The 72,089-nt window shown below is 42.4% G+C and overlaps 1 protein-coding gene across 1 annotated transcript; it reads right to left on the minus strand.

The window, feature by feature from the left end:
* Positions 1–39,118: 39,118 nt before the first annotated feature.
* On the minus strand, positions 39,119–46,048 carry Flg2 (filaggrin 2). Its single transcript, XM_063253628.1, has 3 exons — positions 46,003–46,048; positions 44,844–45,003; positions 39,119–43,278 (listed from the first exon to the last, which is right to left on the minus strand). The coding sequence occupies exons 2-3, from the start codon at positions 44,979–44,981 to the stop codon at positions 40,084–40,086; spliced, it is 3,333 nt and encodes a 1,110-aa protein (XP_063109698.1). The 5' UTR covers positions 44,982–45,003; positions 46,003–46,048; the 3' UTR covers positions 39,119–40,083.
* Positions 46,049–72,089: the final 26,041 nt, after the last annotated feature.

The raw sequence follows: 72,089 nt of genomic DNA on the forward strand, positions 1-72,089 counted from the left end.
AGATCATGTCACAATGATATATGTGCACTCATGTTCATAGCATCATAATTTGTAATAGCTAAATCTTGGAAACAACCAAAATACCCATCCACTGTAGAGTGAATGAAACAGATGTAGTATTTTTATTCAATGGAATATTACTCAGATATAAAAAAGGATGATCTTGAGGCCTTCATAGGTAAATGGAGACAACTTGAGACTGTTCTCATAAGTGCAATAAATAAGAATCATATTTATAAATATTACATTATGTCTGTAGTGTAAAAAGTAATAGGAACTGTAGGAGTAATAAAACCCAAAATGTGTAATTGCTGTTGTAAATTGTAAAAAGAGAGGAAAAGAAAGTGCTCTAAAGGATATAATTTCATGTATGGCTAAGTGTGTATGATAGATAACCATATTACTAAGTTTTTGTTGGATCATTGAAAAGAACTCTTTGCAGTCTCATTGTTTGAATGTCCACTTTGTATGGTTTAATTTTGTAACTTGAGCAACTATTTCTAAGATGACAGTATGTAATTTATCAACTAGTGATTTTTTATTGCTTGTTTTTTTGAAATTCTATATTATTTCTACCCTTTATTCTGTTTTGCTTTTTTTCCTCTTTAAATAAAATTTTAAAAAAAGAAAAAAAAACCAAAATAATTCTATTTCCTGTAACACATAAATATCACTGAAATTTTAAAAAGTTTGCATTGGCTCACAGCCATGCTTATTTGTTTTATCTATAGTTGTTTTCATGCTACTGCAGTTCACACTGCTGGGGGTGTGCTGCAAATTGCCAGGCTGAGATTATAATCTGACACTTTCAAAAGTTCTGTGTTTATTGCTATACTGTGACATTTTATTTATTACTTATTTATTTTAACCAGTGTATTCTCATCATATCAAAAGAAAAAGAAAAGCAAACTGGACTTCAGGTGTCATATTGCCATAGTGGAGTGTGAATTTTTGTTTGTTATGAATTAGGTGACAAAGCATTATATTTACTACAGAATGATATACATACATTGACATTATTAAATTAAGCACTCCTCATGATGTTTCCAACTCAAATGAACCAGTGATCAGGAAAATTTGGACGTTTAAAATAAAATATTTCATCAAGCAGATTTCTTTACAAAAACAACAAATAAACAAACCACCAAAAAGCAAAAAAACAAAAAATAAAAAAAAAAGAAAATGAGATTGCTACAAAAGTAGGTTACTGTTTGGATCATTTGTTAGCCAACTGAAGAAAGAAATTTTTCAATGGAATCAATTATGCCATTTTCTCTTATGGTACCCAAAGAAATGCGCCCAGAGAAACTAAACTTTCTCAAGATTATCAGCCCTTATGCAAAGAAAGAAGCCATGAAAAATAACATCAATAATCAATTAAGAAGACAAATGATTTTGAATGATTTTCCTTTTACAGATATTTCTGATACTTTTCAGTTGCTTTTTTTTCCTTTTTATCAGTACTGGGGATCGAATTCACAACTACCTGCTTGCAAGGCAGACACTTATGCCGCTGAGCTAAATCCCCAAGCCCTTTCAGTTGCTTTTCAAGCAGTGAATGTTGAATGTGAAGTGACTAAAAAGTTACCTTCTCTGAATAGTTCACATAGGATAGCATTTTCAAAATAAATACTAATTTCCTGAAATAGAATCTGCTAAGATGTTTTACAATAAATGTGAAATACATGTGGAAAACATAAAAGCTTAGATGGAAAAATTTTCATAGCTTGTCCAAATATAGTGTTTAAAGACTTGGTTTATTCACCATGTTTTTCATTAGCAGATATTTCAGAGAAAATAATCAAATCTCTCATGTGGTTCTCTTCATTCATTGAACGAATGAAGCCAGCAGTAAACTTCAGCAGTTCTTATGATTTAATAATCACCAGTTCTGTAACATTTTTGTGTTTAGATGTAGAAGCTTTATATCTTCACTTGTGTTATCATCATGCAGTAGTTTGATGGTTTACCAATGGTGAAGTTTTACTGTGATTTTTTTGAGCTCATGAATGAAACACTTTTTTTGAATGAATGGAATCACTTAACCATTTTTTAAAAATTTTTGAACACTGAATGTGTTTGGAAATTAGTTTTTGTGGCATACTTGATAGTATTTCTTAATAAACAATCTAAAATTACAAGGCAAAGCAGTGCTTAAATATGCAATTTGTACTGTGGTAAAGTTATTTCAGAGATGAATAACATTTGAATCACAGCGAAGTCAAAATTGTAAAACTGAAAAGTTAAAATAAGATGTGGGATCTTTATTCTAATACCAATTTATAGCTTATGTATTTTCTGAGGTCAGACTATAGTTCTACCAAATTGGACATTAATGCAAGCACAAAAGAAATTTTCATATCTCAAAATTCCTTTTAATGTATAATTGAGGAGCTTTCACTCTGAATTGGAAACAATTCTCTTTAACAAAATGGCATGTTATAAGGCAAATATTAAGAAAGGAATTGAATAGAATTCTAAATATCTTCCAAGTTACAAACATGCTGAATTCAAATAAAATGCTTCAAAGAATTCTATTTTTCTTATAGGTAAACCTGTATTACAAAATTTTTTATTCAATATTATTATTCCATTTTATTATTTTATTCAGTAATATTATTATTAATATTTTTGGATCTTATCGATAAAAATTGTGGATATTTGCTTTCTCTCTTGTCACAAATATAACCTGTATAATATATTTGATTCACAAATACCTAAATATTCATTAGCTAACTCTTTATAGTAAAAGTTTGCTGCTCCTAATTTAATCTATAACAGAACAACAAACAGACAAACAGACAGACAATAACAACAAGATCTCATTTTTTTAATAGTTCATTACTTGTCAGAAAATATAGTGTTGACTCTTAGCTGAATCCTTAATCCTACAGTTTAGCTGATTTCTTTTGGTACTGCCACATCATCAATGAAGAGCGAGGTCACCAGTTCATTGTAGAAATCAGTTTTAATTTTCTCTGAATCAGTTTGATGCAATGTAATTGCAAAGACTTTTATTTGCAATAAAGAAACTTAAAGGAGCTAGCTGCCAAAATTACTCAAGCTGAGTTTTCATTTATAGGAATCATCTGCCTCTGAAGCACAAGTGGGCAGGTAGTAGAGCCTGAAGTGATTGTGGAACATAATGAGTTCAAAAGCCTTTGGTCTGCCTGAGATTGTGGAGTCAAAATGACAGCAGGCAACCTCTTGTCCTAGAGGAAGCAGGGCTCTGGACAGCCATAAGGTATGGCTAGGGTGTGGGTTGGTCTTTTCCCTGGACCACCTCCTTTTTCAAGTCCTGCTTTGCTCCTTTCTTTTGCCTATTTGTGCCTAAGGAGGGAAGCAGTGAGGCAGAGCAGCTCACTCAGGCCTGGCATGTGGGGAGCTATCTGGTTGATAATTTTATTTTGCATGTATGTCCATTCTCACTTATTCGCATTTCCACATTATGTCTAACAGTAATCATAACAACACATGCATAGTATTTTATACTTTACAAAGCACTCTTACATTCAGTGTCTCATGAGATACATACTGTAACTCATTTTCCAGATGAGGAAAGTGAGGTTCAGAGAAGCTAATTAACTATTCAAGATTGCATAATATAAGACAGAGCTCTAAACTTAACCTAGGATTTTTGCCTCTGGATCCAGTGCCCTTTCCCTCTGTCAAACACTATCCTGGGGTGATTATCTCAGAGGTCTCTCTCCTTGTAGAACTGCTCACCAGTTTCAGGCCTCTTTGGTCCCCAGTCTACCCTATTGCCCAGGTGGCATCCAGTCTCTGTTTAGCTACTCCCTCTGATGGAAGAGACAGCCTGTCTTGTCCCTGGGTGTTTTCAGGCATGGGTAATATCTGTTTAGAGATATAATATGTTACTTGGTGTTATGGTTTGAAAACTGGTGGTCAACTTAACGCCAGCTGGATTACATCAGCATGCAATGAGAGAAGATGCTCCACCTGAGGAGGGTTCCCAGGATAAACAGGTGGAGAAGAAGAGAGGTGTTGAGAGGGGTTGAGGCGTTAAGGAGGCATTGTGGGTTCTATGAGTTGCTGTCTGAGCTGTTCTCCTGGAGAAGCTTTGGTCCTCACATCGAGGATTGTTTCCTGGCTCCGGAGGGGAAGACGTGTGCTGCTTGGTTTCCAGGATGAACTCGTCGTGCTGGCTTCCTGGCATGTACCCGACTGTGCTTGTCCTTGGAGGAGCTCCGGGCCTCCGTGTCGCTGAGGACAGCTGTGGTGCCTTTCAGGCTAGACCTGCTTTTTGTTGTGTGACTTCTCAGCTCCAGCATAGAATCCTCATCCCACTAGCATAGCTCCTTCATCCTGCTGGCATAGACTTTCTGGCTTCCACCGCTGACCCTTGGGTCTTCCCGGCACGGATCTGTAAGAGAGACTGGTGTGAGTCCTTCTTGTGGGCTCTGGACCTCCAGTTGGACTCGTGGGAGGCATTGTCCTGAGCTCTGGATTTTTATCTGGACTCATGTGGGACATGTGCTGTGGGGTTTAGACCCTTGACTAAATAGTCTATGTCTTTGGTGTTGTGGATAAATTTCCTGCATTTTCTGGTGTTAACACCTGGTGGCCATTATAAAAATATTATAAACTCCATGTCCTAATCTGAATTGTTCTCTGTGTACAACCCCTGACTACACCACTTGGTTTCCATTCTACCTTCTGGAGCAATGCAAATAAGACTGATGATCCTATCTACATGTGACATCAGAAAACAGTTGTTCAAATTCTCTTTTTAAATCTCATCTCTGTCACAATACTGGCTGCCATCTCAGGATTTGCTATAGCTTTTCAAATCCTTTCATAAAACATGGCACTCAGAGTCGGGTGTGGTGGCATATGCCTATAACCCCAGCACTCAGGAGGCTGAGGCATGAAGCTGAGAGTTTGAGGCTAGCTTGGACTACATAATGAGTTCAAAGCCAGCCTGAATTACATAGCAAGACCCTGTCTCTAAAACAAAACAGAACAAAGCAAACAAACAAAAAAACAAAAAAGCAAGCAAACAAAAAACATAGCATACTAATCAATACTCAGAATTGATTGGTATTCATTTGTTTGCATAGTCAACAAATATTGATCAGAACGTATTCTATGCCAAATTTAGGAACATGTTTGAGGGATACAAGATTAGATTCAGTTACTGAGTTAGTGGTGCTTGATTAATTTGAGAATCAAATTAACACACACAAATAATTGCAAACTGTGCTATCTGTTGTGAAGAGAAAGTGCAGCAACAGTGTGTGTTGGGAGTAGGGAGGAGAAGGTCTTTATCTGTTGAAGTCAGCACTAAGGAAGATGTAGGTGCCTTTGGCCAAAGGAGACGGAACCAGAGCTGTGTAGGCACCAGAGGAGATTCAAGACAGCAAGTCCTGTGCTTCCAAGAGGTATGCAAGCATACTTTTTGACTACTCACTTCTATGTGGTTTTTTTTAATAGTTTCTCAACTTTATTAGCCTGGACCTGTTCCTTGCCAGCCCCAGGGGCTTGGTGCTTTGGTACAGTGAGCAGGATTGAGGTCAGACAGGTTTGGTTCCTAGTGACTGGTAGCTTGGAACAGCTGACACAAAAGAACAACAAGTGCAAAAGTCCAAATGCTGGCACTTCAGGTGTGGCCACTGCCCAGCCAGACTGCTTGTGGACAGGGAACCATGATCCTCTTTTGCTAAATACTTCTCCATGGCAGCATTCATTCTTAGGCAACCCTATGAACAGTCGGTGATTCTAGCCAGGAATCACTACCAGACCAGGGTGATGGTCACAAAGTTCTGTAGCTGGGGGTTAAGGGTTCTCTCCACATACTGCACAGATTTTGGCCCACTCTGACCAGCTGGGCCACACCATCCAGCTATTGCTCCACCTTCTGTCAGGGATCTGACATAAAGCAGACATTTTCCTTGGGGGCTAATGTATAGATCTCCAGGTCACCTCAAAGGATTGGGATGTGGAGAGGGGCTGCTGGCCAATCACTTGATTGAACACATGCCTTGGCCTTTGACTCACCTGAGGTCAGGATCCTGGCTACAGAGTCTCAATCTGCACCTGAGGGAGTGGCAAAGTCAGTGACATGGCTGCTAGCATCTCAAGAACTCACCTGGGCTGCTCTCCACTTGCTGCTATGAGAGACATGTGCATCTCTGTGAGACAGTATTTTTGGGCTCCTTGGTGATGGTGTGCATTGTGGTATGGCCTGCACCCAGGGCCATTCACCCACTCTCTCTCTGCTGGTTCACACTCTGACTACTCACTTCTAAAGAGTAAAGGGTTCTAGGTACATTTAGATCTGGTGGACCACAGACAGACTTGTTTTTTCATCTTCTATCTCTATGTCTCGACCATTTTTCCTTTCTTTTGAGAAAGACAGGTAGAGACAGGCCAAAGTGGCATGAAAAAGTGCATTGGGAAAAGCTCTGGAGGAGTTTTGAGACACAGCCTCCTAGGCTCAGCCACTTCTTGAGAATGTCATGTCTGGGCAGGCCTCTACATTGTATTTAGCATCTGTACTAGGCTGGCATTCTGGTTTTGCATTGGAGAGTTGATATCTGCTCTGGCTATGAGAGCAGCAGAGGTTGGTGTGGCTCTGGCTGCCATCTTGTGGGCAGTGAAAACCATGACACCGGCTACAAGAAACCATTGAATAGTTACTATTATTGTTACTTTTGTTCCTATTGTTGTTACTGTATACTGATTGCTCTATTAATTGCAAATTCTAAAGTCAATTCATCTCATTCAGGTGTTCTGCCTACTCACTCACCTCAGGACAGAAATAGCTAGAGGACATTGTGAAAGGGTCCTGAAAAGACTCTCCTCAGGTGATAGAGGGAGCTAGAGCTGGAGCTAGTGACAAGATTCTGACCTTCCAAGCACACTGGGGTGAAAAGGCTAAAGGCCACACTCACAGAGTTGAATGGAGTTCAGTCTTGACTTCTGTGGTGCAGGTGAAGAGCTGGGCTCAAAGAGCTCAAGATCTAGGGTAAAAGTGAGAGGAAAAAGTCATATAAAATACACATCAGTCCTCTTTGAGACCAACCTGAAGTCACACTTTACAGAAGGAGTTGGCTGATTGTTTTGCCAAAATCCTTCTTAAAAGTAGTTTATCTATTTATGTTTTGGGGGCAGTTGAGTGAGTTTACAGTTCATCTTTCAGGAAAGGTCTGGAAACAACGACTCTGCTGTGACATTAATGAAGACTAATTTGTAGGCTTGGAAACTGTCATATAAGAGTTTGGGGCCAGAATATCTGGAATGACAAGATCCATAGATCTGATTTTTTTTCAAAGAGTGTGAGAGAAGTTTAAATCTAAAACTTTTCCTTAGTAATATTGAGAGAAAGGACATGTTATTTATTTTAAAATATCTTTCAAAGTGAAAAACTTCTAATACATAATTTGGGCATCTTAGTGATCTTATATACTATTAGAGGTGTGTCTCAGTGACCTGGCTTGATGATGAGGCCTTGAGTGTATAATATCTGAGAGTTGGTGTCTTGCTTGCCAGTTGGGAGATACAGAGTATGAATACTGTGATTCAGCCCCTTGGAGACTCAAGACCCAGTGGCACATTTATGAGCTTACTTCTTAGCAATTAACCTATCTGTGGAATAATACCACTTCACATCACTCCCCAGAGGTAGCTGCTGCTTCATGTGCTAGCTCTGCAGTTTTCTGGATGAAGTAGCTGTAGCTGTCACAAGCTCATTTGGCATTGTAGCTACTTGATAAGGAACTGGTCACTTTTGGGTACTTATAACTAAAAACCTGTAATGAGAGTCAGAAAAGTGTCTCACATTCTAGTTCTTTCACTGATCAGCCAAGTGATGTTACCTTTACACTTTCAGTTTTCTTGTGTGCAAGATGACTGCAAGTGGGAAGGATATAAGAGGGTATTCATCTTTTTCTATTCTTGCAAACTTTGATCTGAGAAGCCCATGTGTTAATGTTCGCAGTGCATTAGGAGCCAAGGGAAAGTACCTATTTCTCTCCACTAATCATAGGCACCAGCTCTGGAATTTGTATTTTCACTGTGTTTTATCCTTCACTCCTCCCCAGTGTCTTTTTCTTTCCAGTTCATGTCTCCTATTACAGATGCTCATCAGGTCATAAGGGGTGTGTAAGATTTCTATTTCTTAAGTAGGAGCTTGAACTTTTTTTGTTTTTAAATTATTTTGAAGGTAGTAAAATACAACAGAAGAAGACAGAACAAAGCCAACTGAGACAATGCAGTCAAACTTCACAGAAGGTTCCTGGAATATCAGTTATACAAACCATAGTATATCTCGTTATCTTCACAATAGTTGTCCATTCAATCAGGTATAGCAAAATCAGAATAGCAAACATAAAACCTATCAAAACAGAGTTTTGAATAGAATAATACAGTTAATCAAAAAAAAAGCAAAACAGTAATAACAATATTTGCCTTCAAAGAGACTACGGAAATCCCCCATATTTGCTATGTTGCATACAGTCATCCGTCCAAGAGATGCTCAGACCTCTGGTTCCCATTTGCTAACATGGGATAAGGGGTTGGAAAGATGGGATGTTTGATTCTCAACTCATGCACCAGTAGGCTCATGGCTGCTTACTAGGGAGGCGAGTGGATTGCTTTGTTGCCCAATGCCCTAAGTTGCCACATTGGGGGATCTCAGGAAGCACTGGCTAGTTGGTTCTCTCCCTGGGTCTGCTGCCGCTCGCTTAAGCCATGGCTGCTTACCAGGAAGGCAAGGAGGTTGCTTTGTTTCCCAGTGCCCTAAGTTCCAACATGTCGGGATCTCTGGAGATGCTGGCTAAGAATCTGAACTTTGAAAGAGATAAGGAGGAAAAGCCCCTTAAGTTAGTGGCAATATGGCACAGCACTGGACACAGCTATCACCAGATTGATTAGACCCCAGAATGTACAGAATCTGTGTGTGCTTTCTTTTCAATGCTGACTCAGCATAGATTTTGGCTTGACACCTTGCTCAGAGTAGATGCTCAATGAAGATGTGTTGAATTGGGCCCAGGGTCAGCAGAATTAGCAAGACTATGTATCTTGAATATGCACCTTCATCAGGGTTGTATATTTGCTTCTCTATGACTTGGGAGAAAACTACTGTACTGCCACTGATTGCAACCTACACAGGCATGGGGTCTGAAAGTATTCTGGTGGTCTCCACAGAAATGGGGACTCCAAGGCTATGACTGAATTGTATTTCAGGTGGCAAGGTGGGGGTGCTATGGAACAAGGTGCGTTTGGTCTTATTTTGAGAGGTTTGATGTGAAGGAAAATAGAAACCAGTACCTATGAGACAAGTGGCTGATTAAACAACACATAAAAATATGATCAGACACATGTGCCAGAAATAAAGGGACTTCTAAAGGAATCCCCATGGGTTCAGAGTCTTAGCACAGATGATTCCAATGCAATTGCTTTTCAGGTAATCTCAGGAACAGTGTTAGTGAGGGACCTGAGTATTAGGAATGGAGCTCTACTTTTGTTCACTCAACGCTGGAATACGGAAAAAGAGAAAAGGAAACATGGAGGTGGGGAGGGATGAAAGAAAAGAGCAAAAGGGCAAAGGAGGAAAGAACACAAAGGTGAGGAAAGATAGAAATGGAGAAGGAGAGAAAGAAAAGGGAAGAGAAGAAAAGTGAAAACAGTAACTCCCTATGCAACTGTAGAGGCTCAAGAGAGATCAAGGCCATGGAATAGTCTGAGTCCATGTCTCCCTTAGTTTTCTTAGATTTGCTCACCCTGAGTCTCAGCCCACAATCCAGGATCCTGTGCTATTATGCATCGTAAGACACGTGTGTCTATACTTAGAGCCAGTATTGCATGGGACAGACACATGCCATTTTCCAGAGCAGCAATTCCTTAGGGCAGAGAGGCTACATTGACATAAAATCTCACACCAAAAATCCACATAAGACTCTCACATTTGTCACCACTGGCATCAACACAACAGTCATTCATTGTGTAAATTGCCATGTGTAGTTCTGGAAGAGAAAACTAGTGTTCCTTCCCTCGAGCAATTTATTTTTGCTCCCATAGTGTGGTAGTGCACATTTATATAAGACATACACACAGACAGCTATAGAAGAAGGCAGAACATCCTTTATAGTTTGTGATGGACTCTGACCTACAAGTACAGGGTATTTTTGAAGAAAAATGATGTCTATACCTGGTGTGAATATACAGTGAATGTTTAAAAATTATTATAGTAAAAGGGATATTGCTGTTAATCCTACTCAAAATACTCCCCATTCCTCATTTTGAACAAAGTTATTCCACTGTTCTTGCTACTTTTTGAAGCAATTGTGGAAGTCCTCTTTTGTGTCATTGTGAAATATGGTTAAAAAAAATACAGTGAGTTCTGCTGCCCACTGTCACTCAGTGGGAAGTCAGGCTTATATAAATATCATGCTTCATCCTTACCTACCTTATTGACCAGACCTAGCACTGTGCAACGTCTGGTTCTTTCCCAAAGTCAAAATGATCATGAAAGGTAAATGTTTTGAATCGATTCTAAACATGAGCCGACCATGTCATAGCAGCTAAAGGTGCGTATGAAAGAGGACCTCCAGAACTGTTTTAGAAAGCAGCAAAAATAATAGGACAAGTATATTCAAAGTAAGGATTAATGACAATTATCTTTTACTAAACACATTTTTTTAGAAAATTTAAGCATTTACCTGTGTGATAACTCGGACCCCGGTATAAAATCCAAGAAAGCAAGAAATTAAAATTTGAGAAGCAAAGGCTTTATTAGGTAAAATCCAGGCCTGGTGACGAGTCTCCGGGAGCCAATTTGGAGACTGCGCACCTCACAGCTAAAAGTCAGGACTTTTTATCTTGTAAATCCACAAACAGCTGCTGGTCACACAATGTAAGGAGGGGGGTGGGGGTGTGACGCACTACAAAGCAGAAACGGCAATTGCAAGTCTCCCTGCATACTAGCAAGTTTAGATAAGAAGAAATCTTGTTTTCCTTAGCAAAGAATAGAGAGGTCTAACAGCAATTAACAACCTTAGTTACCTTACTTTAGCACCACAACTGTTCTATTTGTAGAGGGCAACAATGGTTAACATATCAATTAGGTAAGATTTTACAATTCTTTACAGCGGAGAGCATTTATTAACATATCAATCCTTTGCCCAGAGGGAAAGGAAAACACACATTTACAGTAAGGCCAAGTTACAGGTATTACTGTGATATAAACGAAGCTATTTTTGTGAAGAATGTACAATCTAATACAATCTAATGCAATTAACACAATTTGTGACGGGCTACCCGGTAGGGAAGAGGAGCTATTACCTCAGGCCTTTGTTTTATGGCCTTTAGGAAGTTAAAACTTAACCTAGTTAAATTTGAAGGGAGAAGGGGAGGGGAAGCAGCAGGTGGGCTTATACCTTAGAACAGACCTTAGGATAGTTAGGGGGGCTTAGGTTATAACACCTGTGGGAGATAACATGAGTGACTCCCCTTGAATGCAGAACAGTTGTTGCAACTTTGATTATATCACTACTTATTTCCTTATACTGACATACTGATATATCCCTATACTGATATTGTGTTATACAGTTGGCTCTAAGCATTGCAAATAAGGCTAGCAGAGGTACTGGTATGTAATCTCTAAAGCCATCAGACAATCTGTTTCCTCCCATAATGCTCTCATAGAAGCATAGTGGGATGGTAGAGCCAGTCAGCTCCAGGAATGTCAACTGGGTATGAGCCTCAAGGTAAAGAGGCTATGACTCCCCAGGGCACAAAAGTTTACATATCAGAAACTGAAGCAACAGCTTCCTAAAACAATTTAGTTACTACCTTAATTGAATTATGCAAATTGATCATTCTGCATATCTTTAACTCTGCATTTTGCAAATTTACTTTTCTCTCTACCTGGCCAGCCAGCTCAAGTTACTCATGTAGTTCCTGCTATCCTCACTGTCACTCATCCTTGATCCATCCCCTTCTTTGCAGGAAAATAAATTCTGGGAGAGGCCTAGCATCAGGGCTTTTGTCTGCACATCCTCATGGGGACTGGGTTTAGGACCCTTTGGCTGCCCTTAACTTAGAATATGTCTTGGTATTTTTACTCTTGCCATGGGTTGCATTGAAGGTGGTAGACTGGAATTAACTTGCTGGGATTTTAATAATGTCTCAATGGGATTATAAATATAACTTTTTGGATTGTAAGGAATACTAGAAAAGGGATTATAATACTTGGATGATGGTACACAATATTTACCATGGTTTTTGATAACACCTCATAGTTACCACTACATATGTCAAAACTATAATTAAGAAGGGAATAGAGTTGGATTTGCAGATGAGACCTCTGTGCTAAACTGTGTTAAAGTGCTTCTGCAGTCACAAGGAGAGGAACATTAATGGTACTACAAAAGTGTATCTGGGCTTGGTGGTATAAGCTGAAAATTTCAGCATTCACATCTGAGACAGCATCAGGAATAACTTCTTAGCAGTGAAAATGTTAGATTCTGCGAAGGAGGCTCAAGGAGACTGATGGATCATTTAAATATCTTTAATGATGGACTAGAATACTCCACTTTGGTTGGAATAGCTATGTTATGCTTTGAGAAGATACAAGGACAAGTGGTATGATGGGAGTCTCAAGGTCTGCCTGCTACTAAGAGTCTTTCTTTGAAAACTTTTTTTCTCCTACCTCTGGAGAACACTGGAGTTGGGACTGAGAACTAATGAGCCATGTAAACCTTAGTTCTAGCACAGGGTCCATCACTAATGAATTATGTCTTGGGCTAGTTCTTTCTCTCTTAGTTCCAGCTGCCACACTTCCACATTTGATGATTCAGGAACTAGAGGCAAAGGATGTCTGTAGACACTTGATGGTAGATTTGGAGGAATCATCGTCCATATTATCAGGGAGCAAAGCATACTGCTCAAATGTATCTCCAAGAGAGTGGCCTGGGTTTGGAAGCTGTTGATCAGTCTGCTATCAGTCTTAGGGGTGCATCTTGGAAAGATGATTCTATTTGCTAGGACAGGGGTACCCAGCTATTTATACTTGTTACTTGTCCAAATGTTTAATTTGACTTTACAATTCACATAATGTCTGGTTCCATATATTTTATTCTAGATATAAATTCTGCAGAATCTAGAATTAATAGTGTAGGATACATAGCAGGTATTTTGTGGTGCTTATCAAGTGTTTTTCAAGCTCCTATTGTAGTCCCTATTTTGACGATGAAAACATAGGCATAGAGAGGTTAAACAACCTTCTTGAGGTCACATGGCTAGCTAGCATGGGACATCTGACACCTAAATTCATTTTGGCACCTCATTTGAGAAACACCACTATCAAGGCTGTTTGAAGGATCGCTGCGCAGGAATTTCGACTGATCACCAGGGGGCGCAGTTGCCTGTTGCCAAGAAAGTAAGTCTATGAGGCTCATAGTTGCAGGCTGTGTGAAGTCTTTCCTGGCCCAACTATGTACAGGGCAGAGGGGAGCCCTGAAGGTGATCCCACCAGGGGCCTACATGGCTAGGTGCGCCAAGGCCGTCCCGACCCGGGGAGCTGGGGTGCACATGGCTGTGAGGCCCTGAAGGAAGGCTCAGGCAATTTTCCACATCACGCAAGCTGCTCAAAGGGGAGGCAGAGGCAGTGGTGGTGTGATGGAAGGTCCATCAAGCCTGTCTCTTGTGTAACGCCTATGGCCCAAGCCAGGGCGGGGGCAGTGAATCGAACAACTCGGGAGGAGTCTTCGAGGCCTGACACATCCGGTCTCCACGGAGCCCAGGACGGTGCCCCGGCATTGGCTGTGGGAAGTAGTGAAGCGACTTCCGGGCAGAGGAGCTGCACTTCCGGCTGCGCCCTTCCGGCTTCCGGCCTTGGGGTCGGGGCTGGTAGAAGGGCAGGCGATACCTCCTTATTCTGGTGTAATACGAAAGAAATGGTATAGACTTTGAGATCCAGAGCCCAAGACAGAGGCTGTACGTCGCTGGAGAAGGGCGGCTGGTAGGTCAGTAGTTTGCAGCGTGGTCCTCCTCAGTTGAGTCTCCCGACCAGCACTTATACCTTAATACTGTTCTCCCCAGACATAGAATGCCTTGATGTTTCTTACTGATATTTTCATTAAATTGTTTCACTGTTTTATTTAAATGAAAACACTCCAAAAGGAGATGTTCATCTAAATGTTCATCGCAAATGTTCAAATGGCAACAGTGGTACTTACGTCAACAGATTGGATGTGAAGATTACATGAAGTAATACGTGAATGTAATGTTTAAAAAAGATATCTGGCACATGCGCATTTTGTACATACTTTTTATGGTTATCAGTGTAAGTGGAAATAAGTTATGGGAACCCCACAGTGTATGGTCCTTCAGAAGAGATTTTATGTATCTGTTCCAAGAGCCTTTGCAAAGCCTGGTTTCCAACCTAGCTTCCTTTTACTCATAGATTGGTTTTTCACCATGGAAAACTCCTGTCACTTTAGAGGCTTGAGTAGTTACTAAATAGAGTTGCCAGCAGGTGTCCCCAGAGTACTGTGGATATATGTGCCCTTTTGGATTTGTAATTCAATTAGAAATTTGTTTAAGAATTTAGTGAACACCCATGCCATACTGTACTATAGGTTACCAGGGTGTGTAGGGATGCTTGAAGGCACAGGCAAGAAGTTCTCTGGGCCTCAAGAAGAGTTTAATGGGTTTATTATTCTAGTTTTTATTTCACAAGATTTTGTTCTTTAATATATTCATTCAACAAGAATGTATTGGACATTCTATTTCAAATAACATTCAGAGGCTTGAAGTATGTTAGTAAACAGAACAAAGAACAAAGAATTTGCCTTTATGGAGGTTAAATTCTAATGGGCAACTATGAAGATACTACATAAGTTACAAGTGTACTGAAAAAAGAGAAAAATATAGACCAGTGTGTGTGTGGGGGTGGGGTTGATGAGATGGGCAGGTTATAATGTTAGGTTACAGTGTTAGGATAGGTACCATCAGGAAGACAAGATTTAAGCAAAGATTCAAGAAGATATGAGGAAGTTAACCAAACAGATATGGGGAAAGTGTTCCAAAAATTATGAAAAAATTGGAATAGTTACATTTACCCCTTTATAAATGAAGTAATTGGGACTCTAAGAAGTGAAGTGACTTAAGGCCTTGAAAGAGGTAGTTGACAAAACTGGTCTAGTTTCACCTGTTTATTTTTAGTCCTTACCAGATCCCATTTCCACTGTTAGTCAAGGTGACAGAGCCTTTTTGTTAAGTTGCGCAATACATAGCCAAAGTATGACTCATGTTGTCTTGGCATACTTCCCCCACTGGGTACTGATTAAACTGTGATTTTTTAAAATGTAATCAGTAAATATTTATTGTACTAAGAGCTGTGGAGGGTAGAAATGAAGGTAGAAGTAGTCCTTCCTTTAAAGCACTATTAATATATATATAAACATTTTTGGCCTTCATTGTTTCTTTTTCATCTACTTTATCCACTCCTACCAAAAGAATTGCTATCTACAGCTTAGAATTAAGTCACATACTTATATTTGGTTATTATTTCTTGGGTTGTTGGATTTTCCTTTAGGTTTCTTTTGCTGCCAGTCAATATCTGGTCCCCTTAGTTATATCATCAAGTCACAAGACTGTATTCTCTTTATTCTGTATTGTACTGGACAAGACTAGGCTCATGCTTGCTTTTCACTGCTCAATCTTACCTGGATTCTTTGTTCTTCTCTGGTACTACTTTCTTACCCATACTTTTAGTGTTGGGAACTTTTCACTTGATTGGCAACCCTGTGTGTGTCTCCCTGTTTTGGAACTGTACCCTTTAGATACTGTATTTGGTCTACCCAAGCTGCCTCTCTGAGTCTGAATCATTTCTTTCTGCTTCTGGCCCTGACAACACTGGACATGGGCCAGATCTCTTTCCCTTCTTGCCCATGATTGCTCAGAGGAGATTGTAGTGACTTGTTTTAAAATCATAATACTACTTGGGAGGAACCATCTTTGTCCATTTCCAAGCTGGTTCTCTTAACTCTGCCCAGAAAACATATATGGATAAATCAAGAGTTGTGGGAAAAACTTTAATTAGGTGGTCTTTCAATAGCATGCTTCTTTTCATTAAAATTAATTTGAAATTTACTTACAGTACACTTTTTTTGGCATACAATTCTGTGCGTGTTGGCAAAGGTTTAGGGTTGTGTAATTATGACAATCAAGATACAGAACCGTTCCATCATCCTAAAACATCTTTCAGTGCTCCCCCTTTCCTTATCCCACTCCTAGTTCCTGATTCTGTTTAATCTGACTCCAACCCTTCAGGGTTGCTTTCCCAGAATGCCATGGGAAAATACTGCCTTTTGACTCTTGGTTCTTTCTTTTAGCACCATGTGTCTGAAACATACCTATGGTGTTGCACAGATCAAGTCTGTTACTTTCTATTGATGAGTAGTGTCCTATTGCCTTAATATGTCACAGTTGATCTGCTCACCAGTTGAAGGACATTGCACTGTTTGTAGATGTTGGTCGCTGTGAATAAATCAACCACCAATATGGATCTACCCATGTTTGTGGGAAAATACATCTTTCTCTTCCTCTTCCTAGGAGCAGAATTTCTGGGTCATATACTAAGTAGATTTCTAACTTACATATTAAAAAAAGTGCCAAAAGTTTTTTAGTCGCTGTACCATTTTATGTTCTCATGGTCAGTGCATTGATGATCTGGGTTCTCTGCCTCCTCTCCAGTATTTGGTGTTGTCCATATTTCTTAAGTCATGTTGAATGATGTATAGTGGTGTCACACTATGGTTTTAACTTGTATTTCTCTAATTTTAATAGTTAATCTTTAATTGGTATTGAACATCCTTTTATATGATTATTTATCTCTGTCCTGATGTATAGTCTTTATCTTATTTCAAGCATGATACATTCTTATTAAAATTACTTTGTCATAGAAATGTTATGTAGAATACATGTTTCCTATAAAAACCTTAGTTTCTGTTGATAGCTAGTTAATAGACTAGTGTGCATTCTTCTATAATTTATATGCTAAAATATATCATTTAATGTATTTTTTGTAAAAAACAGTTGTGGCATTTGTTTGAAATTTTATTTTGAAAGTAGTAAAATACAACAGAACAAGACAGAATAAAGCCAACTGAGACCGTGTAGTGAAATTGGTACAGAACTTCACAGCAGGTGACCGGGATAACGGTAAGAGGTACCACAGTATATTTCGTTATCTTTACAATACTTGTTCTTTGAGTCATGTATATCAAAATAAAATGAAATATAGAACATTATAGAACTTATCAAAACAATATTGAATAGCGCAGTACCATTAATCAGAACAGAGCAAAACAGTAATAAAAATACTTGCCTTCAAAGAGATGGTAGAAGGAAATGCCTCTTATTTGCTATAACCAGCCTCCCAGGAGATGCTCAGATTTCTGGTTCCCATTTGCTAACGGGATGGGGGTGCAGGAGAAGAGGCGTAGGGGAAGTGGGATGTTTGACTCTAGGCCATGCACCAGTAGATTCACTACTGCTTAGCAGGGAGGCAGGCTGGTTGTTCGGTTTCCCAGTGTCCTAAGTTCCAACATCAGTTGTGGCATTTTGTACATGACACTTGAGAACATGTTTTTATCACTTCATAAAGATCTGGTATAGCTTTATACCAGTATACCTACACCTATACCTATTTTTTGGTGATTGTATGATATTAATTATATGCTTTTTTCAAGTGTCTATTGTATTACACTTTCTAGTAGAACATACATTTTTTGTTTTTAAGTAAAAAAGTAACATGTAATTCTGCAGGTTTATTTTTTTTGGTACTGGGATTGAACTCATGAACTTGCGCTTGCCAGGCAGGCACTTATGCTGCTTAGCTAAATCCCTGGCCAAGTTGTACAGGTTTCAACAAAATAGCAGCTGTATTTCTATAGTGTTTTGTAATAAATTTTTAAGGTTGTGCAAAAAAAAAATCATAGTACTAACTTGTGGCACAGGTAAGGACATGGGGAAGCAGTAAAGGATAGGTTAGCAGTGAAGAACACACACTGTAGTTTTAGGTAATTAATTATTTGAGGATTAGTAATTTAAAAAGGAGAGTTTGGTAATCTTCAGTGGATAAGTGGAAGGTAAAACTGCCTGATCTGGATGAATTGGTAGAATTAATAGGTGTATGGAATATAACAAAATGTGGGTGAACTTAATGTTTTGTGGGCCAATTGGAAGATTAGCCTAAATAGAGGGTGTGTTTGGGAGTGGTGGGAGGAGGACCAGAGCAGGGCCTGGAGCACTGGGTTGAGAATAAATCTGGAAGTTCCTGATGATGTGTCATGAAAGCATAAAGATAGTATTTAATAAAGATAGTCATTAATACCTGTCATACCTACCTATCTCTGAACATCTCAAATTTACTGTGTCCCTAAGGATCTCTTGAAAAGAAATTCCCTTGGTTATTGTCACAGCATTTGATTTTTACTTATTTATTGACTTATTTTGAGTCCTCTCTAGAATGAATATCAGCAAGGGACAAGAACTTGGTCTGGTTCCCTGTTGAGTGCTCACAACCTAACACAATGTGGTACGCATATTTAATGCTCTAAAAATATTTGTTGAGTGAACGCATGCACTAAACTAAATGTGTCTAACCTTGCTCTCTTCTTCATTCCAAGTCTTTGAATTTTATTAATACTGACAGTATCTACATGGGCGATTAAGACAGAAACTTGTCAGTTTTTATGATATATGCAAAAGACCAGGTTGTTTCTGACTTATTACATGACTATTGTATTCCCACTGAAGCCTTATTTCATACTCTGATATGTCAAGGTATCCTGTCGTATTTAGATGTGATGACTGACTGAAAACATCGAACATAAAAGTGATGCTAAGCAAACAGGAAGTCATTGAGAAGCAGAGCCAGTGGCAAATTGTAAATTACATATTTCTAAGTGAAGCCATCACATTAGCTGTCTTGTCCTTTTCTAAAGGAGAGAATCACATAATCACATAATTAGACTCCAGGATTTAAATCCTGGCTTTGCCATTTACTGACTACTGTATGTACCTGGAGAACTCTTTATGTTCTCTGTTTCTCAGTTTTTTCATCTATGATTTAAGATAAGAATAATACTTAACAGTTTTTGTGGGGATTAGTATACAGGAAGTTCTCAGCAGTAATAACACATAGTTAATGTTTAACAAATATTATTAGCTATTACTATTTCATAGGTCATTAACTATTAATATGTTCTTTTACCACTTTAGGCTGCTAATGAGATAGACTGCAGTACTTCATTGGGGAATGATCTTTGTCAGATGTGACTGAGGGTGTGAGTTTGAAGGGAAATTGGAATTTGTTGAGCGAGAATTGTGTTCCTGCAGGAGATGGCAATTACCACAGAGGGAAGTAACAGGTTCAGATGGGATTATTTTTAGTGAACTCTGCTCAGATTCCCTAAGACAACTGAGAGAAGTGTTACTATATGCAGGACTGCACAGAAAACTGAAAGAACTCTGCTCTGACCCTAGTTTTGTAGGAGTATAACACAACTAAGTCTGAAGCCAAGCAAAATTATGATTATTTCTAATGCCTTAAAAAGCACATTCCCCTCTTTTTCCTACTGTGTTGTTTTCTTTTACCTTCTGTAAACACAGTAGGATATTTTGTTGTAACATTTGGATATTGTTGAAGTGGGGCAGGAGTATTGGGTAATTTTATCAAACTGCTCAACTATTGAAAGTTACTTTTCACTTCTATGTTGCAGTGCCCTTGTGTTCTACCATTTGAGTCACTTGGTATTCTTGTTCCCTCAGTCCTAACAAGAGAGCAAAGATGAATTTGTCATCACTTATTTTATACTTTAGAATGATTTTACTTTGCTGAATTTTGAGACACTTGGAAATGAAGTATTTTACAGCTACAAAAATAATTGTGACCAGATCTGTGCACTATTAATTGAGTTCTTTCTGAGGCTTCCTTTGGGCTTCATGTGAGTGTACTCTGAGGGTCCAAAAATGGGGGCCCTGAGGGCAAAGACATCAATATTTTTCTCTTGTTCAAAAGGCAAGGTACAAATATGAGACATTACAATTTGAAAGACAATGCTGTTGGACAGAGATTTGCTTTTTCTACCCCACCTATCTAGAGTAGGAAAAAGATCTCTTGAAAACAAAAGTGAAGTAAGTAGATTTTGAAGAAAAACTGAAGTTTAGGATATATTCTGTGCTGGACTTACGTTCTTCCCTTGTCCAAACTGAGTTGAAGAATAGTGAATGTGTATATGGCAAACGTTCTAAAGAAGTATGATGAGTTCAGCAATAAGAGGACACGTGCTTCCTTTTCCTAGTGTCACTCAGATGATTGCAGACCTTGCATAGGGGCCTTTCAGTGCTATGGAGTAGAAAATATGGTTTGGCATGTGTTGGCATGATTGTTGGGGAAACTCAGCCTTTGGAGTTTCTTTCAGCTCAAAAGTAGGATGAGAGGACACAGAGTACAAATTATTCATATACCTGTCTTTGATTCTTGACTGTATTCCTCTTCATATTCTTATTTAGTTACTTTTCTAGTTAATTTTTTAGGAGGATTTAAGTCCAAGTATGTTGCCTGCTGAGTATAGGCCTATTTTGAACTCTAAATCTCATATCTCTTATTATGTGGGTTACTGTCTTCATTTATTCCTTGATACTTTCTCAGAGCTATTTCCAGAATCCAAACTATTCCTTTTTCAAACCACCCTGAAATTTCCTTATTTTCTTCCTTAGATTATTTCACTCTGTACCAACTTGGTTACCCAAAAGTGAATTGTTCATTTTGAGACAGCATTGAAATATGTATCTTAGGCAGGCCTTGAACTCACAGTGATCCTCCTGACTCAGCCTCCCAAGGGCTCGAGCTACCACGCCTGGCTCCAGAGTGGATATTTTGTGGATTTTTTTGCCTTTGGCGTTGTGATAATCTCTGTCAGCTTTCTCTCTCTTTTGGTGCAGTTGGAAGTTTTATTTCCAGAATCACAGGGCCTTGCTTATTCTTCTTCCTGCTCTTCTCTTCCCTCTGCCTTCTCTAATTCCACTTCCTCCCCTTCTTCTCCTCCTCCTTCATCTTCTGAGTGTGTGCATTTGTGCATGCATGTGTGTGTGCACATACTGGTAAAATCTTCTGTTCCTTTCTGATTGCCCACATAATTTTAGGTGAGTGAATTACAAAATTAGAGTTTTTATAGGATTTTTAACGTGTCTTCTCACCTTAACTGAAATAAGACTTTCCCTGAATCGTTACTTTTCATTCTCTCTCCATTGTGTTGGAGCTTGGAGATAGATAGAACATGCTTTTTGATCATCACTGTGGCTTCTGTCAACAGGCACTCCTCCACTGATGGACATGTACTCCACCCTCTTTCCATCTCATTTTTTTTCTTCCACTAATCTCCTTACCCTATAATCATACTTAGGTAGGACTTTGGCAACTACTCTTTTCTATTCTGGCTCTTACCATCGTTCTGAAAAACCGCAACCACCATGTTGATGACACATCTGCATCCTTTACTTCTTATGCACCATTGATTTCCACTTCCACTCTACATGGGCCACCCATTTAAGTGGCCATACCTTATGCTTTGTCATCATCCATAACTTCTCCACCTCTGAAGCTGTGAACCCTGAAATTCTACTCATTGACCACACAGCATAGTTTTGTAATTCTCTCTTAAGTTCCCATTAAGTGTTTCTTAATCTTTATTTTCATGTCAAATAATTGCATATATTCTATCTGCTAGGATTATTTTCTTTCTTTTTTTTTTTTTTTTTGTCTTTTTCCTTTTTATCGGTACCAGGGATCGAACTCACAACTGCCTGCTTGCAAGGCAGGCGCTTATGCCGCTGAGCTAAATCCCCAGCTCCAGGATTATTTTCAAAAGGTGAAAAATATTTCCAAAAGATGAGAAGTATAAAATAAAAAGTGGCCTTTATTCTGAGAACACGGAGAGAGATGGCCGGCACCCGCCACTGTTGGCGACCGGTGATCTCTCTGACGGACATGTGGCATGGGGGTATGTACATAGCCTCGGTTTGAGGTGGAACCTAAGGCGGGCATTGGGGATGCACAGGTAGCCCATTGGTCCTAGGTTTGGTGCCATATGTAAATTTCCAGAGGTGGGAAGATGGCGTCACAGGTAAATTCCTAGGGGCGGGGGAGACAGGGGCTTCCTGCTTCTGGCTGAGGCTTTCCTGGCTACAGTGTCCTGTCTGGGCCAAAACCCTTTCACTATCCAGAACTGATAGAGGTAAACATTTTGCTATATTTTCTTTAAAATGTATTAAAATAATAAAAATGAATAAAAATTTACAGATACATTTAAGATAGCTGTGGTTTTACCCCTAAATTCTAATCTTTTCTTTTTCTCAGAAGCAGCTATCACCATGAATTTTGAGTATGTGTATGATACATACCAGTGTTTGCCTGACAGTAAGACCCAACTGGAAAGTAAACAGCCTTGAAAACAAACAAAACAATGAGAATGATACAGGATTTCAAAGCAAGATAATAGGGAACTAACAATGGTTACCACCTTCAGAAGGCGAGCCCCCATAGATGCTACATTGTGTATTGTTATTCTCTGAATAGATGATCTGACTACTGGCTTCAGGCCTGCAAAATTATTGAAGCACTAAATAATGCAAGCATTAAGTTGTGTTTTACCTCATTAGCTGTCATCACAGCCTGTGTTTCTCTGGATCAGCCAGTTGCTTATGGTGGCGTAGGGAAAGGGCAGGGGGAGACATTGACTCTTCTTGTTTCCCTCTGCGTGCTGGAAGGGGTTGGTGTCTGGCTGCCCCCTAATCAGCCCTTGCGTGGTGCTGACTCACAGGATGTCTTAGCTTTTTGTTGACTTCTTGTTCTGCCCCATAGTTCATGAATGGCACCAACTCACAGGAGCTCAAAATTACGTTTCGAAAATTTATATATACATAATTTTTCTGAGTGCTTTACTGCAGTCAACATGAATGTAGTATATTCTATTCATTTTCAGTATTCATTATTATAGAGAATGCTGCATTAGACACCTTCATGAGAGTCTTCCCACACAGAATAGGTGAGTGTAGTGCCATGGCTAAAGTAGGAGCATAACTAGGCTATCTGGTCCTTTGTGTGAATTAAAAAGACTTCCTCATTGCATGGAGCTAGTTCTTTGAGCACACAGGCTTCCAAATAGAAGATGCTTGAGGGCAAAGATAAAAGTATAGTTGGCCCCATATATCTGTGGTTTCCATCCCCATGGATTCAACCAATTGCAGATTCATCCAATGTCAAATCAAAAGTAGTTGGGAAAATATGTGTTTGTCCTGAATATATATAGTTTTTTCTTGTTATTCTCTAATACAGTATAAAAATTATTTCCATAGTATCTACAGTGTATTAGGTATTATAAGTAATCTACAGATGATTTAGAGTATATAGTAGGATATCCATAGGTAATATACAATGACTACACTGTTTTACATAAAAAACTGGAGGTTCTGCAGATTTTAATACCCATGGAGAGCCCTCGAACCAATCTCTTCTAGGATACTGAGGGATGACAGTATTCAGGTAGTTGTAGATTTCAATTAAGGATGTGGAGGCAAGACTGTTAAATGTATTGACTTCATGTGCCAGTTGCTATTGTAAACCCAAATATTGAGTTTAGTCATCCAAGTATTGGAATCCTCTGTCTAGTTTCCCTCTCAATCCAAAAAGTTATATTTGTAATCCCATTGAGACGTTATTGGAATTCCAGCCGGTCAATTCCAATCTACCACCGCCAACACAACCCACAGCGAGAGTAAAGACACTAAGACATATTCCAAGTTAAGGACAGCCAAGGGGTCCTAAGTCCATTTCCTGTGAGGACATGTGGACAAAGGCCTCGATCCTAGGCCTCTCACAACATTTATTATCTTCTGAAGAAAGGGGAGTAGCTCAGAGATGAGTGATAGTCAGGATTTTGGGGTGGGGGGGATTACTGAGTAACTTGAGCTGGCTGGCCATGTGCAAGAATGGCATCTCTGTAATTTGCAGAGATAAAGATATGCAGAAGAATCAATTTACATAACCTAATTAAGGTAGCAGAGGAATTGTTTTGAGGGGATATTGCTTCAGTTTTTGATGTGCAAACTCTTGTGCTCTGGGGAGTCATAGCCTCTTTCTTGAGGCTCCTGCCCAGTTGACATTCCCGGAGCTATTTGCTCTGTGTCTCACCAGCTCAATCCTGTAATGTGGAGAGAACCATGCGAGGAAACAGGACTGTCTGATGGCTAGACTTTGCACATTAACGTCTTGGCTAGCCTTATTTGCAATGCTTAGAGCCAATTGAAGAGAGAAGGAAATACCCTAGCCAGCCTTTCACATATCAGTATAAGGAAATGAGTCCCCAAGTAATCAAAGTCACAGCAATTGTTTTGGATCCAAAGGGAGTCACTGGACTATCTGTCACATCTCTGTGATGGCTATAGATTTTGCCCATTCGTACCTGGGTTAGCCTTGTTTACCATGCTCAGAGTTAATTGAAGAGAAGGAAACACCCTAGCCACCCTTTTACATATCAGTATAAGGAAATGAGTCTCCAAATATTCAAAGTCACAGCAATTGTTTTGGATTCAAAGGGAGTTAACTTCCCAGAAGTTGGTTCCTTCTGAGCACCTCTGGACAATGGAAAAATTCTATAGCTATGTGTGATGCCCTGGAATAGGAACAAAAACTCTGCAGTCATACTTCTTGGTTTCAAATTCTAGCTATATAACTATTATATAGCTAGCAAATTACTTAACCTTTGTGTCTCATTCTCCTCATCAGTAAAATTGAATATTGAATGATCTATTTTATAGATTAAATGAAGAGAATTTTATATATACTGTAGTAGTACATCTAGTAAATTATATATATATATACACACACACATATTGGGTGTTACTATGAATATTATTGTACAAATTCGAGAACTGCTGGTAGGTAGAATATGTACTTTTTTAAATAAACAATTTGTCTTATCTCTGTTTTTTCAGTCTTTCAGCCAAATCCCCCAACTTAATATCTGCACTGGATTTCATCAACACACTTTGGAAACTAGGTTTCAATCACATAGCAATTATCATTAGCAATAGATTAAGCATCTCATGGGAGAGCAAATCAAGGCACCCAGATCATTCTCCAGTGTGGGCAGAAGAAAATAATTAGATTAAGGATGCAGTGAGAAATGGCTTCTTCCTGCCAGGCATGATGACAGGCTGGCTTTAGTCACCTTTTGCTTCCCATTCCACCTCCCTTGATAATGTCACAGATAATGTTTCCCTTACTTCCTTCCCACCTAGTGCTGCACACTAGCAAAAAGAACTTTGTTATGTTTGTGTTAAGCCTAATTTATATGACCAAAGTACTTGTAATGTCATCATGCTGTTCTGTATGCGCCATTTTTCTGGGTGACTTAATTGATATGTTAATCAATGCTCCCCTCTGCAAAGAACTGTAAATTCCTGGGAATCTGACCTAACTGATATGTTAACCATTGCTGTCCTCTGCAAATGACAGATGTTATCTAAAACTGAGTGCTAAAATAAGTTGACAAAGGATTGTTAATTCCTGCGAGACTTCTCTGTCCTCTGCAAAGGGAAATAAAGGTGTTCCTGATTCCTTAGCAGATCAAGGATTTTTCATTTCCTGATCCATACCCATAACCCCTTACTTTGTAAACCGTGCTTTCTACAAAAAGTTTAGAAAGTTTTGAGGGAGACACACAGCTTTTGCAAACTCCAACTGCACTGTGTCGCTGGGCCCAGGGTAAAATAAATCAGCGCTGCTTTTTAAAGACATGTTTTGCCTCATTTTTTGACTCAAGGTTGGGGGAGTAGGGACTGGTTTTTGGACTACAAGACTAGTATGTCCTTCCTCCCCATTACCCTATGCACACATATATACATAACTATTTTCCTGAAATCTATTTTTCCCTGGATGATTCTGTTTTACTTTTAACTATGGAACCCAGCTCTTTCTGGGGTAGCCTACTTGTTACTGGTGAAGTCAGCATGGGCTGGGGAACCTGACTGAGAATGAATTCTGTAGTTCATCCCACTTGAGTTCAAATTGGAACTACATCATAAGTGAGCTATGTTAACTTTTTAAAAAACTTCAGTTTGTACACTTAGAAGTTAAAGGGTTGCCACCTCAAAGATTTATTTTAAAAGTAAGAAAAGAAGAAGTAACTAGACATTGATACATAGCTGCTATTACACTTCATATTATTTTCCCTTACCCGAAAAGTTGCTGCTCCTGGTTCCTCTTTTCTACAATGATGTAGTGGAGTATAAGGTTTTGCCTAACAGAAATTTGGCTACAGAATTATCCTTTCCACAGACATGTAGTTTGGGCTAGGCGAGATTCTATAAAAGTTTTTTTTTTTCCTCCTATGCCTGTAATACTCTACAGCAGTGGTAGCAAACCTTTTAGAGCTTTCAGTGATAACAAACAGCCCTCTGTGCCACACAGAGGTTTGCCAAGACTGCTCTGTAGGAACTATGGAGCATCCTCAGACCCCTCTTTCCTTGCCCCTGTCCTTCCACCTCAAAACCTAGGATTAACTGAATTCTTTTTTTTTTTTTTTTTGCTGCATTTTCTGTCCCACAGCATTCTGACCAATATCACCTGCTGTGGTGCTTTAGAGACTCTCTACAGACTTAAAATACCCTTACCAAACCTGTAATACCAGCCAGCAGTGTCTTTTCTCATTCTTTTCTAAAACACCTCCAGCAAAAATTCTCACAAGCCTCTGGCCTCATCCTTCCCCAATGTTTTTAGTGGCTTTTGTTATCTCCTTTGTTAAGAGAGAGTGCATTTTAAAGCATTCTTCTTGAGAACAATGTACAGTAAGGTGAACATTTTAAGGGGGAAAAGCCCCTACTACATAGGTAAAGTGATAGCATGTTCTTTTGTGGGTAGGACTACAGCTTCCATACATGATAAAATGTGACTTATAGATGTCAGTATAGGAAAGTCAATGATGAAGTTATTTACCTTAGGATGTTACCAGTTTACAAGAAAGAGTTTCAGGTTTTGTTAATTTTAGAAGATACTTATTCATGTTTTCTTTTAGCTTATCATGGAGTGTAAAGTTTTTTTTTTCTCTGAAATGGTGGAACTGGGTGGAGACAGGGTCTCGATATGCAGTTCAGGCTGGCCTTGAGCTCACTTTGTAGCCCAGTCTGGTCTCGAACTCGCAACAATCCTCCTGCCTCAGCCTCCCGAGTGCTGGGATTACAGGCCTGAGCCACCACGCCTGGCTAAGCCATGTAATATTTAAGCTCCTGTGTCTGATTTATTTCACCTAAAATTATGGTTTCTAGATTCATCCATTTTCCTAAAAATGAGTCAATATAATCTTTGTGGCAGAGTAGTACTCTACTATATGTAAGTGTCACATTTCATTATCCATTCATTTTTTGATGTACATATAAGCTGCTTCCAAAATTTAGCTGTGATGAATTGTGCTGCTAAAAACTTGGCTATGCCTGTATCACTGTACTATGTTGTCTTTAGCTCTGACAGACCAAATCTTACTTTGAATGGAGGTCATAAATATACTCTATATTTTTTTAAAAAATTAAAAATTGTCTTATTACAGGTCTTTAATTTACTTGGAATTATTTTTATGTGTAGTGTAAAACAGATACAATTGGTTTTTCACATGAAAAACTTGATTATCTTGACATTGTTTATTGAAAGGTGCATCTTTCCCCACTGAAATGCAGAGTTGTCACTGTTCTCTATGAAGTGTGCATGAGTCTATTTCAGGAAGTCCATTGTTCTATATCGCTGTTCCTATTATACTGTCTAAAATAATGTAACTTTGTAACATATTTTGATATCTGATGTTGTGCCACTGTCTCCTTTACTTTAAAAGTCATCCTGGCACATTTTTGATTCTGCCCTTTGATGTATGTATTAGAGTTATGAGTGTATAAAGTTTTACGAAAGCCTTTGTCTTGGTTACTTTTCTGTCATTGTTGAGACAAAGTATTCAATGCCCAAAGTGAAGCAAGGGAAGGTTAATTTAGCTTACAGTTTCTGGAGCTTTCAGTACATAATCAACTGGCTCCAAGGCAGGGTGGCATAGGTAAGGGGCAGCCATTCATGGTGGCTGCAAGCAACAAGTGAAAAATGACAAAATGGGGAAAGCATACCTCCTTTCTGTCCTTCTACTGTATGCTGCCTTCCTGTCCCTGGGAAGGTGCAGCAGTCACATCCCCAATCCCAGGGCTAGACAATGAACCAATCACAAACGCTAGATTCAGCTGCCTCAATGATTGCAGGCACAAACCATAACATTCTAGCTCTGGCCTCCCCAAAGGTTCATGTATATTCTTTATCTGCAGCAGTTGCTAAATTCCTAACAGTTTCAGCATTGCTGAAAAGTTCAAATCCCATGTCCTCTGAGATCTAAGGCAAACACATAGCTGTAACGCCCTATATGAATGAAAATGAAGTTAAACACTTCCAACATTAAATGGTACAAGGTAAACATTACCATTCTAAAAGGTCCAAATGGGATACAAAGGAATGGGACCAACGGAGTCCAAAATCCTGTAGAGCAAACATTAAGTCCTGGCATTCCATGCTCAGCGTCTGAAGCAAACTGATTGTGAGTTGCAAAAGGCTTGAGTGACTTCATCTCTATGGCACTTCCTGGGATTTTAGCTCTAATAGCTTCTCTCTTGCGCCCACTCTGCTCCCTCCTTGCAGCTTTCCTTAGATGGTCCATTTGCTGGCTTTTCAAAACTTTTCCATTGCGTCTTTGACTTCATACCCACAGCTTTACAATAATATTGTCCTCTCAGGGGCATACTGCCTACTCTCCCAGGTCCTCTGAAATTGGGGTACTTTAACCTCAGAACTCATGCATTTTCCATGTGCCTAAAACCAACACATGTGGGAACCACTAGTGTCTGCTGTCAGCTGGAGAAATAGCCAGCCTTTCCTCTCTTGGCTGTAGGGATCGAGTGCCTGGATAGCTGGGCACTTTGAACCCGACAGTGAGGAATGTAGGAATGGATTCTGTATGTTGCCACCATTCTTAAAAAACAGGTGTAGCTGCTACCATTTTGGAACATGGGACTCCGCAGCTTTCTCTTCCAAGCAGTCTTTCACTTTTGCAGTTTTAAGGCTGCAGAGGATAGAGACAAGCTGCCTCTTCCAATGGTGCCTGCGTGCCATCTTTTTATTTTTTTGTTCCTTCACAGCAATGGACATCTCAGTTCTTTTTTAAAAATTTCATTTAAAGAGAAAAAAACAAAAAGGGTAGAAATAATACAGAATTTAAAAAAATAAAGAAATCACTAATTTGTAAATTATGTATTGTCATCTTAGAAATAATTGTTCAAGTTACAAAATTAAAGGACAAAAAGTGGACATTCAAACAGTGAGAGTGCAAACAGTTCTGTTCAGCAATCTAACAAAAACTTACTAATATGGTTATCAATCCTACACACTTAAACATGCATGCAGTTATATCCTTTAGAGCACTTTCTCTGTTTTTTACAATAGTGATTACACATTTTGGGTCTTATTACTCCTACAGTTTTTATTACTTTTTATACTAGAGACACAATGTGATATTTACAAATATGATTCTGATTTATTTCATTTATAAGTATAGTCTCAAGTTGGCTCCATTTACCTATGACGGCCTCAAGATCATGCTTTTTTATAGTTCAGGACTATTCCACTGTATAAAAAAAATACCATATCTTTTTTATCCACTCTGCGGTGGATGGGCATTATGGTTGTTTCTAAGATTTAGCTATTACAAATTGTGATGCTGTGAACATAGGAGCATATATATCACTGTGACATGATCTTTTGGGTTTTTCTGAGAAAATACCCACGAGGGGAATAGCTGGATTGAATGGAACTTCCAATCCTAGTCTTCTGAGAAAACTCCATAGTGGCTGCACCAATCTACACTCCCACCAACAGTGGAAAAATGTCCCCCCCCCAGCCTCACCAACATTTGTTATCAGTTGATTTCTTGATAGCAGCCATTCTTTCCAGAGTGAGATGAAATCTCAATGCTGTTTTAATTTGCATTTCTCGAGCCAGTGATGGTGAACATTTCTTCATATATTTATTTGCCATTTGTGTGTCTTCATCTGAGAAATATGTGTTGATCACTGATGCCCATTTTTTGAGAAGGTCTTTGAATTTGGGGGGCTGGATGTATTTCATTTCTTTTTTATGTTGTGGATATAAGCCCTTTGTCTGAGAGGTGGCTGGCTAAAATTCTTTCTCATTTTGTGGGTTTTCTTTTCACCATTGGTGATTTTTTTTGAAGTGCAAAAACTTTTTAATAAGATGACCTTCTAGTTGTTAATTCTTTAAAGTGTTTCCCATGCAGTTTGTGTCTTACTCATGAATTCTCTGCCTACCCCTATGTCTCCAAGACTTCTACTTGCCTTGTCTTCCAGTACACTTAGTGTTTATATTTTAATATTTAGATCTTTGATCCGTTTTAACTTTAGTTTTGTGCATAGTGCTAGGCATGGGTCCAGTTTCAGTCTTCAGCATGTGGAGAGCCAATTTTTCCAATACCATTTATTAAAGATCCTTCTTCACATTACATCCTCCTTCCAGTGAACATGTTTAGCCCCTTTGTCAAATATCAGGTGGCTGAGTGTCTTTGTAGTATTGTTTGCATCTTCTAATCTGTTCCATTGATCCTCAGGTCTATTTCCTTGCCAGGACAATGCTGATTTTACTGTAGCTTTGTAGCATAATTTCAAGTCAGGAATTGAGATGCTTCCTGCCTTCCCTTTGTTGCCCAGAATTGCCTTTGTTATTCTAGATTTCTTCTGTTTCTAATGAATTTTAGATATATTTTTCTCTAGATCTGTAAGGTAGGTTAATGGTATTTTGATTGGGATTGCATTAAATATGTATAACTGTTTGGGGAGTATGTCCATTTTCACAACATCTTCCTAACCAAGAGCAAGAAATAACCTTCCATTTTCTAATATCCTTTTTAATTTCCATTTTTAGAGTAGTATAATTTTCAGCATATAGGTCTTTTACAATTTTTTTTTTGTCTTTTTCCTTTTTATCGGTACTGCGGATCAAACTCACGATGCCTGCTTGCAAGGCAGGCGCTTATGCTGCTGAGCTAAATCCCCAGCCCCATTTTTTTTTTTTGTATTTTTACTGGTACCAGGCATTGAACTCACGACCACAGGCTTGCAAGGCAGGCGCTTATGCCGCTGAGCTAAATCCCCAGCCCCGGTCTTTTACATTTGTGATTAGATTGATTCCTAAGTATTTCATATTTTGAGATGCTATTGTGAAAGGTAATATTTCCATAATTTCTCTCTCAGTGAGTTTTTGTTTGTGTACAGGAATGCTATTAATTTTTTAAAAATTTTATTGTAGAGAGAAACAAAAGAGAGAACAAAGCAGATCTGAGAGGAACAATGTAAGCAACACAGCACTTCAGAACAAGACAACTGGATATTAACAGTAGCTACCGTAATATCTCTTTCTTTGAAATAGTTGAGCATACCTTCCCATACAATAATATCAAATATAACAAAGTAGTATAAAACCATTCAAGGGAATGAAATTATTATAGGGCATTCAGCACCAAATAACAGAAAATGAACAAGGGTGCTATAATATTTTGTATAAAAAATTTATTCATACTATCATGCATATTAAAATCTAATAAGATACAACATGATAGAACCAATGTAAATAGAAGAACAAAAGCATGGTAGGACTTCAAAGCAAGATGATATTAAATCAGCAATGGCTGCCATAATATCTTGTTTTCTTCAAAGTAGTTATTCATACCATCACACATAAATCAAAACAGAATAAAAGTATTCCAACTAATGAATGAAAACATTATAAGGCTTCAAAGCAATATAATGGGGAATCATGATTACCATAAAATCTTATAAGCTCTTTCTTACAATAGGGAGACTATATGGTATTTATATATGTGAGTTTGATTTATTTTGCTTATGAGTATGGTCTCAAGTTGCATCCATTTATTTATAAATATCTCAATGTGATCATTCTTTATAGCTGAGTAGTACTCCATTGTGTAAAAATACCACTTTTTTTATGCATTACTCAGTTGATGGGCATTTAGGTTGTTACCAAGATCTGGCTACTACAAATTGTGTTGCTATAAACATGGTGCACATATATCACTGTGGTATGGTGCTGTCAGTTTTTCTGGAAATATGCCCAGAAGTGGAATAGCTAGGTCAAACAGAGCTTCCAATCCCAACTTTTTGAGGAATCTCCAGACTGACCTCCATAGTAGTTGCACTAGTCTACACTCCCATTAACAGTTCAGAAGAGTTCCTTTTTCCCCACAGCCTCTCCAGCATTTGTTGTTGGTAATTTTCTTGATCTGGCCATTCTTTCTGGAGGGAGATGGAATCTCAGTGTGGTTTTAATTTGCATTTCTCAAATGAGTAATGATGCTGAACATTTTTCCATGTATTTACTTGCCATTTTTATTTCTTCAGCTGAGAATTGTGTATTCATCTCAGATGCCCATTTTTGGATTGGATCTTTGAATTTTGGGGATCTGATTTTTTAAAATTCTTTATATGTTCTACTCAGAAGCCCTTTGTCTGAGATTTTTTTTTTTTTCAATTTGTAGGTTTCTTTTCACTATGCTGGTGATTTCTTTTGACATGAAGAAACTCTGAAAAGATGTGATCATAATTATTGATTGTGGGAAGTATTTCCCAAGTGATTTCATTCTTGTTCATGAATTCTCTACCTATCCCTATGTCTTCAAGATATTTACCTACTTTGTTTTCCAATAGAATTAGTGTTTCTGTTTTAATATTTAGATCTTTGATCCATTTAGACTTTATTTTAGTACACCATGATAGGCATGGGTCTAGTTTTAGTTTTTGGCATATGGAGAGCCAGTTTTTCCAGCACCATTTATTAAAGACAGTATTGTTCTTCTAAAGGACATGTTTGGCCCCTTTATCAAAGATAAGGGGTTTGAGTGTGTTTGTAGTTGTGGTTGTATCTTCTAATCTATTCCATTGATCTTAAGGTCTGTTTTCATTCCTGTACCATGTTGATTTACTTACAGTAGCTTTGTAGTATAACTTCAAGTCAGGGATTGTGATGCCTCCTGCCTTGCTTTTGCTGCTTAGAATTGCTTTTGCTATTCTAGGTCTCTTCTGGTTCCAGATGAATTTTAGGAGTGATTTCTCTAGATCTATGAGGTATGTTAGTGATATTTTCATTGGGATTGCATTGAATCTGTATAACAATTTTGGGAGAATGGCCATTTTCATATTTTTTATTCTTATCCAAGAACAAGGGATGTCTTTGCATTTTCTGAGATTCTCTTCAATTTCTTTTTTCAGAGGATTAAAATTTTCACTGAATAGATCCTTTATTTCTCTTGTTAGATTAATTCCTAAGTATTTAATTTTTTTATTTAAAGAAAACAAAACAAAACAGTAAAAGGGTACAAGTAATACAAAATTAAAAAAATAAACAGTAAAAAATCACTAGTTATTATTTTACATATTGTCATTTTAGAAATAGTTGATCAAGTTACAAAATTAAGCATATAAAATGGACATTCAAACAGTGAGAATGCAAACAGTTGTGTTCAGTGATCCAACAAAAACTTAGTAATATGGTCATCTATCTTACACACCTAAACACACTTGCAGTTGTGTCCGGTAGAGCACTTTCTTTTCCTCTCTTTTTTTCAATAACATTTAAGCATTTTGGGTTTTACTACTCCCACAGTACTTATTACTTTTTTTTGAAGAGAATAAAGCCAAATGTGACAAAAGAAAGCAGAGTCAGTCAAAACAAAGGATGGACATAGTACATGGTGTAAAAACAGAATACAGGTAATCAACAGTGATTACCATAATGCCTCTTGCTACCTTGAAAAGAATTGCCTATGTCATCAGGTATAATAAGTATTTAGTTTTTTTGGGTGGTTGTGAAGGGTGTGGCTTCCTTTATTTCTCTCTCAGTGATTTTGTTGTTAGTGTATAGGAGAATTATTGGTTTTTGAGTATTGTCTGTGTTTGCAGCTACATTGATGAATTTATTATATCTAGGAGTCTTTCAATGGAGTTTTAGAGTATCATGCCATCTGCAAGTAATGATACTTTAACTTCCGCTTTTCCTATCTTTACTCCTTTTATTTCTTTCTTTTGTCTAATTGCTCTGGCTAGTATTTCCAGTACTATGTTTAGTAGGAGTGGTGACAAAGGACATGCTTGTCTTGTGCCTGATTTTGAGGTTAGGCTTTCAGTTTTTGGTCATTTAATATGATGCTTGCTGTTGGTTTATTATAGATGGCCTTTATCATATTGAGGTAAAGACCATCTATTCCAATTCTCTGTAAAATTCTTATCATGAATGAGTGTTAGACCTTATCAAAAGCTTTTTCTACATCTATAGAAATGATCATGTGATTCTTACTTTTGGTTTTATTGATGTGGTGGATTATGTTTATTGATTTATATATGATGAACCATCCCTCCAGGCCTGGGATGAATCCCACTTGATCATGGTGTATAATATTCTTGATGATTTGCTGCATCCTGTTTGCCAGTATTTTATTGAGAATTTTTGCATCTGTGTTCACTAGGGAGATTGGCTGTAGTTCTCTTTTTTAGTTGAGTCTTTCTCAGGTTTTGGTATTAAAGCAATATTTGCTTCCAGGAATGACTAAGGAAGAATTGCTTCCCTTTCGATTTCATTGAAGAGTTTGAGGAGTGTTAGCTTTAAGTCTTCTTTGTATTTCTTGTAGAATTCCGCAGTGAATCCATCTAGGCTTAGGCTCTTCTTCGTAGGTGAGGACTTAATTACATTTTCAATTTCATTAATAGAAATTGGGTTATTCAGCAGTTTTACATCTTCTTGACCCAGCTTTGGTACTTCATGTGTTTCTAGGAATCTTTCCATTTCTTCTGTGTTATTGAACCTAAGAGAGTAGAGGTTTTTGAAATAGGTGTTGATGATCTTCTGTATTTCCAAAGAGTCTGTAGTGATTTCACATCTTTATTCCTGATTGCATGAATTTGTTTTTTTCCCCCTTTTTAAAGTAAGGTGGCTTATCAATTTTATTTATTTCAAAGAACCAACTCTTTGATTCACTGATTCTTTGTATTGTTTTCTTAGTCTCTGTTGCATTAATTTCTACACTGATCTTTATAATTCCATCCCTTCTTTTGGCTCTGGGCTTGACTTGCTCTTCTTTTTCTAGATGTTTGCGGTATAGCATCAGGTTGTTTGTGTTCATTCTATTTTCCTGATGTGGGAACTCAGTGCAATAAATTTTCCTCTGAGGACTGCTTTCATTGCATCCCACAGATTCTGGTAAGTTGTATTTGTATTTTCATTTGCTTGCAGATACTGTTCAATTTCTCCTTTAATTTCCTCTGTGACCCACTGATTGCTCAAGAATGTATTATTCAATTTCCATGTGTTGTGGGGTTTTTGCAGTTTCTTTAATCATTAACTTCTAGTTGTCTCATCTGGGACCCTATTGTGTTTCCTGGTGTCTCATAGGCTCTTTTAATTTTTTCCAGGTTGGGGGAGGCTTTTTTGGCACCCTTCCTAACATACATGATGTTCTCTCCATGGAGGAAGGACTCACCCACCCTCTTGTCAAGCTCGCCAATAGCCTACTTTTGGAGGGGGCTTAGCTATTGCTCCTGTTTACTCACTGAAGGTGGCAAACTCTATTCCTATTTTAGGGGCAAACTCACTTCACTGATGGAAGCCTACTGAGTCTTTCTGTTTGGATGAGGTATTACTGTGTCTCCTCTCAATACAGCATGGTTAATCCACTGCAGTCCAAAGTTCTGAGGGGGAGGAGTTAGAGCTGAAGATCAGCAGCAATACTAGGTCCAATAGGTGGAGAGGGTTGGGTCCCCAACGGCAGCAGTGGTACTATGGCGATATGCACCACTGGCTGGAATTCCTGGGTCCTGAGGTGGGTGGCCAGGATGTCAGGGTCACATGAGGGGCCCAGGTCTGGTCTGGCTCTGCATGCCACTGGCTGGAGTTCCTTGGTCCTGTGCGGTGGTCAGCCAAACTGTGGGGGTGGTTCGCAGGAGCTTCCCAGGTGTGACCCAGCCCTGTGTGTGCCACTGCCTGGAGTACCTGGGTCATGCAAGTGGTCACCCAGGAGGGCTGGGGTCATGAAAGGGGCCTAAGTCTGGTCCTATGCTCCTCGCGGAGATCCCCAGTTCTATCTTTAGCTTCCTGCTGAGATCTCAGTTCTATCTTTACAGTTCACAGCTTTACTGGAGCTTTCTTTCTGGCCAAACTCACAGTATTTCAAATCATTCTGCTGTGTTCTTTTCCTTTGATTCATAACATAATCTGATTAAAAGCTCCAACAATGGCCATGCCATTCAATGTCTTATGTACTTATTCCTGATGGACTGGACATTTGAGATTTCATTTTACTTTTTTGTTTTGTCATTTGTCATTCTTGTGTTAATATTTTGATCTTTTCAATCCCACTAGTCTCAACTGTCCATTGTGTATGTCTTAGGGTCCTACTGTGTGGTTGATGTTTGTCCTGTTGCTGGGTCCTACAAAGAAGGGGGATGAGCCAGTCATGTGAATTGTCCTGCAGGGCCTGTTGGGTGAGTCCTGTATTCTTCCTAGGTTGACTTGCCTAGGAATAGTGATATAAGTCAACCTTTAGCTTCTATTGTTACTATGGTTTCAGGCTGTTTCAGGCTGCCAGATCTACCTGGCCTTAGTGTGTACCTCAGCTGAGAACCTTCTGTATCACTGGGTTTTTATAGGCCCTTTTGATTGCCTCTAGGTTGGGGGAGGCCTTGTTGGAACTCTCCTCAACCCACCTGATGTTCTCTATGTGGAGGAAGGACTCATCCACACTCTTGCCAGACTTGCCAAGGTCCTACAACTGAAGAGGAGTTCTCTGCAGCTCCTGTTTACCCACTGAGGTCCTCTATTTCAGGGGGAAACTCATTACACTGTCACAAGCCTGCTTAGGTCTTCTGTGTAGGTGAAGGGTTGCCATGCCCAAACCATCCCACCGAGATTATGCAGGTGATGGAAAGGTTGCTTGTGGTCTGTGGGCTGCTGTTGTCTTTTAGGTGGGAGGCAGAATGACCAACAATCCTGCAAACCCCTAAGTCCATGGAGGGGAGAGAGGTGAGACCAATGTTGTCTGACCTCTAGGTCCTTGGAGGGAGGAGGAGAAGATTGATGTCCACTGATCCCTAGGTCCATGGAGGGAGGAGAAGGAGTGAGGCCAGAGTTTCCTCTGACCCCTAGATCCATGGAGGGAGGAAGAGAGTTGAGGCCAAAATTTTCTCTAACCCCCAGGTCAGTTAAGGAAAGCTGAGGCCGATGTCCACTGACTCCAGGAACCATGGAGAGAGGCGGAGGAGTGGGGCCAAAGTTTCCTCTGACCCCTAGAACCATGGAGAGGGGAAGAGAAGTGAGGCCAAAATTTCCTCCAACTCCCAGGTCATTTAAGGAGGCCGATATCCACTGACCCCAGGATCCAGAGAGAGAGGAGGAGGAGTGAGGCTGAAATTTCCTCTGATCCCAAGATCTGTGAAGGGAGGAGGAGGAGCGAAGCCAACGTCCGCCAGCCCCCAGGTCCATGGAGGGAAGAGGAGCTGTATTTATGATTTAAAATGTAATGTTTTGATATGTATACATTTTGAAATGATTACCACAATTAAGCTAATTTAGAATATATGTTCTCATATTGAAAAATAGTTAACCATTTTTCAATATGAGAACATTTAAGATCTATTCTTACTCATTTGTTGTTGGATATATGTGCTGTTTTCAAGTATAGTGCTATAAACATGAGTATGCATGTATCCCTGTAATATGATAATATGATGATTTTAACTCTTTTGGGAAGATGCCTAGAAAGGATAGCTGGGACAAATGGAATTTTTATTTTTAGTTTTTTTGAGGAATCACTGATTTCTATAGTTGGACTAGTTTACAGAGGTATTATTTATATACATTGAAGTGCTATGCCACTATAAAGAAAGATAAACTTGAGGTACTCATGTGTAAATGGATGCAGTTTGAGAACATAATATTTAGTGAAATAAATTGGACATAGAAGCTCTAATATCATGTTATTTCTCTTAAATGAAAAAAAGTATATATATGTATATATGCAAATAAAGAACAAAATAGAAGAGAGATAAATAGAAAGGAGGAGTTCAGATACTTCCCCAAATTACATGCTTTGTTGTTTGAAAATATATATATATATTATGAAAATATATATATATATGTGTGTATGTATGCCAATTTGTTTCATTTATACTACTGGTTTATTTTAGATCATTCTAAAGTCTTGTATTATCCATTTGTTTCTCCTTTTGTAAGAATCATTTTGGTTTATCCCTTGTACTCTGAGTATTTTGAAGATAATGATATATAGTGTATTAACTGTTCTTATTCTCTTATTTTGTTGTGTGATTTTGTTTTTGTTTTTTCATAAAATACAAAAGTGAAAAAAACCTGTTCTTTAGCAGATTTCAAGATAAAATACATTCACTATTCCCTACAATTATGGTGCTGTAAGTTCTCCAGAATTTATTTGTATTGTAACTGAGAGTTCGTATTCTTTGGCCAGCACCTTCCTGTTTGTCCCAGCCCCTGACTCATAATAATCATTTTTCTACTCTTGTTTCTGTGAGTTTGACTTTCTAAGATTACATATATAAGTGAGGCCATACAGTAAATGTCTTTATGTCTTTCTGTATCTGGTTTATTTCACTTGTTGTAGTTTTATTTCTGTTTATTCCAGTTTGATGCAATCTTATTTATTTGTTTTTATAGTATCACCTCTTTGTTTTTCACTTTTGCTATCTGTGTTATATCTAAAATATCAGGGCCAAGAACAGTATCATAAAATTTTGGCCTTTTTCAAATGAAATTATCTTATTAAATAAAATTTAAAAACTATACAGTCTGGGTTGTTTGTGAAGATTAGGACTTAGGGAAAGTGCTACTTGTATTGAATTCTAGTTTGACCACTTGTGTTAGAGAAATGAAATGAATCCAAAAGAAGATAAAGCACAGTATATTTGATCACCATTTATTCATTGCCAGTTTTAATGCAATGCAGTTATTTGAATCCAAACACTTGAAACAAATTCACTACAATCAAAAAAAGGAACTATATAACAGTGATAGTCTTTCTTCCTATCTGAGTATGGATATTCTCCTACATGGAATTATTATATTTCTATATTAAGCACCTCTAAAGTTTTTTTTAATCTGAGCCCAACTTCTATTTTTAATTACTTAATTTATTTTTTAATTTTAGAGAGAAAAAAAAAACACAGAAAAAATATGGAGCCAAGTAAGTAGGAACTGAGATCTTTTTGTTGAAAGCAGGTTAAAACCTACATTTGGATCCTTTGATCCTGAACTGCTCCAACTTGCTCATTGAGAAATTATGTTCTTGCTTGGCCTAGGAGTAGCATGTTAAGTAACTCTTCATATTACCAGTTAGTTACCTAACAAACGATGTGCTCAAAAAATAAAGGAGTGTAGCCAACACACTATCAGTGGTATATCTTTGCCTTTAGGATTTGATTTTTGCTTCTATTCTATATCGGATACCCCCCAAATCTGATTACATGTAGCTGTTAGAGAAAGCTTTAACTTTAGTATGGTATATTTACAGTATCTAATTTTTTAAAACCACATTGTTAGCTTTGGCATTATCCCTGATTAAATAATGAACTGTCAAAAAGATACCTTCACTAAAATCCAAGTTCCTAAAATACTTTGCATTATTTTTCCAAATTTAACCCCATATTGGTCATATATTCAACTCAATATTACGTAAAAACTATCTCACACACCCTACATTTGGGGGGAAGGAGCCAAATAACAAGTAGTAGAAAGTACAATTAAGGTTTAAAAGAAAAAGATGAAGCATAGAAATTTCTTGATGAGTTGCTTCTTTGTAACAGTTTCTCATTTTTAAAATTGCTGTTCTTGTTAGTTTCACTTGTATTCATTATTCATTTCTATTTTTAATACTTTTGCTGTTGGACATATTCATAGAGTGGAGTGCTACTATTGAAACTTTGGGATCTTGAGCCTGTACTTCCCTCTCTACAGCTGTCTGCTTGTTCTTTTTGGGGATGATAGCTACTTTGTCCGTGGTCCTTATTGCAAAATGACAATTTATTGATAGTATTGGTTCTAGATTTCCACTGGTTTCCACATCCTCCTTGTGATTCATGTTGCTCAAAACTAGAACACTGACTAGGTCTAGGACCACATGGCCCAGAGCTAGATGAGTAACATAAATCAGATCCATATTGTTGAGAGTTAGAACAATGACCAGATCTAGAACCACATTGTCCAGAGACAGATGAAGGACATGAACCATACTCATAGTGTTCAGGCATACTTGAGGCATATCCATGTTGGCTATGACTAGAACAACAACTTGAGGCAGATCCATATTGGCCAGAGTTGGAAGGCTGATTTGTACCACATCCATATTGACCATAGCTGGAGGATTGGGCTGAGTTGGGTCCATGTTGACCACAGCATGATGACTGTCCTGATATTGAGCCATGTTGTCCACAGCCAGAATATTGACCTAAGCCAGAACCATGCTGACTAAAACCAGATGACTCTTCTGGAACTGACTCATGTTGACTAAAGCCAGAAGTTTCTCTTGAGTAAGACCCATGTTGCCTTTGGTTAGAAGACAGGCCTGATCCAGATATATGTTGACCATAGCCAGATGACTGATTTGATTCAGACCCTTGCTGACCATAGCTGGAAGACTGACCTGAGTTGGATCCATGCTGACCACAGCATGATGATGAAGAACCATGTTGTCCATAACTAGGTGATTGACCTAAGCCAGATCTGTGCTGACTAAAACCAAAAGACTCTTCTGAGCCAGACCCCTGTTGAACAAAGCCAGAAGACTGACCTGAGCCAGATTCATGTTTCTCAAAGGCAGAAGACTGATTTGATTCACACCCGTGTTGGCTAAACCTTGAAGATTGACTGGATTCAGACCCACATTGGCCCTGGCGAGGCAACTGACCTGAGCTAGACCTGTATCCACCATAGTTAGAAGATTGACCTAAACCAGACCTATGGTGACTATAGCTGGAAGATTGATCTAAGCCTGATCTATGCTGGCCAAAGCCAGAAGACTGTGCTGAGGAAGACCCATATTGGCTGTAGTTGGAAGACTGATTTGAACCAGACACATGTTGGCCATAGCTAGAAGAGTGACTTGAGCCAAACCGCTGTTGGCTATAGCTTGGTGTCTCTCCTGAAGCTGAACTGTGTTGCCCATTGCTACAGGATTGGTCTATGCCAGATCCATGCTGACCAAAGCTAGAGGACTCTCCTGAGCCATAACCATGTTGCCCAAACCTAGATGACCTTCCCGAACCAGATCCATATTGACCAAAGCCAGAAGAATGACTTGACCTAGAATGGCTGAACTTTGAGGACTGACCAGGTTCAAATCCATGTTGATTGTGGATGTAGGACTGACCTGAGCCGGATCTGTATCTACCATTGCTGGAAGATTGCTGTGAACTAGACCTACTATATCGCCTGTGCCTAGAAGATTGGCTTGATCCAGTTCTGTGTCGGCCATACTGACCACTGCTAGGAGATGAACTTGAACCAGACTGATATCGCCTGTGCCTAGAAGATTGGCTTGATCCAGATCTGTGTTGGCCATGCTGACCACTGCTAGGAGATGAACTTGAACCAGACCGATATTGCCTGTGCCTAGAAGACTGGTTTGATCCAGACACATGCTGTCCACAACTAGAAGTCTGACTTGAGTTTGATCCATGTTGGTCACAGTTTGGTGTCTGTCCTGATGAAGAACCATGTCTATAATTAGAGGACTGACCTAAGCCAGATCCATGCTGACTAAAACCAAAAGACTGACCTGAGCCAGATTCCTGTTGGCCAAAACTAGATGACTCTCTTGAACTTGACTGATGTGGCCTATGGCTAGAATACTGGCCTGATCCAGATCCATATTGACTATATCTTGAAGACTGTTCTGAGCCTGAACTCTGTTCACCATAACTGCATGACTGACCTAAACCAGACCTGTGTTGACTGTGGCTAGAAAATTTGCCTGATCTAGATCCATGTTGTCCTAAGCTTGAGGGCTGACCAGTTGAAGATCCATACTGACCACAGTTTGATGACTTACCTGACCCTGACCCATACTGTTCATAACTTGTTGAGGTGGATTCATGGTATTTCTGACTAGGAGGTTGACTACAGCCAGATCCATATTTTCCGTAGTTAGAGGATTGACTTGATCCAGAGCTATGTGTTTGATTTTCACAACTTCCTGAATGCCCATGTGCACTGGATTTATATTTTTGCCTAGAAAAATGGCTGGACCCAGAACCATATTGTCCATAGCTAGAAGACTCTCCAGATCTAGTCTTTTGCTGACCATATCTGGAAGATTGTCCTGAGCCACACCCATACTCCAGTTCACAGCTTTCTAGATGATGACTAGAGCTACTGCTGTGTTTTCTCTGAGTAGAGGGCTGATAGGAATTTAATTTATTTTTGTTATTACTTGTGGCCTTACCTGATTCATACTCATACTCTTTATAGCTTGAGGACTGTCTTGGTTCAGAACCGTATTTTTGTTGTTGACTAATAAGGTCATTTGAATTTGACCAGTAATCTTGTTTTTCATAGCTGCTTGAGTTGAATCCATGATGCCATTGATTAGGGGATTGGCCTGCATTTTTCTTATATTGTTGATTTGAGCCATACTTGGTTTTTTCATTATCCTTGAAGTAGCCTGAATTTGACTCTGTCCTTTCCTTAGAGCTCCCTCTGTGCTCAGAACTAGACAAGTCTTCATGCTTCAATTTTCTGGAGGTGGACCTAGACTTAGGTTTAATGCTTCCTCTGGAATCCCTGGAAAAGGAACCATACTCTCCTGCGCTTGAACTTGAGTAAATGGAAGAGGATTTTTGGCCTTTTCCTTCCTCTTCTGTGTCACTCTGTTCCTCTTGGTGCTTATGACTATGATCTTTGTGTGTTGACCCTGAAGCTTGGCAGTAGTCTTTGCCAACAATTTTATTACAAGCCCGAGACAACTTGAATACCATCAGAAGATACTCAGTAAAATCCACTTGTTCATTGTGGTCTCTATCCAGATTTTGCAGGATGATATCTACAGTATCTGGATCATCTGGGTTCTGTGTAGGAATAAGATACAAAGGCAGTTCTATCAGTGTGTATTATAGAGCCAGGTAACCAGCTGGAGAAATTTTGGACAAATGTGGTGCTTGGCATATTTAGGTGGAGCTGAATTACAAAGTACTTTGCTCTGGATTGTCCTATATTCAGCAGTGAGAAAGGAGTATACAATGAATAATGCAGTGAGAAATAGCTAGAAGATACAATTGGAATTTGAAAGGGAAGTTTTTGGTGAAGCATGATCAAGTAGGAATAGTTAGCTAATTTATAAATAATAATTGTAGATATCTGAATTAACTATATAATTAGGTATATAAACTTTATTCATCCAATTAAATTGATTAACTCATTCAAATTTATTGTTACTTGTTATCTCCTTATCATTGTATTATATTAGGGAATAAATCAGTAAACATGAATATTGTGAAAAAACGCAGCTTAAAGTTTAATGCAGATACACAGGTTTACAATTGCAATTTATTGTGAGAAGATTTCCCTGAGGGCACTGGAAGAGAATTATTCTGAATCTGAGAAAGGTTAGTGGGTGGATGTAGTGGCTTTTTAATGATGGATTAGAATTAGCCAAATGAAGAAGTAGAAAGGAAACAAGAGGGGGCAAAAGATTGTTCCAGGCAAAAGGAATGATGTGAACAAAGAGCTAAAGGTGAGAGAGGGCATAGCTCATTCAGAGAACTGAAAGAATTTCTGGGTTTAGAGTGAAAAGTAAAGAGAAGTAAATAAATAGGGACTGGATCACAACTTTTAAGTCATGTTAAGGATTTTGTATTAAGAGCAGGTGCAAGTTGTTGAAGGATTGCGAGCATCTAATGCTGAGATTGGAAGTAGGAGATGCACTAACAAGTAGTGATAGATATGGGCTGTTGATGAACTGGATGGAGATAGGAAAGTGGTGGTGCCTACTGAGAGTAAGGACATAGAGAATGGCAACAGATTTCTACCTTGAGTGAAAAGGGGAAGGAGTGATTTAGAGAGGAAGATGATAAAATTCATATCTGATCAACTTAAGACATCCATAGCGAGCCAAATAATATTCAGTAGGCAGTTAAATTTAAGGGATTGAAACTCAAGAGGTAGGTTTAAACACTCAAATACCTAGTTTTAGAATTGACACTTTTAAGGTAGTGGTTGTTCTTGTGATGCAAGTGTAAATAACAATTTCCAGAACTCAGATGCCTTTTAGTACTACCAGAATCTCAGAAATGGACAATGGTGTGGACATTTTGGACTGAAGAAAGAAGATACGTAACAAGATGCATTTCACATAGTTGGCAATTTTTTGAGGACTGCCACAATTGCTCCCATAGATAGGACATTTTAAAAATCTATATATTTTGTCTGATGTTTAGTGGGATAATTTACTTGGTCATATATTACTTGGTGATCCATTATGGGTCAACTTTTGATGGTCTCTCAAGCCCACCAAATGTCAATTCTGTATTGTCAAGTGGGGAGCATCCTCTCAAATGATTGACATATATGATAAAAAGTTAGAAAGAGGCAAAGAAGAGAATTGCAGAATTCAGTCATAACATGAAGTTATTACCTTTAGAACTTCGTGAAATTCATTTTCCAAAAGTTCTTTTAGCTCTTCCTTGTTCAACTTGTCACACTCCCCATGCTGGGTAGCATATTGGTAGAAAACATCAATGACAGTGACAATGCCTTGCAGGAGTTTAGGCATCTTTTTGCAAATTTAAGTTAACCTAAAAGAGGGGAAGGGAGAAATATACCTCTTATTTCTTATTATTGTAGTGTCTTGCTGTGTATTGTGGGCTGGCCTTGAACTCACTATATAGGCCAGGCTGGCCTCAGACTCATGGCAATCCTCCTGCCTCAGCCTCTTGAGTGCTGATATTATAGGCATGAGCTACCATGCCTTGCTATTCCTTTTTTTCTTCAACATATAAATAGATGCTAATTATTCAGAGAACTGAATCAATCAGTTAGCCATGGTAGTTTTATTCTGTTTTAAACAAGAACTAATTCAGAATTGATTGATTTGTTGAGTTCATATAGCAAGAGAATGATGACACTAGGAACAGGACCCATGTTTTGTATTTCCATTACTAAATAAATGTAAGAGTGACAGTCTTCTATTTTGGGCTCCCCACCTCTACCAGAGGCATTTACTTTATTCTGAACTATAGAAATCCTGAGCCTGCTAATTGGTCTACTTCCTCTGTTTCTTTTTAGGTTCAACCATCACACTTCAGAGGACAGGACCCTGATCTCCAACTAAAGAGCACTAGTGGCTAAATTGGATCCTCAAGACTTGTAGACTAGTCAAGGAAAACAAAGTGGGCAAAATCAGCCACAGTATTAGGTGATATGAAACTAGGGGGCTACTGCTGTCAGATTTAGCTTCTGTTTTCATTCTCCACACAGAGACTGACCCTCACGCTTTATTGGTTATACAGCAGAGAAAAAAAGCTTGGCAGTTAAACAGAGACCTTGCCTAGTTGGTAACTAGAGTCCCATGATCTTAAGCAAAGATCCCCAAAAAGGATGTCCTACACGTAGTTTGGTCATTGCTTCATTTTCTTTTTCAGCAAAGTTAAACATACCAAAGTTATCCAAAGCATAATATATTTATGCACACACATATTGTATACCAGTTCCTGTTTGTTTTAGAGCACATCTTGGACTTTATAGCCTTAAGAACCCATGAGCAATTGAGCAGTACTAAACACTTGCTTACTTACCTAGTTCACCAGAGGAACAGTAGGATGGAGACTGAAGCAGCTTGCAGGGTGCTGCTACTGGGATAATGGCCTTTTTATAGAAGGGATAATGGTCCATATGAGGGAGGAGTTGCACTCTTGGAGGTGTCCTAATACATTCCTAAACAAGTTTAGCTCCTTCTGTATCTCCACCTTCTAGGTGTTTACCTTCTTACTTTCTTACATGCTCACCTGAGACTGCAATAGCAGTTCTCAAATCTGGGCTAGTATCAGCCCCACCTACCGGTCACAGGACACTGAAAGAAGGCCTCTTCATGTATTCATTCAGTATGTGGCACAATGCATTGACAACAAATTGTGTGGACTTTAATAGAGGTTGAATAGAGTATGTACAGGGACATCAGTTCCCAAATGTCAAAGAATCATGGAATTTAGCATTCAAAAGGAACTTTAAAGGTCATCTAGTCAGACTTTCCCAGTCTGAGCTGAAATTTATATGAAATTCTAGCCAAGGTGTCTGCTTTGAGTTTATGATTATCTCTTGGAATGAATAATGGATGCAGAGGCTGTTCTTTATACTATATTAAGTTATAACTAACTTGATTTACTTAACTTACTTAAACTTAAGTGCCCACTGACAATTTAAATTTCACTTCAGCCACCATACAGCATTGGGAAGAGAAGTATGTCCTCATTATCTTGGATGTGGGTGTTCTCCAGCTCAAATTTTCTTTCTGTATTCCTCTTTATGTTCCAGTCATAATTAACTATCTCAATCTTCATGAATATATAATGTTAGTTCATGTTTCTTTGCCTTCTTATATCTTTCTTCACTGTCCCCTGGTGACTATCAATTGTTGAGAATCCCAGTTAGCCTTCCTATGTGAAGTGTTTCTTGAGAGAAACCTTTTAGCAGAGTTGTAATTAATTATTTAGTTCATAATTGTATATTTATGTTATTTACCATATTTTATTTTTCATGATTGTTTTACTATGCAATTAATGTTTAATATAAAAATTAGAAAATATTGAACTAGAATATTGAAGTAGAAAAGAAAATAAAAACTGTGAACCTACTAGCTGTAAATAACTACTACAATTTATTTGGTTCAATATTAATAATTTGGTTAATTATTCTTATATACATTTGTTTATGTACTTGTATAATTTCTACTTATGAGGTCCTTGAGATAGGGAATGGGCCTTGTTTATTCCCATGTCACTTAGAGACCAATATATTCCTAGCATATAAAGGTCTTCAATAAATATGTGTCATTTGTGTTGAATTCAAAGTGGCAAAGGGGTGATAACTTTCTCAGTATGATTAGAACCTGCCTGCTCTTTTGCCATCATTCCATCATTCCAGTCCCATCATGAGCACTGGAAATCTCTGCTTACCCCTAATGAGATTTCTTCATGTTCTCTCTATTGTGAATGTATGACACAAATTTTACTGAAACTGAAGTGACCTAGACTTACAATTTGGGCAATATGATAATTGGGATTTGAGAAAGAGTAGTAGCAACTATTGGCAAGTGGTAATTACGTGACTCCAAATTCAACCATCATTAAGTTGAGTGTTTTATTTATTTATTTTTCTGTGAACTATGCAGAGTGCTATGGGATCGGTATGCATTGTGTAGTTGTATTTCCTTAGGATGCCTGATTAGGGCCAGGTTGCCATGCTTAATCAGAGCAATGACCTTTTTAAAGGTGTGACTGAGACTGTGGGAGTGAAGGGGAGGTGGAATTTGTTGAGTGAAGTTGTCTCTGATAGAGGAAAGGGTTACCCGTATATTATCCCAAGTGAATATGCCCTTGAGACCAGTGTTCTCCTAAGCTTTTTCAGCAACATTTTTGTATGAGCCTAGATAATAAATATGAGTTATCTGTGAACTTGTTGGTTTTTGTTGCAGCTACTCAACTCTCCTGTTGTAGCATGGAAGTATCCGTAAACGATATGAATTTCATATAATTTCATGTCACGTTTTTCAACTGGTTTAATTTATAAAAAACATTCTGCTGGACAGCACAAAAATTGGTATGTTTCACATGGCTATGACTCATAGTTTGCTACTTCCTACTCCTTCATTTGCTTGTCAGGGAAAATTCTTTGGGAGAGGCAAACCTCACATGGAAGAGAAGGCTGGGAATTATGGGACATCAGAAGCAGTCAATCTGATGAGAGGGAAAATGTCTGTGAATTTCATTGTGTGTCGAGTGAGGAAGGTGAGGAAGTGAGTAAGGAAAGAGAACAGAGTAAGGAATCTTTAGGTACTCATCAAAGGGTGGTAAATTTTGGATTGATGTAGGGAAGAAAATTTCAGCATCTACATTGACTGGAAGTACAAAGAACTGTATAATAATCTAATTTATTGTCAAGGATACTTTCATGTATCAAGTAAACAATATTTTGGCATGTCTTACAAACATTTAATTCTTTTAATGCTTTGTTCTTTCAGTATCGTCACCCACCAGAATTTTGTTGAGCTGACCAACCAGAATTTTGTTGAACTTTATTTTCTGGTTTTGTCAAGAAAGCCAGAGGCATGTTGAATATGAGTTTTAACTTCTGTCCCTACTGAGTATTATTAATGTAAGAGTTGGAATAGATTATCACAAAAGTTCTTTCTAAAACTGAGGTACATGATTTTACTGGTGTGTGTACTATGTAGTCACAGGGATGACTTATTATAAATTTGATTAGTGATTTTTCCTTTTGGAGACAGTAAGTTTCAGGATTTGAAATTTTTGATAGCATGCACCGTGTCGTGATCTGGATTTTTGAGTGTCTCTCTCTGTCAGTGTGTTGCTAGAAGAATAAACACTGTATTCTTAAAATGTGTGCTGATGTACATCATATCATTAATCCTGATACCAACTCAATAATGCAGATATTTTTGCCCCTTTTTGCATATGAGGAAAATGAGGTTCTGGGAAACTGTCCAACTAGTTTTGAGTCACTTAGCTATTAAGTGGAAAAGATAAGATTAAAAGCTCAAATCTGATTTTTTCTAGTAGTTGGGAAATGAGGAACTATTCATGTGTTGGAAAAGGAAGGTTGTGGATCTATTTCTTGAGCAAGGGAATGTCTCATCTAAGACATTACTTCACCAAACTGGCAAGAATGAATTAAAGTGTTCATGCCATTATACAATACTGTTCTGCCTGTCTGAATGGCAGTGATGTGTCAGTAGCACCATCTGCTGGGTGTAGGGAAATGCTACAGAATGTTCCTTCCTTTCTTCATTTCCCCCTCATCATTTCTGTTATTTGTCATACTTATTTGTAGCTTAAGCTCTATGGCGGAAAAAATATGTAAAAAAATCAGGGAGGTATACATACACATGTACACCACATACACATACACATACCCACATTCATGTCTGAATTGCATTATGTGTGGGGTGGTAGGGAATATTGGGTGGGGTGGTGTATACTTAATATCCTCAGTGAGCATTTATACATGATATAAGTTTAAAATTTTAATAGTAGTATATGAAAATCATGCTTTTGGGGGATCATTTAAAGTGTTAAATATGAAAGATCAAGTTTTCAAGTTTCTGGCAAATTTTGTATTAGACATGCTGTTATGGAAATATATTAGATTTTATAGTATCATCAGAAAACTGTTACTGATTGTCCTCCCCTGAATTATAGATAGATTTTCAATTTTTACTTTTATTTGCACATGTTCGCAGTACATAATGATTGCACTCATCAGGGGGAGTAAATGTGCATAGCACATCCTAATTATTTCTGTGTCTCGTTCCCCTCCCCATCCTTTTCATTCCTTCCTTCTCTTGGTCCTCTTCCCATTGGTTCTCTTCCTATTTCCTATTATCTGTCTTTTTAAAAAATGTATTTATACCTTGAGTTTCTCATATAAGATAAATCATGCAATATTTAAGTTTCTGTGTGTGATTTATTTCACTTAGCATTATGATCTCAAGGTGCATCCATTTTCCCATAAATCATCCAAATTTATCCTTCTATATAATAGAGTAATACTCCACTGTGTATAAATACCATGTTTTTCTTATCCTTTCATCTGTTGATGGATGTAAGGTGCATCCAAGATTTAGCTATTATGAGTTTTGCTTCTACAAACATGGGTATCCATGTATCACTATAATACAATGGCTTTAACTTTTTTGGAGAAGATTTCTAAAAGGGGTATAGTCAGGTCAAATAGAATGCATATTTTTGGTTTTTTGAGGAATCTTCACAGCGAATTCCATAGTGGTTATACTACTTTACATTCCTATCAACAATGTGGAAAGGTTCACTTTCTCTGCAACCACAGGAATTTGTTTCTTGATAATAGCGATTCTTCCTGGAGAAGATAGAATCTCAGTGTTTTAATTTGCGTTTCTCTAATGACCAGAAATGTTGAACATTTTTTCCATGTATCTATTGACAATTTGTATTTCTTTTGAGAAGTGTCATATTGGCTTCAGTTGCCCATTTTTGGACGGGGTTTTTATTTTTGGAGTCTAATTTTTTAATTTCTTTATATATTCTAGACAGTAATCCTTTGTCTGAGGTATAGCTGTCAAATTTTTTCGCATTCTGTAAGTTGTCTCTATTGGCTGTTTCTTTTGCATAAGTTTTAAACTTTTGTATAATCCTATTCATTGATTCTTTTTTTTTTATTGGTAATGGGGATTGAGCTCACGTGCTTACAAGGCAGGCGCTTATACTGCTGAGCTAAATCCCCAGCCCCCGTTCATTGATCCTTGATGTTATATTTTGTGTATTTGGGGTTCTACTTAGAAAATCCTTGCCTATGTCTTGGTCTTCAAGAATTTTACCTATTTTATCTCCTATTAGGTGAAATGCTTCTGTACATTTGATCTATTTTTACTTCAGCTTAGTATATGGTGAGATATATGGGTCTAACTTTAATCTTATGCATATGTATGCCCAGTGTTCTCAGTACCATTTGAAAAGATGTGGTATTTCCTCCAGCATATGTTTTTGGGCCCTTTGTCAAAGATCAGATAAATGAATGTTCCCAAGGTTGTTTCTGCATCTTCTCTTTCAGTCCATAAATTCATATGCCTGTTTTGTGCAGTACTGTGCTGTTTTTATCACTACAGCATTGTATTCTTGTTGCCTAGGATTGCTTTTTTTTTTGTCTCTTTCCTTTTTATCGGTACCGGGGATTGAACTCACGACTCAAGGCAGGCGCTTATGCCGCTGAGCTAAATCCCCAGCCCCTCCTAGGATTGCTTTTACAATTCTGGATCTCTTATGATCTGTTTCAATTTTAAGGTTGTTTTCCTTGGTTCTTTGAGGGATGGTGTTTGTATTTTGATTGAGATTGCATTAAATCTAGGTATCAATTTTGGAATCACTTTTGTCCTGTATGGCATCCTAATTGTGCATGGGTAGATTTAGATTGTTGTAGCTTTGTGGCCTGTATGAAATTTTGTACATCTGAACCTGCCTATTCACTTGCCATATGTAAGTTTATGTTGTATTCTTGAACTGGACTCATTCATCTATGAGTTGCTTCTGACCCATCTCTCTGATCCTCTGATTGTCCTTCACTATCACTGACTTGACTAATAATGGGTCCCTGGTATTTTCTTATTTATGGGATTCAGTCTAGGTTGATGATTGCCTAGGACATTATGTAGGTTGCCCATAAATAAAATCATATCTTTCCCTTATATTAGACTCAAATTCTGTTTGGTAGATCCAGTTTACCTATAAGTAGATGGATACTTTTGGTAGAATTCTGAACTATCTTCTGGATTTCCCATGGCTGGATTCATTTTTTCCTATTATGCCAGACCAAACTTCCTGTCACCATATTTAGATTCATCATGGGAAGGAAAAGACTGTTTATTGTCTTCTGATTGTTCTTCAAAAGCACAGGACTAACTGCAACCAGATCTTCTCTGTCTACTTATTAGCCTCGGACTGTGTAAATTATTGTGTGTAGGTAGATCCTGAATATCCATAGCTGTTCCTTGTTCATCTATGGCTAAATTGTGTGCTTTTGGTGCTAGAGCTCAGCTATTAATGGGTAGGCCAAGATTGCCTTCCAATATGTGTCTATGGTAAGACTCTAAGGTCTCACCTTGTCCTCTATGTCTCAACTCTCCATACTCCACAGCTTAAATTTAAACTGTTGCTGACTTTCTATGTTAGTCTCATATCTTTGTGTCACTATCACTACTATAACTGGATCCTCAATGTCTATATGTACTTGATGGAGACTTTGTAAATGCAAATTGTCTACAAGCAGATATGGACTGTCTGGAGCTCTTGCCTTATTGTTCATAATAAAATGAATATCTTCCTGTTATACTGAGCCCAGATTCTCCTTGGGTGGTTCTAAAATTTCTATCAATTATTTGTTTTTTGGCAACACTGACATCTTAAATGTCTAGAAATGTCTTCTCACTCTCCATAGCTAGACTCTTAAAATCATTATTGTTTATGACCTTACTCAGATTGGCTATGGGTGAAAGCTGGAAGTCTGTCTTAATTACCTGATTGGTCTTCACTATTCCTGGATTACTGTAACTGATTACATATTTTCTGCTTATATTGGTAACAGACTGTGTGTATATAGACACTGAGTATCCACTGCTGTCTTCTGACTATGACTCAATCTTCTCACTTTTCTTCTGGGTCCAGATTTTTCATGGATTAATGCTGATTTTTCATATGAGCTTCTTTTTGTCTTTCATCAGCTGATTCATTGAATTTTTGTTTCTTTGAACTGTAATGATTATAGACTGTGTTGGTGATAACTATCTAGTAGAAGGCTGCAAACATCTGCATCTGCAAGCTACTTCTAAGTGTTCCTGAGTGAATCTGTGTTTCTATTTTATGGATTCAACTTCTGGAGACTAGCTTCAAATTGTTCATGAGTTTGTATTTGACCATGATTAAGGCACTCATTGTCCAGAGCTGTCTTCTCTGTATTTATGCCTGTTTGTTTTTAGTGTTGAATATCTTTGTGTAGGTTTATATTGCCCATTAGTGGACTAATAGTATTAAGAACTTAAAGATCTAACTCTTTAAGTTTCTATAATTGAATCTTTATTTGTCTTTTATGCTAGAGTCTAACTGCTTTGTCCATACTCAGACAACCTGTAAGTTGATTTTGACTCTATTTTTAGTATCATCACTGTACTAATTGTACTTGCATCCTTGACGTTTGTTTATAGTAAACCCAGAATGTATTTATAATATTCGTTGTAAGTTTAACCTGAAAATTCAGTGCTACCTTTTGATTGTCCATAATTGGATACATTTCTTTCCCCTCTGTTAGGTGCTAGATTCCTTCATTTGAATATCTGGATTGTCTCTTGAGTATATGCCAACCTTTGTGTTGTGTATGACCAGGAGTCTTTGAGGAGGGAGAGTTAGGGTACCCTATAATGAGCTCCACCTCTGTTAGGGTCTCCTATAATGAGCTCCACCTCTGTTAGGGTCCCCTATAATGAGCTCCACCTCTCGGCAGGTTTTTGCCCTACCTCCAGCAAAGAATGGAGAAGTGGAGCTTATAACAGAAAATGAGTGGGTCACAATTGGTATGGTGCAAGATGAAAGTTTATTTAAACTGTGGCAGTTGCAGAGAAAGCAGAAGGAGCACTGTCTTAGCAGTAGTGTGGTGCTACAACATAAGGGATGTCCCTATTGGGGTGGCCTTTGAATTTGAGGTGTAATTCATACTTACAGAGGCAAACTGTTTTGTTGCTTGGCATTAAGTAGGCCAATCAGGGTCTTAGCCTTTGTTTCTGGGCATGGGGCAAGGTCAGCATAAAGAAAATATGAATAACACTTTCACAAAGAACACAGTATGGTACTTTTTTTTCAAGCATATGGTACACCATAAACGTACTATAATCTTACGGTCATCAGCCATAGATATCCATCATTATTGTCAGCCACAGATAAACCTGTGATGATTGTACAATATTAGTCATCCATGTTTTGCCCTGGTTTTTTTATATATATATATATATATATATATATATATATATATATCTCTAATCTGGCCCTGTGAATTCCTCACCTAACTTTTGACTATCAATGGCTAGAGTAATCTTTTTTTTTTTTAAATTGTGCTGAATCAGACTGCCCATGTTCATACACAGCTTGACCATGGGAGAAGAGTGATTGCCTATTTTGGTCTCTTGCTTGCCTTTTTTTTAATGAACTGAGTAAGATTAGATTTCTGTTGTCTGTTATAGTGGATTTAGACTGCATTATAGTGGATAATGAATCTCTGTGGGAAGACCATGAGTGTTCTGAGCTCTTTCTTGATTGACTATGACTAAGTCTTCTTGTATTGGGCCTGGTTTCTCCTTGTATAGACCTAGTCTGTTGATAGGGAAATGTCTGTCTTGAGTATCCAACACTATCTTATGGTTATCTGTGGCTGAAAACTTAATTCTCTATTTTCTTCTGGTTTGTACTATACATGGCCATTTTCTGAAGAACCCATAAGTGACTGAATTGTTTTCTTCCATATTCATGCTGACTCAAGAACAGGATTATCAGAAACTTCTTTTTGCTAGCTGTCAAAAATCAATTTACCCAAAAACAGGTGAAACAAGATTCACTGAAGATATTAACTTTTCTTTATCTTCTTCCCTTCTCTTATGAAGAGTGAGAGAAAATCAGGAGATTCAAATAAGCAATGTCTAATTTCTAAGGTAGGGGAGTATTTTTATATTGGTTTTCCTCTGTCAGAGTATTTCACCATAATTTCTCTGCTTCCACTTGCTTCCATTGGAAAGCATCTGCAAGTGTTTTTTGATAGAGGATTTATAGTTAATAAATATGTTTCCTGATCTTGGCTTTATATGATTAAGATCCAATTGGGTTAATGCTTTCAGATGGGGAGTGGTGATATTTATAATTCAACAAAACTATTTTGCTTCATCGAAGTGTTACTATGGGAAAATGTTTGTACTACACAAAAAAAGATATGATTGAATACCATGTCTTATGTACTATATGGCATCATATATATTATCATATGGTCATGCCACTTTTCCATGAGGTGGTAAAGAGATTTAGTTGTATACATGAAAATTAAAACTTTAGATTTAATAAGAAAACATAAGACAAACAAAATGTGGTATATGATCAATTGTTTATTCTCAATTTTTATACAGTTCAATTTTTGAAAATTTTTATGCCATCTTATGATTTTATTGAATGCTAACATAAAGAAGAGTTGCAAAAGCAGGATAATACTTTGAAATGAACTGAATTCTAATAGTAATGTAGGAGCCAGGGATTTCAGAAAAGAAATTTTATAGATTGCTTGCTGTGAAACATGGTTCAAAGATTAAACTGTCAGCCATAAGTGCATCAAAACTTAAATACTAAAAAGGAAAAACTCTTAATAGAGTCTCCAAATAAAAAGTTTTGCAAATTTAGCTTTCAATGACATTGATTTCTTTCACCTAACATTTTCTGATTTTAACTTTTAAAGATTGCAGAGAAACAAAGAAATAGCTATCAGAGCAATGAAGCAGTATATCATGTCCCAATGCAAAAGGTAGTAAAATATAATTTTCCAGAAAACATGATGACAAGTTTCTGGACTGAAGGCTGAATTAAAATTATTTGCTTATTATCGGGGTTAATTCATTTTGCACTAATTGCTGACTCATGATATTAGTATATATATGCCTGGTGCTGGTGGGGTTGTTGCCCTCCTCTGCTGTCAGACGCTGGCTGTAAATGCCTTACAGGTTCCCTCTCCTGTGATCCTGATTGCACTGAGCTGTCAGGATCCTGCTGGTGGCCTGATCTCTGCCTTGCTCCCTGTCTGGATTGTGCACGGGGCTGAGGACCTGGCTGCCAATCTTCAGAGTCAGACTGCTCAGAGCTGTCTCTTGCCTGCTGGTGCTGGGGTTGTTGCCTGCCTCTGGGGCCAGACTCTGGCTGTCTATGCCCCCTTTGCTGGCCTTCCTGGTGTCTTGACTGCCTTGAGCTGTCTTGTGCATGTTGCTGGCGAGACCTCTGTTGTGAGCTGTCTACTTCCTGCTGGTGGCCTGATCTCTGCCTTGAGCCCTGTCTGGATGGTGCACGGCCATGAGGACCTGGCTGTCTCTCTTCAGAGCCAGACTGCTCAGAGCTGTCAGGTTCCTGCTGGTGGCCTGATCTCTGCCTTGCTCGCTGTCTGGATGGTGCAGGGCCATGAGGACCTGGCTGGCTCTCTTCAGATCCAGACTGCTCAGAGCTGTCAGGTTCCTGCTGATGGCGTGATCTCTGCCTTGCTCCCTGTCTGGATGGCTCCTGGCCCTGAGGACCTGGCTGTCTCTCTTCAGAGCCAGACTGCTCAGAGCTGTCTCTTGCCTGCTGGTGCTGGGGTTGTTGCCTTCCTCTGGGGCCAGACTCTGGCTGTCTATGCCACCATTGCTGGCTGTCCTGGTGTCTTGACTGCCTTGAGCTGTCTTGTGCATGTTGCTGGCGAGACCTCTGTTGTGATCTGTCCGGTTCCTGCTGGTGGCCTGATCTCTGCCTTGAGCCCTGTCTGGATGGTGCATGGCCTTGAGGACCTGGCTGTCTCTCTTCAGATCCAGACTGCTCAGGGCTGTCAGGTTCCTGCTGATGACGTGATCTCTGCCTTGCTCCCTGTCTGGATGGCTCCCGGCCCTGAGGACCTGGCTGTCTCTCTTCAGAGCCAGACTGCTCAGAGCTGTCTCTTGCCTGCTGGTGCTGGGGTTGTTGCCTTCCTCTGGGTGCAGACTCTGGTTGTCTATGCCCCTTTGGCTGGCTGTCCTGGTGTCTTGACTGCCTTGAGCTGTCTTGTGCTTGTTGGTGGCCAGACCTCTGTTGTGAGCTGTCCGGTTCCTGCTGGTGGCCTGATCTCTGCCTTGCTCCCTGTCTGGATGGTGCACCACCCTGAGGACCTGGCTGTCTCTCTTCAGATCCAGACTGCTCAGAGCTGTCAGGTTCCTGCTGATGGCGTGATCTCTGCCTTGCTCCCTGTCTGGATGGCTCCTGGCCCTGAGGACCTGGCTGTCTCTCTTCAGAGCCAGACTGCTCAGAGCTGTCTCTTGCCTGCTGGTGCTGGGGTTGTTGCCTTCCTCTGGGGTCAGACTCTGGCTGTGTATGCCCCCTTTGCTGGCCTTCCTGGTGTCTTGACTGCCTTGAGCTGTCTTGTGCATGTTGCTGGCGAGACCTCTGTTGTGATCTGTCTACTTGCTGCTGGTGGCCTGATCTCTGACTTGAGCCCTGTCTGGATGGTGCATGGCCCTGAGGACCTGGCTGTCTCTCTTCAGAGCCAGACTGCTCAGAGCTGTCTCTTGCCTGCTGGTGCTGGTGTTGTTGCCTTCCTCTGGGGCCAGACTCTGGCTGTCTATGCCCCCTTTGCTGGCTGTCCTGGTGTCTTGACTGCCTTGAGCTGTCTTGTGCATGTTGGTGGCCAGACCTCTGTTGTGAGCTGTCCGGTTCCTGCTGGTGGCCTGATCTCTGCCTTGCTCCCTGTCTGGATGGTGCACGGCCATGAGGACCTGGCTGTCTCTCTTCAAATCCAGACGGCTCAGAGCTGTCAGGTTCCTGCTGATGGCGTGATCTCTGCCTTGCTCCCTGTCTGGATGGCTCCTGGCCCTGAGGACCTGGCTGTCTCTCTTCAGAGCCAGACTGCTCAGAGCTGTCTCTTGCCTGCTGGTGCTGGGGTTGTTGCCTTCCTCTGGGGCCAGACTCTGGCTGTCTCTGCCCCCTTTGCTGGCCTTCCTGGTGTCTTGACTGCCTTGAGCTGTCTTGTGCATGTTGCTGGCGAGACCTCTGTTGTGATCTGTCTACTTGCTGCTGGTGGCCTGATCTCTGCCTTGAGCCCTGTCTGGATGGTGCATGGCCCTGAGGACCTGGCTGTCTCTCTTCAGATCCAGACTGCTCAGAGCTGTCAGGTACCTGCTGATGGCGTGATCTCGGCCTTGCTCCCTGTCTGGATGGCTCCCGGCCCTGAGGAACTGGCTGTCTCTCTTCAGAGCCAGACTGCTCAGAGCTGTCTCTTGCCTGCTGGTGCTGAGGTTGTTGCCTTCCTCTGGGGCCAGACTCTGGCTGTCTCTGCCCCCTTTGCTGGCCTTCCTGGTGTCTTGACTGCCTTGAGCTGTCTTGTGCATGTTGCTGGCGAGACCTCTGTTGTGATCTGTCTACTTGCTGCTGGTGGCCTGATCTCTGCCTTGAGCCCTGTCTGGATGGTGCACGGCCCTGAGGACCTGGCTGTCTCTCTTCAGAGCCAGACTGCTCAGAGCTGTCTCTTGCCTGCTGGTGCTGGGGTTGTTGCCTTCCTCTGGGGCCAGACTCTGGCTGTCTATGCCCCCTTTGCTGGCTGTCCTGGTGTCTTGACTGCCTTGAGCTGTCTTGTGCATGTTGCTGGCGAGAGCTCTGTTTTGATCTGTCCGGTTCCTGCTGGTGGCCTGATCTCTGCCTTGAGCCCTGTCTGGATGGTGCATGGCCTTGAGGACCTGGCTGTCTCTCTTCAGATCCAGACTGCTCAGGGCTGTCAGGTTCCTGCTGATGACGTGATCTCTGCCTTGCTCCCTGTCTGGATGGCTCCCGGCCCTGAGGACCTGGCTGTCTCTCTTCAGAGCCAGACTGCTCAGAGCTGTCTCTTGCCTGCTGGTGCTGGGGTTGTTGCCTTCCTCTGGGTGCAGACTCTGGTTGTCTATGCCCCTTTGGCTGGCTGTCCTGGTGTCTTGACTGCCTTGAGCTGTCTTGTGCTTGTTGGTGGCCAGACCTCTGTTGTGAGCTGTCCGGTTCCTGCTGGTGGCCTGATCTCTGCCTTGCTCCCTGTCTGGGTGGTGCACCACCCTGAGGACCTGGCTGTCTCTCTTCAGATCCAGACTGCTCAGAGCTGTCAGGTTCCTGCTGATGGCGTGATCTCTGCCTTGCTCCCTGTCTGGATGGCTCCTGGCCCTGAGGACCTGGCTGTCTCTCTTCAGAGCCAGACTGCTCAGAGCTGTCTCTTGCCTGCTGGTGCTGGGGTTGTTGCCTTCCTCTGGGGCCAGACTCTGGCTGTCTATGCCCCCTTTGCTGGCGTTCCTGGTGTCTTGACTGCCTTGAGCTGTCTTGTGCATGTTGCTGGCGAGACCTCTGTTGTGATCTGTCTACTTGCTGCTGGTGGCCTGATCTCTGACTTGAGCCCTGTCTGGATGGTGCATGGCCCTGAGGACCTGGCTGTCTCTCTTCAGAGCCAGACTGCTCAGAGCTGTCTCTTGCCTGCTGGTGCTGGGGTTGTTGCCTTCCTCTGGGGCCAGACTCTGGCTGTCTCTGCCCCCTTTGCTGGCCTTCCTGGTGTCTTGACTGCCTTGAGCTGTCTTGTGCATGTTGCTGGCGAGACCTCTCTTGTGATCTGTCTACTTGCTGCTGGTGGCCTGATCTCTGCCTTGAGCCCTGTCTGGATGGTGCACGGCCCTGAGGACCTGGGTGTCTCTCTTCAGAGCCAGACTGCTCAGAGCTGTCTCTTGCCTGCTGGTGCTGGTGTTGTTGCCTTCCTCTGGGGCCAGACTCTGGCTGTCTATGCCCCCTTTGCTGGCTGTCCTGGTGTCTTGACTGCCTTGAGCTGTCTTGTGCATGTTGGTGGCCAGACCTCTGTTGTGAGATGTCCGGTTCCTGCTGGTGGCCTGATCTCTGCCTTGCTCCCTGTCTGGATGATGCACGGCCATGAGGACCTGGCTGTCTCTCTTCAAATCCAGACGGCTCAGAGCTGTCAGGTTCCTGCTGATGGTGTGATCTCTGCCTTGCTCCCAGTCTGGATGGCTCCTGGCCCTGAGGACCTGGCTGTCTCTCTTCAGAGCCAGACTGCTCAGAGCTGTCTCTTGCCTGCTGGTGCTGGGGTTGTTGCCTTCCTCTGGGGCCAGACTCTGGCTGTCCCTGCCCCCTTTGCTGGCCTTCCAAGTGTCTTGACTGCCTTGAGCTGTCTTGTGCATGTTGCTGGCGAGACCTCTGTTGTGATCTGTCTACTTGCTGCTGGTGGCCTGATCTCTGCCTTGAGCCCTGTCTGGATGGTGCATGGCCCTGAGGACCTGGCTGTCTCTCTTCAGAGCCAGACTGCTCAGAGCTGTCTCTTGCCTGCTGGTGCTGGGGTTGTTGCCTTCCTCTGGGGCCAGACTCTGGCTGTCTCTGCCCCCTTTGCTGGCCTTCCAAGTGTCTTGACTGCCTTGAGCTGTCTTGTGCATGTTGCTGGCGAGACCTCTGTTGTGATCTGTCTACTTGCTGCTGGTGGCCTGATCTCTGCCTTGAGCCCTGTCTGGATGGTGCATGGCCCTGAGGACCTGGCTGTCTCTCTTCAGATCCAGACTGCTCAGAGCTGTCAGGTACCTGCTGATGGCGTGATCTCGGCCTTGCTCCCTGTCTGGATGGCTCCCGGCCCTGAGGAACTGGCTGTCTCTCTTCAGAGCCAGACTGCTCAGAGCTGTCTCTTGCCTGCTGGTGCTGAGGTTGTTGCCTTCCTCTGGGGCCAGACTCTGGCTGTCTCTGCCCCCTTTGCTGGCCTTCCTGGTGTCTTGACTGCCTTGAGCTGTCTTGTGCATGTTGCTGGCGAGACCTCTGTTGTGATCTGTCTACTTGCTGCTGGTGGCCTGATCTCTGCCTTGAGCCCTGTCTGGATGGTGCACGGCCCTGAGGACCTGGCTGTCTCTCTTCAGAGCCAGACTGCTCAGAGCTGTCTCTTGCCTGCTGGTGCTGGGGTTGTTGCCTTCCTCTGGGGCCAGACTCTGGCTGTCTATGCCCCCTTTGCTGGCTGTCCTGGTGTCTTGACTGCCTTGAGCTGTCTTGTGCATGTTGCTGGCGAGAGCTCTGTTGTGATCTGTCCGGTTCCTGCTGGTGGCCTGATCTCTGCCTTGAGCCCTGTCTGGATGGTGCATGGCCTTGAGGACCTGGCTGTCTCTCTTCAGATCCAGACTGCTCAGGGCTGTCAGGTTCCTGCTGATGACGTGATCTCTGCCTTGCTCCCTGTCTGGATGGCTCCCGGCCCTGAGGACCTGGCTGTCTCTCTTCAGAGCCAGACTGCTCAGAGCTGTCTCTTGCCTGCTGGTGCTGGGGTTGTTGCCTTCCTCTGGGTGCAGACTCTGGTTGTCTATGCCCCTTTGGCTGGCTGTCCTGGTGTCTTGACTGCCTTGAGCTGTCTTGTGCTTGTTGGTGGCCAGACCTCTGTTGTGAGCTGTCCGGTTCCTGCTGGTGGCCTGATCTCTGCCTTGCTCCCTGTCTGGGTGGTGCACCACCCTGAGGACCTGGCTGTCTCTCTTCAGATCCAGACTGCTCAGAGCTGTCAGGTTCCTGCTGATGGCGTGATCTCTGCCTTGCTCCCTGTCTGGATGGCTCCTGGCCCTGAGGACCTGGCTGTCTCTCTTCAGAGCCAGACTGCTCAGAGGTGTCTCTTGCCTGCTGGTGCTGGGGTTGTTGCCTTCCTCTGGGGCCAGACTCTGGCTGTCTCTGCCCCCTTTGCTGGCCTTCCTGGTGTCTTGACTGCCTTGAGCTGTCTTGTGCATGTTGCTGGCGAGACCTCTGTTGTGATCTGTCTACTTGATGCTGGTGGCCTGATCTCTGACTTGAGCCCTGTCTGGATGGTGCATGGCCCTGAGGACCTGGCTGTCTCTCTTCAGAGCCAGACTGCTCAGAGCTGTCTCTTGCCTGCTGGTGCTGGGGTTGTTGCCTTCCTCTGGGGCCAGACTCTGGCTGTCTCTGCCCCCTTTGCTGGCCTTCCTGGTGTCTTGACTGCCTTGAGCTGTCTTGTGCATGTTGCTGGCGAGACCTCTCTTGTGATCTGTCTACTTGCTGCTGGTGGCCTGATCTCTGCCTTGAGCCCTGTCTGGATGGTGCACGGCCCTGAGGACCTGGGTGTCTCTCTTCAGAGCCAGACTGCTCAGAGCTGTCTCTTGCCTGCTGGTGCTGGTGTTGTTGCCTTCCTCTGGGGCCAGACTCTGGCTGTCTATGCCCCCTTTGCTGGCTGTCCTGGTGTCTTGACTGCCTTGAGCTGTCTTGTGCATGTTGGTGGCCAGACCTCTGTTGTGAGCTGTCCGGTTCCTGCTGGTGGCCTGATCTCTGCCTTGCTCCCTGTCTGGATGGTGCACGGCCATGAGGACCTGGCTGTCTCTCTTCAAATCCAGACGGCTCAGAGCTGTCAGGTTCCTGCTGATGGTGTGATCTCTGCCTTGCTCCCTGTCTGGATGGCTCCTGGCCCTGAGGACCTGGCTGTCTCTCTTCAGAGCCAGACTGCTCAGAGCTGTCTCTTGCCTGCTGGTGCTGGGGTTGTTGCCTTCCTCTGGGGCCAGACTCTGGCTGTCCCTGCCCCCTTTGCTGGCCTTCCAAGTGTCTTGACTGCCTTGAGCTGTCTTGTGCATGTTGCTGGCGAGACCTCTGTTGTGATCTGTCTACTTGCTGCTGGTGGCCTGATCTCTGCCTTGAGCCCTGTCTGGATGGTGCATGGCCCTGAGGACCTGGCTGTCTCTCTTCAGATCCAGACTGCTCAGAGCTGTCAGGTACCTGCTGATGGCGTGATCTCTGCCTTGCTCCCTGTCTGGATGGCTCCCGGCCCTGAGGACCTGGCTGTCTCTCTTCAGAGCCAGACTGCTCAGAGCTGTCTCTTGCCTGCTGGTGCTGGGGTTGTTGCCTTCCTCTGGGGCCAGACTCTGGCTGTCTATGCCCCCTTTGCTGGCCTTCCTGGTGTCTTGACTGCCTTGAGCTGTCTTGTGCATGTTGCTGGCGAGACCTCTGTTGTGATCTGTCCGGTTCCTGCTGGTGGCTTGATCTCTGCCTTGAGCTTTGTCTGGATGGTGCATGGCCCTGAGGACCTGGCTGTCTCTCTTCAGAGCCAGACTGCTCAGAGCTGTCTCTTGCCTGCTGGTTGTGGGGTTGTTGCCTTCCTCTGGGGCCAGACTCTGGCTGTCTATGCCCCCTTTGCTGGCCTTCTTGGTGTCTTGACTGCCTTGAGCTGTCTTGTGCACGTTGGTGGCCAGACCTCTGTTGTGAGCTGTCCGGTTCCTGCTGGTGGCCTGATCTCTGCCTTGCTCCCTGTCTGGATGGTGCACGGCCATGAGGACCTGGCTGTCTCTCTTCAGATCCAGACTGCTCAGAGCTGTCAGGTTCCTGCTGATGGCGTGATCTCTGCCTTGCTCCCTGTCTGGATGGCTCCTGGCCCTGAGGACCTGGCTGTCTCTCTTCAGAGCCAGACTGCTCAGAGCTGTCTCTTGCCTGCTGGTGGTGGGGTTGTTGCCTTCCTCTGGGGCCAGACTCTGGCTGTCTCTGCCCCCTTTGCTGGCGTTCCTGGTGTCTTGACTGCCTTGAGCTGTCTTGTGCATGTTGCTGGCGAGACCTCTGTTGTGAGCTGTCCGGTTCCTGCTGGTGGCCTGATCTCTGCCTTGAGCCCTGTCTGGATGGTACACGGCCATGAGGACCTGGCTGTCTCTCTTCAGAGCCAGACTGCTCAGAGCTGTCTCTTGCCTGCTGGTGCTGGTGTTGTTGCCTTCCTCTGGGGCCAGACTCTGGCTGTCTATGCCACCATTGCTGGCTGTCCTGGTGTCTTGACTGCCTTGAGCTGTCTTGTGCATGTTGGTGGCCAGACCTCTGTTGTGAGCTGTCCGGTTCCTGCTGGTGGCCTGATCTCTGCCTTGCTTCCTGTCTGGATGGTGCACGGCCATGAGGACCTGGCTGTCTCTCTTCAGATCCAGACTGCTCAGAGCTGTCAGGTTCCTGCTGATGGCGTGATCTCTGCCTTGCTCCCTGTCTGGATGACTCCCGGCCTTGAGGACCTGGCTGTCTCTCTTCAGAGCTAGACTGCTCAGAGCTGTCTCTTGCCTGCTGGTTCTGGGGTTGTTGCCTTCCTCTGGGGCCAGACTCTGGCTGTCTATGCCCCCTTTGCTGGCCTTCCTGGTGTCTTGACTGCCTTGAGCTGTCTTGTGCATGTTGCTGGCGAGACCTCTGTTGTGATCTGTCCGGTTCCTGCTGGTGGCCTGATCTCTGCCTTGAGCCCTGTCTGGATGGTGCATGGCCCTGAGGACCTGGCTGTCTCTCTTCAGATCCAGACTGCTCAGAGCTGTCAGGTACCTGCTGATGGCGTGATCTCTGCCTTGCTCCCTGTCTATATGGTGCCCGGCCCTGAGGACCTGGCTGTCTCTCTTCAGAGCCAGACTGCTCAGAGCTGTCTCTTGCCTGCTGGTGTTGAGGTTGTTGCCTTCCTCTGGGGCCAGACTCTGGCTGTCTCTGCCCCCTTTGCTGGCCTTCCTGGTGTCTTGACTGCCTTGAGCTGTCTTGTGCATGTTGCTGGCGAGACCTCTCTTGTGATCTGTCTACTTGCTGCTGGTGGCCTGGTCTCTGCCTTGAGCCCTGTCTGGATGGTGCACGGCCCTGAGGACCTGGCTGTCTCTCTTCAGAGCCAGACTGCTCAGAGCTGTCTCTTGCCTGCTGGTGTTGAGGTTGTTGCCCTCCTCTGGGGCCAAACTCTGGCTGTCTCTGACCCCTTTGCTGGCCTTCCTGGTGTCTTAAGTGCCTTGAGCTGTCTTGTGCATGTTGCTGGCGAGACCTCTGTTGTGATCTGTCCGGTTCCTGCTGGTGGCCTGATCTCTGCCTTGAGCCCTGTCTGGATGGTGCATGGCCCTGAGGACCTGGCTGTCTGTCTTCAGATCCAGACTGCTCAGAGCTGTCAGGTTCCTGCTGATGGCGTGATCTCTGCCTTGCTCCCTGTCTGGATGGCTCCTGGCCCTGAGGACCTGGCTGTCTCTCTTCAGAGCCAGACTGCTCAGAGCTGTCTCTTGCCTGCTGGTGTTGAGGTTGTTGCCTTCCTCTGGGGCCAGACTCTGGCTGTCTATGCCCCCTTTGCTGGCTGTCCTGGTGTCTTGACTGCCTTGAGCTGTCTTGTGCATGTTGGTGGCCAGACCTCTGTTGTGAGCTGTCCGGTTCCTGCTGGTGGCCTGATCTCTGCCTTGCTCCCTGTCTGGATGGCTCCTGGCCCTGAGGACCTGGCTGTCTCTCTTCAGAGCCAGACTGCTCAGAGCTGTCTCTTGCCTGCTGGTGCTGGGGTTGTTGCCTTCCTCTGGGGCCAGACTCTGGCTGTCTATGCCACCATTGCTGGCTGTCCTGGTGTCTTGACTGCCTTGAGCTGTCTTGTGCATGTTGCTGGCGAGACCTCTTTTGTGATCTGTCTACTTGCTGCTGGTGGCCTGATCTCTGCCCTGCTCCCTGTCTGGATGGCTCCCGGCCCTGAGGACCTGGCTGTCTCTCTTCAGAGCCAGACTGCTCAGAGCTGTCTCTTGCCTGCTGGTGCTGGGGTTGTTGCCTTCCTCTGGGGCCAGACTCTGGCTGTCTCTGCCCCCTTTGCTGGCCTTCCTGGTGTCTTGACTGCCTTGAGCTGTCTTGTGCATGTTGCTGGCGAGACCTCTCTTGTGATCTGTCTACTTGCTGCTGGTGGCCTGATCTCTGCCTTGAGCCCTGTCTGGATGGTGCACGGCCCTGAGGACCTGGCTGTCTCTCTTCAGAGCCAGATTGCTCTGAGCTGTCTCTTGCCTGCTGGTGCTGGTGTTGTTGCCTTCCTCTGGGGCCAGACTCTGGCTGTCTATGCCCCCTTTGCTGGCTGTCCTGGTGTCTTGACTGCCTTGAGCTGTCTTGTGCATGTTGGTGGCCAGACCACTGTTGTGAGGTGTCCGGTTCCTGCTGGTGGCCTGATCTCTGCCTTGCTCCCTGTCTGGATGGTGCACGGCCATGAGGACCTGGCTGTCTCTCTTCAGATCCAGACTGCTCAGAGCTGTCAGGTTCCTGCTGATGGCGTGATCTCTGCCTTGCTCCCTGTCTGGATGGCTCCTGGCCCTGAGGACCTGGCTGTCTCTCTTCAGAGCCAGACTGCTCAGAGCTGTCAGGTTCCTGCTGGTGGCCTGATCTCTGCCTTGAGCCCTGTCTGGATGGTGCATGGCCCTGAGGACCTGGCTGTCTCTCTTCAGATCCAGACTGCTCAGAGCTGTCAGGTTCCTCCTGATGGCGTGATCTCTGCCTTGCTCCCTGTCTGGATGGCTCCTGGCCCTGAGGACCTGGCTGTCTCTCTTCAGAGCCAGACTGCTCAGAGCTGTCTCTTGCCTGCTGGTGCTGGGGTTGTTGCCTTCCTCTGGGGCCAGACTCTGGCTGTCTATGCCACCATTGCTGGCTGTCCTGGTGTCTTGACTGCCTTGAGCTGTCTTGTGCATGTTGTTGGCGAGACCTCTGTTGTGATCTGTCCGGTTCCTGCTGGTGGCCTGATCTCTGCCTTGAGCCCTGTCTGGATGGTGCATGGCCCTGGGGACCAGGCTGTCTCTCTTCAGATCCAGACTGCTCAGAGCTGTCAGGTTCCTGCTGATGGCGTGATCTCTGCCTTGCTCCCTGTCTGGATGGCTCACGGCCCTGAGGACCTGGCTGTCTCTCTTCAGAGCCAGACTGCTCAGAGCTGTCTCTTGACTGCTGGTGCTGGGGTTGTTGCCTTCCTCTGGGGCCAGACTCTGGCTGTCTCTGCCCCCTTTGCTGGCCTTCCTGGTGTCTTGACTGCCTTGAGCTGTCTTGTGCATGTTGCTGGGGAGACCTCTCTTGTGATCTGTCTACTTGCTGCTGGTGGCCTGATCTCTGCCTTGCTCCCTGTCTGGATGGCTCCCGGCCCTGAGGACCTGGCTGTCTCTCTTCAGAGCCAGACTGCTCAGAGCTGTCTCTTGCCTGCTGGTGCTGAGGTTGTTGCCTTCCTCTGGGGCCAGACTCTGGCTGTCTCTGCCCCCTTTGCTGGCCTTCCTGGTGTCTTGACTGCCTTGAGCTGTCTTGTGCATGTTGCTGGCGAGACCTCTCTTGTGATCTGTCTACTTGCTGCTGGTGGCCTGATCTCTGCCTTGAGCCCTGTCTGGATGGTGCACGGCCCTGAGGACCTGGCTGTCTCTCTTCAGAGTCAGATTGCTCAGAGCTGTCTCTTGCCTGCTGGTGCTGGTGTTGTTGCCTTCCTCTGGGGCCAGACTCTGGCTGTCTATGCCCCCTTTGCTGGCTGTCCTGGTGTCTTGACTGCCTTGAGCTGTCTTGTGCATGTTGGTGGCCAGACCACTGTTGTGAGGTGTCCGGTTCCTGCTGGTGGCCTGATCTCTGCCTTGCTCCCTGTCTGGATGGTGCACGGCCATGAGGACCTGGCTGTGTCTCTTCAGATCCAGACTGCTCAGAGCTGTCAGGTTCCTGCTGATGGCGTGATCTCTGCCTTGCTCCGTGTCTGGATGGCTCCTGGCCCTGAGGACCTGGCTGTCTCTCTTCAGAGCCAGACTGCTCAGAGCTGTCTCTTGCCTGCTGGTGCTGGGGTTGTTGCCTTCCTCTGGGGCCAGACTCTGGCTGTCTATGCCCCCTTTGCTGGCCTTCCTGGTGTCTTGACTGCCTTGAGCTGTCTTGTGCATGTTGCTGGCGAGACCTCTCTTGTGATCTGTCTACTTGCTGCTGGTGGCCTGATCTCTGCCTTGAGCCCTTTCTGGATGGTGCATGGCCTTGAGGACCTGGCTGTCTTTCTTCAGAGCCAGACTGCTCAGAGCTGTCTCTTGCCTGCTGGTGCTGGTGTTGTTGCCTTCCTCTGGGGCCCGACTCTGGCTGTCTATGCCCCCTTTGCTGGCTGTCCTGGTGTCTTGACTGCCTTGAGCTGTCTTGTGCATGTTGGTGGCCATACCTCTGTTGTGAGCTGTCCGGTTCCTGCTGGTGGCCTGATCTCTGCCTTGCTCCTTGTCTGGATGGTGCACGGCCATGAGGACCTGGCTGTCTCTCTTCAGATCCAGACTGCTCAGAGCTGTCAGGTTCCTGCTGATGGCGTGATCTCTGCCTTGCTCCCTGTCTGGATGGCTCCTGGCCCTGAGGACCTGGCTGTCTCTCTTCAGAGCCAGACTGCTCAGAGCTGTCTCTTGCCTGCTGGTGCTGGGGTTGTTGCCTTGCTCTGAGGCCAGACTCTGGCTGTCTATGCCCCCTCTGCTGGCCTTCCTGGTGTCTTGACTGCCTTGAGCTGTCTTGTGCATGTTGCTGGCGAGACCTCTGTTGTGATCTGTCCGGTTCCTGCTGGTGGCCTGATCTCTGCCTTGAGCCCTGTCTGGATGGTGCATGGCCCTGAGGACCTGGCTGGCTCTCTTCAGATCCAGACTGCTCAGAGCTGTCAGGTACCTGCTGATGGCGTGATCTCTGCCTTGCTCCCTGTCTGGATGTCTCCCCGCCCTGAGGACCTGGCTGTCTCTTTTCAGAGCCAGACTGCTCAGAGCTGTCTCTTGCCTGCTGGTGCTGAGGTTGTTGCCTTTCTCTGGGGCCAGACTCTGTCTGTCTCTGCCCCCTTTGCTGGCCTTCCTGGTGTCTTGACTGCCTTGAGCTGTCTTGTGCATATTGCTGGCGAGACCTCTGTTGTGATCTGTCTACTTGCTGCTGGTGGCCTGATCTCTGCCTTGAGCCCTGTCTGGATGGTGCACGGCCCTGAGGACCTGGCTGTCTCTCTTCAGAGCCAGACTGCTCAGAGCTGTCTCTTGCCTGCTGGTGCTGGTGTTGTTGCCTTCCTCTGGGGCCAGACTCTGGCTGTCTATGCCCCCTTTGCTGGCTGTCCTGGTGTCTTGACTGCCTTGAGCTGTCTTGTGCATGTTGGTGGCCAGACCTCTGTTGTGATCTGTCCGGTTCCTGCTGGTGGCCTGATCTCTGCCTTGAGCCCTGTCTGGATGGTGCACGGCCATGAGGACCTGGCTGTCTCTCTTCAGATCCAGACTGCTCAGAGCTGTCAGGTTCCTGCTGGTGGCCTGATCTCTGCCTTGAGCCCTGTCTGGATGGTGCATGGCCCTGAGGACCTGGCTGTCTCTCTTCAGATCCAGACTGCTCAGAGCTGTCAGGTTCCTGCTGATGGCGTGATCTCTGCCTTGCTCTCTGTCTGGATGGCTCCCGGCCCTGAGGACCTGGCTGTCTCTCTTCAGAGCCAGACTGCTCAGAGCTGTCTCTTGCCTGCTGGTGCTGGGGTTGTTGCCTTCCTCTGGGGCCAGACTCTGGCTGTCTCTGCCCCCTTTGCTGGCCTTCCTGGTGTCTTGACTGCCTTGAGCTGTCTTGTGCATGTTGCTGGCGAGACCTCTCTTGTGATCTGTCTACTTGCTGCTGGTGGCCTGATCTCTGCCTTGAGCCCTGTCTGGATGGTGCACGGCCCTGAGGACCTGGCTGTCTCTCTTCAGAGCCAGACTGCTCAGAGCTGTCTCTTGCCTGCTGGTGCTGGTGTTGTTGCCTTCCTCTGGGGCCAGACTCTGGCTGTCTCTGCCCCCTTTGCTGGCCTTCCTGGTGTCTTGACTGCCTTGAGCTGTCTTGTGCATGTTGCTGGCGAGACCTCTGTTGTGATCTGTCTACTTGCTGCTGGTGGCCTGATCTCTGCCTTGAGCCCTGTCTGGATGGTGCACGGCCCTGAGGACCTGGCTGTCTCTCTTCAGAGCCAGACTGCTCAGAGCTGTCTCTTGCCTGCTCGTGCTGGTGTTGTTGCCTTCCTCTGGGGCCAGACTCTGGCTGTCTATGCCCCCTTTCCTGGCTGTCCTGGTGTCTTGACTGCCTTGAGCTGTCTTGTGCATGTTGATGGCCAGACCTCTGTTGTGAACTGTCCGGTTCCTGCTGGTGGCCTGATCTCTGCCTTGAGCCCTTTCTGGATGGTGCACGGCCCTGAGGACCTGGCTGTCTCTCTTCAGATCCAGACTGCTCAGAGCTGTCAGGTTCCTGCTGATGGCGTGATCTCTGCCTTGCTCCCTGTCTGGATGGCTCCCGGCCCTGAGGACCTGGCTGTCTCTCTTCAGAGCCAGACTGCTCAGAGCTGTCTCTTGCCTGCTGGTGCTGAGGTTGTTGCCTTCCTCTGGGGCCCGACTCTGGCTGTGTCTGCCCCCTTTGCTGTCCTTCCTGTTGTCCTGACTGCCTTGAGCTGTCTTGTGCATGTTGCTGGCGAGACCTCTGTTGTGATCTGTCTACTTGCTGCTGGTGGCCTGATCTCTGCCTTGAGCCCTGTCTGGATGGTGCATGGCCCTGAGGACCTGGCTGTCTCTCTTCAAATCCAGACGGCTCAGAGCTGTCAGGTTCCTGCTGATGGCGTGATCTCTGCCTTGCTCCCTGTCTGGATGGCTCACGGCCCTGAGGACCTGGCTGTCTCTCTTCAGAGCCAGACTGCTCAGAGCTGTCTCTTGCCTGCTGGTGCTGGGGTTGTTGCCTTCCTCTGGGGCCAGACTCTGGTTGTCTATGCCCCTTTGGCTGGCTGTCCTGGTGTCTTGACTGCCTTGAGCTGTCTTGTGCTTGTTGGTGGCCAGACCTCTGTTGTGAGCTGTCCGGTTCCTGCTGGTGGCCTGATCTCTGCCTTGCTCCCTGTCTGGATGGTGCACCACCCTGAGGACCTGGCTGTCTCTCTTCAGATCCAGACTGCTCAGAGCTGTCAGGTTCCTGCTGATGGCGTGATCTCTGCCTTGCTCCCTGTCTGGATGGCTCCCGGCCCAGGGGACCTGGCTGTCTCTCTTCAGAGCCAGACTGCTCAGAGCTGTCTCTTGCCTGCTGGTGCTGGGGTTGTTGCCTTCCTCTGGAGCCAGACTCTGGCTGTCTATGCCCCCTTTGCTGGCCTTCCTGGTGTCTTGACTGCCTTGAGCTGTCTTGTGCATGTTGCTGGCGAGACCTCTGTTGTGAGCTGTCCGGTTCCTGCTGGTGGCCTGATCTCTGCCTTGAGCCCTGTCTGGATGGTGCATGGCCCTGAGGACCTGGCTGTCTCTCTTCAGAGCCAGACTGCTCAGAGCTGTCTCTTGCCTGCTGGTGCTGGTGTTGTTGCCTTCCTCTGGGGCCAGACTCTGGCTGTCTCTGCCCCCTTTGCTGGCCTTCCTGGTGTCTTGACTGCCTTGAGCTGTCTTGTGCATGTTCCTGGTGAGACCTCTGTTGTGATCTGTCTACTTCCTGCTGGTGGCCTGATCTCTGCCTTGAGCCCTGTCTGGATGGTGCATGGCCCTGAGGACCTGGCTGTCTCTCTTCAGACCCAGAGTGCTGAAAACTGTCAGATTCCTGCTGGTCACGTGATCCCTGCCTTCCTTTTTGTCTGGATGGTGCATGTCTTTGAGGGTCTGTAAGTCTGTGTATAAATTCTGACTCACCTTCCCTGTCGTCATATGAATATTGCATATTAGATGTTAAGTTTTTATGCAGTTGAATGTTCTGTACACTATATTTCTCACCTTCTGATATCTGGTATGTGCCACCATTGCTTGGTGTTTCCCTTTTTGCAAAGTTTTCATTTTCTTCATAGCCAATATCACCTGTGTATTTATCTCTGCTTTCTGAGACAATTGTAGTTTTTTTGTACCTTTGTTGTTTTCCCAGTGAATTAGGTCTGCTTTTTTGTTTTTCTTGTATGTTCTTGTAGGTTTTTCCACATTGTTTTGTCTTTTGTGGACTGGTTGATTTCCTTTTATTTGTTCGTTTTCCAGAGCTTGACCTATGCTTGTATTTTCCATTGCCTTTCGGACTGTTGGATCTTTGTCTGTTTTGTTTCCTACCACTTTGTCTTGAAGCATTATAAGGTATTTTCCTTTTTTCTTGTACTGTGTCATCTATCTCATCATCTTCATCTTCCTCATCATGAACATTCTTTTTGTGCTTTTGTACATGTGAATGTTTACTCCCAGCAGACTGGTAATATGCTTGAGCCAGCTTGAATACCATCAGCAAGAACTCTGTGAAGTCTATTTTTTCATTGTGGTCTATGTCTAGTATATGCATAAAAACTTCTGTAGTGTCTGGATCATCTGGATTCTGTGAAAGCAAATTGACAATTCTAGAGTGTGTATGACTCATAATGTCAGCTAAGTAACTTTGAATTAACTTAGATTTGTGATGTATTGATAGTAAAATCAACCAGTTTGCCTGTTTTTGTTTCTCCTTGAAATCAGACTTACCTGTAACTGCAAGTGCTCTAGAAAAATACACTTTATGGATCAGTAGAGAATGATGAAAATGTTTCATTAAATAATTATGATTTTACCTTTTATCAGAAGTCTTTATTTTGTATAAGGCAAACTTTATACATTTTGTAAGTATACCATGTAACATTCTTGATAAGGGGAAAACTATTATAGAGAGCTAAATAATTGTCCGTCTTATATTTCTAAGTATTTTTCTTTCACGTAAGT

This window comes from Cavia porcellus, unplaced genomic scaffold (assembly GCF_034190915.1).
Source record: "Cavia porcellus strain 051 isolate PalLab524CR breed Dunkin Hartley unplaced genomic scaffold, mCavPor4.1 scaffold_1, whole genome shotgun sequence".
Lineage (NCBI taxonomy): Eukaryota > Metazoa > Chordata > Mammalia > Rodentia > Caviidae > Cavia > Cavia porcellus.

What these genes read in the sequence shown, in the direction of transcription:
- Flg2 (XM_063253628.1), bottom strand. Translation starts at nt 44,981, where the DNA reads ATGCCTAAACTCCTGCAAGGCATTGTCACTGTCATTGATGTTTTCTAC. An exon ending in AATTTCACGAAGTTCTAAAG is followed by an intron (nt 43,279 to 44,843) that starts GTAATAACTTCA and finishes ATTCCTACACAG; the next exon opens with AACCCAGATGATCCAGATAC.